The following is a 72,089-nucleotide window of genomic DNA, read 5'->3' as shown; positions in this document are numbered from 1 at the left end:
AATTTTTTGAGTTTTTTATTTCTTCCCCTGCAATGCAATGTCTTTTTTTACCTTTCCATTCCTGGTCGAAGAATCCAGTTGCCTCTGCATGCTGGAGTCTGCTCAAATGCTCACACGCACCTGGACATCTCCAACTGACAAATCAGTTATCAGTTTTAGCTTTAGAGTTATTGGTTAGTGTAGCTGTATCAAGTTCTATCTGTGGTTGTACCGTTCGTAGACAGATTTACCTTCGCTTATAAAAATGTCTCAAGTAACAAAATATGTTGTGACATCTTTGCGTGAGACCAATCATTGAGTATGGCCATTTGTAACAGCACCCACTGGCCTACTTGGTTCGAGGTCAGTACGAGATAATCAAACCAGGCTGATTATACCCAATTTGTTCCAGGACTCAAGCGGGAATGGCCCTGCAGTGGAAAAGCGCCATTAGAGAATGCTACGCTAAGTACATAGTCATCAAATTCAGACCCTTTAATCAGTACTTTGTTGAAGCACATTTGGCAGTGATTACAGCCTCGAGTCTTCTTGGGTATGATGCTACAAGCTTGGCACACCTGTATTTGGGGAGTTTCTCCCACTCTTCTCTGCAGATCCACTCAAGCTCTGTCAGGTTGGATGGGGAGCGTAGCTGCACAGCTACTTTCAGCTATTTTTCAATAGGGTTCAAGTCCGGCCTCTGGCTAGGGCATTCAAGGACATTCAGAGGCTTGTCCCGAAGCCACTCCTGGGTTGTCTTGGCTGTGTGCTTAGGATCGTTATCCTGTTGGAAGGTGAACCTTCGCCCCCAGTCTGAGGTCCTGAGTTCTTTGGAGCATGTTTTTATTAAGGATTTCTCTGTACTTTAATTCATTCATCTTTCCCTCAATCCTGACTAGTCTCCCAGTCCTGCAACTGAAAAACACCCCCACATCATGATGCTGCCACCACCATGCTTCACCATAGGGATGGTGCAAGGTTTCCTCCAGAAGTGATGCTTGGCATTCAGGCCAAAGAGTTCAATCTTGGTTTCATTAGACCAGAGAATCTTGTTTCTCATGGTCTGAGAGTCCTGAAGTGCCTTTTGGCAAACTCCAAGCGGGCTGTCATGTGCCGTTTACCGAGGAGTGGCTTCCATCTGGCCACTCTACCATAAAGGCCTGATTGGTGGAGTGCTGCAGAGATGGTTGTCCTTCTGGAAGTTTCTCCCATCTCCACAGAGGAAAACTGGAGCTCTGTCAGAGTGACCATCAGGTTCTTAGTCACCTCCCTCACTAAGGTCTTCTCCCCCGATTGCTAAGTTTGGCTGGGCGGCCAGCACCAGGAAGAGTCTGTCAACTCTACTGTCAACTGTGGGACCTTATATAGACAGATGTGTGCCTTACCAAATCATGTCCAATCAATTGAATTTACCACAGGTGGACTCCAATCAAGCTGTAGAAACATCTCAAGGATGATCAATGGAAACAGGATGCACCTGAGCTCAATTTCGAGCCTCATAGCAAAGGGTTTGAATACTTACTATGAAAATAAAGTAGCCGTTTTTTTATAGTTAGTACATTTTCTAACATTTCTAAAAACCTGTTTTCGCTATGTATTATGGGCTATAGTGTGTAGATTGATGAGGAAAAATTTTGAAATTAATCGATTTTAGAATAAGGCTATAAAGTAACAAAATGTGGGAAAAGGAAAAGGGTCTGAATGCTTTTCGAATGCACTGTATTATATATATTCCGGATAAAAACGAAATATAAATATTTTGATACTAAATAAAGACGAATTAAGTGGATCTGAAAACTAAATTTAACTAACCTACATTTCAAATAAAAATCAAAAAGCTTATTTTTCAAAAATGTCGTGCACAAATTGGTTTTCATCCTTGTTAGTGAGCATTTCTCCTTTGCCAAGATAATCCATCCACCTGACAGGTGTGGTATGTCAAGATTAAATGATTAAACAGCATGATCATTACACAAGTACACCTTGTGCTGGGGACAATCAAATGTGCAGTTTTGTCTGACAACACAATGCCACAGATGTCTCAAGTTGAGGGAGCGTGCAACTGACATTCTGACTGCAGGAATTTCCACCAGAGTTATTGCCAGAGAATTGAATGTTAATTTATCTTCAATAAGCTGCCTCCAACGTTGTTTTAGAGAATTTGTCACTACGTCCAACTGGCCTCACAACCATAAACCATGTGTATGGCATAGTGTGGGTGAACAGTTTGCTGATGTCAACATTGTGAACAGAGTGCCCCATGGTGGTGTTGGGATTATGGTATGGGCAGGCATAAACCATGGACAATGAACACAAGTGTATTTTATCAATGGCAATTTGAATGCACAGAGATATAGTGACGAGATCCTGAGGCCCATTGTCGTGGGACAACATTCTACAGGCAACAATCAACAGTCTGATCAACTCTATGCGAAGTGGATGTGTCGCACTGCATGATTCAAATGGTGGTCACACTACTGACTGGTTTTCTGATCCATCGCCTACCTTTTTTTAAAGGGATCTGTGACCAACAGATGCATATCTGTATTTCCCTTCATGTGATAGGGCCTAATGAATTGATTTCAATTGACTGATTTCCTTATATGAACTGTAACTGTAAAATCTTTGAAATTGTTGCATGTTGCATTTATATTTTTGTTCAGTATTTATTAACAACCTTGGTGCACACACAGGCACACACACACACATGCCAAGGTGCATGAGGCACTGTGGATGAGGTGTGCAATATCACGTGTGTTGTCCTCCACATCCTCTTTACCTCTTGGTATGACTTGTGAGTAGAATATATCTCCTGTCTTGCTGTGAAGTAATGGAGGAGCAGTTTAGCCTCTTCCTCCACAGCTCTCTCCAGGGAGCCAAACACATCCACCGTCCCCCGTAGTTACAGCCCTCCATCTCCGTGGAGACCCAGTGAGCCATCTGTTCACAGGAAGCTGCTGTCAGCACAGTTGGGCCAATCACAGAATACCATCACATCTCACAGTCATGGTTAGGAGTTTTCACTGACCACATGGTGTGACCAGGATTAAACTAGGCCAGGAGTTTTTCTCCTCAGGTGTGATAAGGGAAAACTCAGGGCCCTAGAGTTAAAGGAATATTGAGCCCCTTGTTTGTGTCGTTCCATTATTGCATCATCTGTACCACCTCTGAGGAAAACATGCCTCTGAAATGAACTCCATTTGATTTGAACTCCACAGTTTTGTCTAATCTTTCCTCACTTTCATCATCCAGAGAACAAAACACAGTGGAAGATCCCTGTCTATAAAGAGTCTCACTCTGTTCTTGGAGGCTTGGGGTTGAGCTGCTACACTACATTCTTAACAAAAACTAAAACTCTTCTACAAAGTTTCAGCAGAGCAGCTTCCTCCCCCAGCAGGTATACAGGCAGGAATTTGAAGGACATGCTGATTTGTTTTCTTCACTTAACCCAATCTCCCCAGAGCTCCTCTTGGTTCAAGCTCCACCTTGATGAATGAGCTCAGATCAAGACTTCTGCCGTGCCTCTGATTCATCATGCTGTTCCCTCTCTTATCTGATATGTGTCCTCTGTAGCATGGGTACAGAAACACCACTGTGTCCCGGTAGATTCATATCATCCATAATCATGTGCTGCATGTCTGTGTGTTTGTTCATGTTCATGGTTATATGGCGCCGATAGAAATTGCAGCTTTGCTTCTAGTCCTTAGGAAACTGTGCAGTATTTTTTTTTTTTTATGTATTATTTCTTACATTGTTAGCCCAGAAAACCTTAAGTGTTATTACATACAGCCGGGAAGAACTATTGGATATCAGAAAGACGTCAACTTACCAGCACATCAGCAATACGACCAAGAATACGACTTTCCCAAAGTGGATCCTTTGTATGCACCTCCCAGGGCATTTGAACTGATTCCAGAGCCCGACCCAAAACAACGCCGTCTGAGGAGAGGGTGCCGAAGCGTTCTTCTAGTGAGGCTTTGGATGCGCACACACCACCCACAGCTTCCGAGTATATTACTCAATAATGTCCAGTCCCTAGTTAACAAAGTTGACGAAATCAAGTCAAGAGTTGCCTTCCAAAGAGATATCCGGGATTGTAACATAGTCTGTTTCACGAAGACAAGGCTAGTTGGGGACATGCTGTCGGAGTCCGTACAGACAAAGGGATTTTCAGTGCATCACGCCGACAGGAACAAACTTCCGCAATGCATACAAGGCCCTCCCCCACCCTCCTTTTGGCAAATCTGACCATGAAGCCATCCTATTGCTCCCCTCCTACAGGCAGAAACTAAACAGGAAGTGCCCGTGCTTAGGTCTATCCAACGCTGGTCTGACCAATCGGATTCCATGCTTCACGATTGCTTCGATCACGTGGACTGGGATATGTTCCTGGTAGCCTCAGAGAATAACATTGACGTATACGCTGACTCGGTGAGCGAGTTTATAAGGAAGTGTATATGAGATGTGTGACTATTAAAACCAGAAACCGTGACTTCCCTAACCAGAAACCGTGGATTGATGGCAGCATTCGTGCAAAACTGAAAGCACGTACCACCGCATTTAATGATGACAAGGCGACTGGAAATATGGCTGAATACAAACAATGTAGTTATTCCCTCCGTAAGGCAATCAAACAAGCAAAGCGTCAGTATAGAGACAAAGTGGAGTCACAATTCAACGGCTCAAACATGAGACATATGTGACAGGGTCTACAGACAATGACTGCTTACAAAAAAAAACCAGCCCCGTCATCGACATCGACGTCTTGCTTCCAGACAAATTAAAAAACTTCTTTATGCGCTTTGAGGACAATACAGTGCCACCAACGCGGCCCGCTACCAAAGACGGTGGGCTCTCCTTCTCCATGGCCGACTTGAGAAAAACATTTAAACATGTTAACCCTCACAGGGCTGCCGGCCCAGACGGCATCCCAAACCGCGTCCTCAGAGCATGCTCAGACCAGCTGGCTGGTGTGTTTACGGACATATTCAATCAATCACTATACCAGTCTGCTGTCCCCACATGCTGCAAGATGGCCACCATTGTTCCTGTTCCCAAGAAAGCTAAGGTAACTGAACTAAATCACTATCGCCCCGTAGCACTCACATCTGTCATCATGAAGTGCTTTGAGAAGCTAGTTGCTACGTACCCCAGTTTCTGTGTTGTTGTGGATTTGTATGTATGTGTATGTATTTCAGGAAATGGCTTCCTGGATTCCCCTAAGCAGCTGATTGGTCGGCCCCGTTGATGATTGGAGCTCTGACCCCGCCCTCTCTTCAATTACCGACTCCTTCTGCAGCTTTAAAAGCCAGTGTTCCTTTGTTAGGAGGAGAGAGCATATTGGTATGTCCTGTGTTGGTTGTTGCTCAGAGAGAGCGTCTTTGATATCCTGTGTTGGTTGTTGCTCAGAGACAGGTTTTGTATTTTGTAGCCGCTGCTTCAGATGTATGCGTGTGCCAATAGGACGGAGTGTGGCGTTGAGAATTGATAAGTTGTGGGTAGGTAGGAGAGGGGGCTCTTTAACTTTAACTTTCTTTGCTTTGGTTCCGTCCAGCCCCTTTTCCGACAATTTAACGTGTGAAGGAATAAATTCCCTGTTAACAGTAAAATTATCTGGCTCAGTCATCCTTAACAGCACCTACAGTCACATACCTCTTTCACTCTACAGGGAATTGAGTGTAGTAGGGTGTTGCGTTCCCCCCGGGAACAGGTGAGGTGTGCGTAACACTAGTCAAGGATCATATCTCCTCCACCCTACCTGTCACCATAGACCCACTCCAAATTGTTTACCACTCCAATAGGTCCACAGACGACGCAATTGCCATCACACTGCACACTGCCATATCCGATCTGGACAAGAGGAATACCTATGTAAGAATGCTGTTAACCTTTCTGATCTCCCCATCCCGGATCCGGGTTCGTGAATACAGACTCAAGCTCATTACCATAACGCAACGTTAACTATTCATGAAAATCGCAAATGAAATGAAATAAATATGCTAGCTCTCAAGCTTAGCCTTTTGTTAACAACACTGTCATCTCAGATTTTCAAAATATGCTTCTCAACCATTGCAAAACAAGCATTTGTGTAACAGTATTGATGGCTAACGTAGCATTTAGCATTAGCATTCAGCTGGCAACATTTACACAAAAAAACAGAAAAGCATTCAAAAAAATAATTTACCTTTGAAGAACTTCAGATGTTTTCAATGAGGAGACTCTCAGATAGCAAATGTTCAGTTTTTCCTGAAAGATTATTTGTTTAGGACAAATCGCTCCGTTTTCTGCGTCACGTTTAGCTATGAAAAAACCCCTGTATCCAGGATTGTGTAAATCTATCAGCAAGCTCATTAGCATAACACAACGTTAACTATTTATGAAAATCGCAAATGAAATGAAATAAATATGCCATCTCTCAAGCTTAGCCTTTTGTAAACACTGTCATCTCAGATTTTCAAAATATGCTTCTCAACCATAGGAAAACAATCATTTGTGTAAAAGTAGCTAGCTAGAGTTAGCATTTCGCGTTAGCATTTAGCGTTAGCATTAGCGTTAGCATCCAGCACGCAACATTAACAAAAACATAAAAGCCTTCAAATAAAATCATTTACCTTTGAAGAACTTCTGATGTTTTCAATGAGGATACTCTCAGTTAGATAGCAGATGCTCAGTTTTTCCAAAAAGATTCCTTGTGTATTAGAAATAGCTCCGTTTTATACATCACATTTGGCTACCAAAAAAAATCCATAAATTCAGTCCTCAAAACGCAAACTTTTTTCCAAATTAACTCCATAATATCGACTGAAAACATGGCAAACGTTGTTTAGAATCAATCCTCAAGGTGTTTTTCACATATCTCTTCATTGATACATCGTTCTTGGAAACATGCTTTCTCTCCTGAATCCCAGGAGAAAATGCCTGCACCTGAAGATTACGCACAAATTTAGACAAAGGACACCGGGCGGACCTCTGGAAAATGTAGTCTCTTATGGCCAATCTTCCAATGATATGCCTACAAATACGTCACAATGCTGCTAAGACCTTGGGCGAACGACAGAAAGTGTAGGCTCATTCCTTGCGCAATCACAGCCATATAAGGAGAGAATGGAAAACAGAGCTTCAGAAATTCTGCTAATTCCTGGGTGATGCATCATCTTGGTTTCGCCTGTAGAATGAGTTCTGGGGCACTTACAGACAAAATCTTTGCAGATTCTGAAACTTCAGAGTGTTTTCTTTCCAAAACTGAATATGCATAGTCGAGCATCTTTTCGTGACAAAATATCGCGCTTAAAACGGGAACGTTTTTTATCCAAAAATGAAATAGCGCCCCTAGAGCTCTAAGAGGTTAATTGACTACCCAGCCCTGTGCAACTGGATCCTGGACTTCCTGCCTTCTGCCCCCAGGTGGTGAAGGTAGGAAACATCTCCACTCCACTGATCCTCAACACAAGGGTGTGTTCTCAGGCCCCTCCTGTACTCCCTGTTCACCCATGACTGTGTGGCCATGCACGCCTCCAACTCAATCATCAAGTTTGCAGACGACACAACAGTGGTAGGCTTGATTACCAACAACGGTGAGATCGCCTAAGGGAGGAGGTGAGGGCCCTCGGAGTGTGGTGTCAGGAAAATAACCTCTCACTCAATGTCAGCAAAACAGAGGAGATGATCTTGGACTTCAGGAAACAGCAAAGGGAGAACCACCCTATCCACATCGATGGGACAGCAGTGGAGAAGCTTCTATCTCAAGGCCATCAGATTGGTAAACATCCACCACTAGCACAGAGGTTGCTGCCTACATACAGACTTGATATCATTGGCCACTTTAATAAATGAAACACTAGTCACTTTATTAATGCCACTTTAAGAATGATTACATATCTTGCATTACTCATCTCATATGTATATACTGTATCCTTCACTATCTATTCTTTACTATCTATTGCATCTTAGCCGCTCTGTCACTGCTCATCCATATTTTATACTTATATATATTCTCATCCCATTCCTTTACTAGATTGTGTGTGTTAGGTTTTGTTGTGGAATTTGTTAGATATTAGGTTTTGTTGTGGAATTGTTAGATATTACCTGTGAGTTACTGCTGCACTGTCGGATCTAGAAGCATGAGCATTTCGCTACACTTGCAATAACATCTGCTAACCATTTGTATATAACCAATAAAATGTGATTTGATTGGTTTGTCTGTGCACATCTTTGTCTGTGCACGTAGACAAAGATCATGATACACTTGGATACTGTGAATGTCTTGATCGGCTGCAGACCACTGTATTAAAGGTTACGTTGATTCAGTAATCGTGTCTGATTAGTCTGATCTCTAATCCCTGACCCCATGACCTCATAGCAGGGTCATTAGTAACATTGTAGACACTGACATAACCTAATAACAGCTGTTTCTAACAGAAAAGTGTGTATATTTGTGAGGATGAGGGTTTAGCTAGCCTTTAGTGGTAATGACACTACTATTTCACCAAGCAGTCAACGCAGTGGTTATAGGATGTTCATGATTTACAGAGAAAATATTTCGGACACTTTTCACAGTGACTTAACAACAACAGATTGGAGGAGATATATTTTATCTGTGAAGGACAATGCGGTGTCTGCCTTGCTGGTGAAGACCATGGGAAGCTACACAAAGCAATCTTAATTCAATCTGAAATCTAGCATCAAGGATGCCTCTGATTCACTCAACAGGCCTCAGCTGAATAAATTCCAGGCTCAAGCTAAGCGGTACTCGCCATAATTATCCTGTAGTCATAGCAACCAAACATCAATATTTCCATAAATCCATGACTCTATTCCCTGCAAATAACGTTCCTCCTCTCTCGGTCAGCATCAATGTGAGATAGTCGGGCCCCTGCGGGACTCTGGGAAACATTATGGTCCTCCAGGAGAATTAAACCATGGTGTTTAACAAGGTTGTTTACAGTGTGAGGGTTTTGTATGGAGGGGAGAGTGGGAGAGTATGGAGGGGAGAGCGGGAGAGTATGGAGGGGAGCGCGCTGGATGTTGTTTTATGAGGTATGGATCCGGACTCCGTTGAGCAGGAGAACGTGTTCCGTGCCAGGAAGCGTCATGAGCTTCGGAAGTCTATTGGACCAGGAGAACAAACCACATAACCCCTTTAGCTCCACATCACCCTGGCATTCCTGTCTACTCCTATTGACAAATGTGTTTTGGGGCCTAAGGACTCTGAAGGTTTACTCTGTACCAGCAGTAAAGTAGTTCTTACAAACCCCTGACCAAAGCCCACTGAGGTGGAACAACATCTTTCAAAGCTCTGTGCTGTGTGTAACCGAAGGATGAATTGAGAGTACATTTGAAAGTATAATAGTTTGACAGAGTAGCATGAAAGAACACATTTCCGTAGCAGTGTCTCAGTCTGTATGTCTGTCAGATGTCATGGTGGTTCTCCCAGGACCCAGCCACCAGAGGTGGGACCAAGTCATTGTTTTTCAAGTCACAAGTAAGTCTCAAGTCTTAGCACTCAAGTCAAGACAGGCAAGTCTGAGTCAATTCTCTAGTCAAGACAGTCAAGTCTCAAGTCAAGTCTCAAGACCTAAACTTTGAGTTTCGATTCCTAAACAAGTCATAATGTGCTCTTCACAAAACTCATTGATTTAATGTTACATTTCATATTTTTAACAAGAGTAATAGTATAATTACATGTATGAAAATCATGAATGCTTTTAAAAATATATATATTTATTACTTTCCAAATAAACTTTATATTTCCATGTAAATACATGGGTAGCCATGAGAAAGACCCCCCCCCCCCCCCCCCCCCCACCCCACCCCACCACCACCCCCATAGCGATCGACTATCGAAGATCGCTATGTGGCGCATTCGGGCGTTGTAGGCTTGTACACAATCACCCAACCTTAACACACACACACTCTCTCTGTGTGTGGTTACAGTGAGCTAACGTATGCCAATGGTTTTAGGAACAGCAGTAACATCAGGCAGGATTTAGGTTACCAACTGCCTAGCCAGTTGTAGCTCAATCTTGGGTGCAATGATCACGTTCCTACACTGACTGACTGTGTGGAGGTTCATTGATTTAATGTTACGATAGCCTACATGCTACACTAGCAAAATTATAAATTACATAACTGTCGGCTATATTAGCCACGACTTACCATTCTTTGTGCAGCTTCAAATGTCGAACAAAGTCGGAAGTTGTTGCGCCTCTGTCTGTAATTTTCCTCCCGCATGTTTTGCAAGTTGCAATCCGTTTATTGTTGATACAACGTAGTCTATATCCAAAAATAATAATGTGGGGTATCATCTTTCCAAGGGCTCCATCTGAATTCACCTGCCAACGTTCCTCTGCACTACCATGCGCCACTTTTTCTCAGCTGGCACAATTTGATTGGCTGCTGTCTGATTCAAACTGTAATCTGTTAAATGAAGAGTTGATGCTCTGCACACTTTTTTTAACAGCATCATTTTTTATATTTGGGCTTGGGGAGGGTATCAAGTCAGTTCGAGTCAAATGTCTCAAGTCCAAGTTAAGTCAATAAGTTGAGTCGTTGGTGTTAAAGTCAAAGTCAAGTTGCAAGTCATCATATTTGTGATTCGAGTCTGACTCGACTCCAAGTCATGTGACTCGAGTCCACACGTCTGCCAGCTATAATTCCTCAGAGCAGAGTCATAGTCCCTCTCTCTGCCTGATGAGGCACATGAGTTTTCCCTGTCTCTCTCTACGCTAAGACTCAAGTATGTGCTCTCTCTTTCTGTGACAATGTGTGTGTCTGTGTGTGTCAGTGTGGTGTGTATGTGTATGTAAGAGGAGTGAAGCTGTGTCTGGAGACGCACCAAGACTTGTCTGTGCTGCTGCTGTGCCTTCTGGGAGATGTAATACCCCCACAGATGAGATGCCTGTGAACAACAGGCCGGGAAAATCTCATACTCTTTTAAAACTATCTTTCTCTGTCTGTCTCTATTTCTGTCTTTCTCTTTCTGAATGTCTCTCTATTTCTCTCTATTTTCTGTCTCTTTCTCAAATCATTTCTGGGTAACAATTAAGTACCTTATTGTAATAGTTTTCTATTAAAATGGACAAAAATAGCTTTTCAGCTAAATATTATTTCTCAAGCAAGAATTAGGCTTGGACTGTCTGGGTGTAATCTGAGGGTGGATGGGAAAACGTCTTACTAGATTTTATTGGCAGAGGTTTACTAAATCATTTCAGCGTTGTCAAAGTTTAGCCAATCCCCTTATGACTTATGTAACCAGTCTGCCCCGGAGAATATGTTCTCCTAATGTGGATGTTCCTTAACCTCCCCACTTTTACACTCAGCCCAATGAACCCAATGACTGGGTTACATGAGGTTTACCATAGAGGCCCTGGTGAGGACGCCTGTAAAGTGATGTAACACCACCAACCAGGGCTCTTTGTCTTCTACAGGAAACGGTTCTTATTTGACATGAGACACAATGACACTTTTGCTGCCAGGATTGGTGGTGTGTGCAGAGCTCCATAGCGCCCTCTGTCAGTCATAGTAAACCCTCTCCCCAGTGGAAGACTTGGTAGTACTCTGATCTCTCTGTGTTCAGCTCTTTCGATCACTCCCCATGTAGTCGTGGACCTGCAGCTGAGTCACACTGACAGTCTGTGCAGTGGGAGTGTTACAGAGCAGGCAGTACGGCCACCAGGGAGCACAGTAAATATTACTGGTAAGCAGACACAGACACACACAAGGAACAGGGAGTCTGAGTTTATCTCGGCCTCAGCTGTTTGCTGTGTGCATGGTGTAGGGCTGACTCATCAGGTCTGGCTGGGATCTCTGTTGTGATGTTTAATCTCTCCTCTGTGAGGCCACAAACATGTGTGGGGTCAGAGGGTTTAGAGGTCAACCTGATAGAGTGACCATACCTCCAGCTCATACTCATACTCTCTCACATACTCTCCCTTTTCATGAAGGTCAGTGAAATGGCTTGTAATGTTTGTTATCCCATAAACAGCCCATAAAACTGATGTCCCTGACTTGAAAAGACTCCTCAAAGTCCTAGTGATGAGATAGTTGACCAGGCCCTCTCTATGTTCGTTATATGCCCTACTGAAAACTAAATGTTTGTCCCAGCAGGCGGGAGGCTATCAATATCTCTGTCATTAACCAGCTCATGTTCAATGACAGAGGAATCGTAGGAGGAGGGAGGGAGGTAACAGAGTCGTGAGCCCCTCCAGCTTTTCCTCTTCTCCTCTCCTTCTCTTTCTCACAACTTAAAAACGGGACGCAGAATTAAATGACTTTTCAGAGCAACAGAGGAGGGAGGGGAAATAATGAAAAGAGAACAGGCTTCCAGTGCCCCAGGATATCTCAGCTTCCTCTCCCAAATTCTAGGATCTTTGGAGCTGCAAATTTGGAAAGAAATGAAAGGCAATAATATGACAGTTTATCTGCAGCGTGTGAGTGCGATTCTATAATCCACTTCTACTCCGCATCAGCAGTTGGAAAAGAATAGGATGTTTTATTCAAAATTATAGTTTTACGGGCAGAGATTGATATTCAGGCAACTACACATTTTTTGGGTGAAAATTTGAACAGAAAATGGAATCTGTAGGATTTAGTCAAATTTAGAAGAAGGACATGTGAAATGTAACCCTGTGCTTTACTGTAGAGCATCCTAAGCCTCCTAGCTACCGGCTTGTGCCGGTCCATGGAGGGGAGGTTGATTAACACAGACCTAACATCAGAGGCCTACTAAAGTAACAAGCACACAGGCAGTACTCGCTCCGGCCTAACCACAGATCTAGGATCAGATTACCTTATACATTGTACCTCCCTTCCAAATCATTAGGTGAAATAAATAAATATTAGTGAAGGGCAATATCTACCATCTGCTCCATCCTACTGTTCTGTTGGCAGCTATGAGTTAATAGTTTTCTGGCAGCCTTAGTTCTCCTGGGGGAGGAGGTGTTCTCCTTGGCCTCGCTTTGTGCATTTACGCTCATAAATGTTTGAACCTACGTGTCTGCCTGGATGTTCGTCCCCCTCCTCCAGCCACCCTGATGTCATTAAATATGGAGAGCACACCTTCACCTCACAGATAGGGGAGAGAGGAGAGACAGAGAGAAAAGATAGAGAGGGGAGAGATGGAGAGATAAGGAGGTTTACCCACACTCTTGTAAACAGAGATGTATCTCCTCCCCTTGATGCCTTTTAGTATAATATCTTCAGACATAACACAAACTTAATAATGAATGATGCATGAATAACGTTAATGGTGATAACTACTCTATGCCCGTCATAAATATCCTATGACAATCAATCCCTGATCTACCATCCAAACCTTGTCATTACTTACATGTGCCAATGGATAAGGACTTGCCTTCTCATCTCCCAGATTGTGTCATCCTGAGGGAACTCTATCAGTAAATGGCTTCCTACTTTCAAAACCAAATCAGCACCTCATCCATACTGAGAGTCCCTCTCTAAGGTAACTGAGGGCAGATGGAACCAACATCAGGATGGGTAGAATCCCAAGGGTATAGCAGTATAGATCCCATAGGGAAGTGGTGGTGGTGAGGTGGCTGCCACTTCAAAGACTAGACCAGCTAAACTCAGCCTCAGCCTCAGCCTCAGCCTCAGCCTCAGCTCTCTTTCTTTCTTTCTTTCTTTCTTTCTTTCTTTCTTTCTTTCTTTCTTTCTTTCTTTCTTTCTTTCTTTCTTTCTTTCTTTCTTTCTTTCTTTCTTTCTTTCTCTCTCTCTCTCTCTCTCTCTCTCTCTCTCTCTCTTTCTCTCTCTCTCTCTCTCTCTCACTCTTGCATAACTCTCCCCTGCGCCAACCTGCCACACAAATGTGCCTCATCAGCTGGCTCCACTGCATTATTCATCCTGCGAGCGGAAATGAGTGATTCTCAGAAAACACATCCAAGATTAATCTTTTGCTCTGTGATGGAGCACTGAGGTCCTTTTTAAAAGCCTCAAGTCTGAATTTTAAGAAGGCCCTCTGTGCCTGTGTGACAGAACCTAATATGATGTGCAATGTTGGCGTTGGCTGTGGTGACATGACGTCTTCCCTTGAAATCAAACATATGACTGGCCCATACAGTATCTTACTATGGTTTTCAGAATTCAGGTCATTTCAAAAGGTTACATTTCATTAGAAATACAGTAAAACAGTGTTTGCATAGATACAGAATATTCTGTACTGTGACTATATATCTTGGTGCTAGGTTTTTCTACACCAGTTGGAATGATGTTTAATTGATTGCTGGAAGAACAACTCTACAGCCTCTGGGTGGTATGATTCACTGCACAGCACTGCAGTACTATAGAATTACTTCAAATAAACAGATGGCATGTGTGATTGGTACCACTAGGGGGAGCACAAGCTCTTATGAAGGTAGTCCAGACCCATCTTATCTGATGGACAAAAAAGCAGCAGAGAACAGCCAAATAACCACAAGAGATAACAAATGATAAAATGCTAGCTGAAAGCTGAAAGCAAGACTGTAAACTTAAAGACATCTAATAATCTATGAAGATTCAGAAATGGTAACAAATCTTTCCCAAATCTTTCTTGTTTGCAATGCCCCCCCCCCCCCCCCCCCCTTTAAACCCTTGTGGTAAATATGAGCTTTCCCGTTCACTTCACCACATTCCACAGTGTGTATGACAGCATGTGATCAGGGAAGAACCCAGTGTGTGTATGACAGCATGTGATCAGGGGAGAACCCAGTGTGAAAGGGGATCATGAAAGGGGATCAATTGAGGATCATGTTGTCTTTATCTAACCAAATCCTGAGGTCTTGTGAATGTGACCTGATCCATTTCCCCTCTCACCCCCACATCACAAAGACAGGGGAAGTTCCCGCTCTTTAACACTCACTTTCCCAAAATATGTGATATATCATGGATCCCCACTCTGAAAGAGTTCCCTCTCCCACTGCCACATTCAGGGCACAACCACTGGACCTCACGGCGAAACTGGAAACTAGGGTCTCTCTCTATGTTTGGTTTGACCCTACAGCCTACCGATTCAGAAGGAATGTTGACCTAGAAATAATTACAGTGGGGTAAAAAAGTATTTAGTCAGCCACCAATTGTGCAAGTTCTCCCACTTAAAAAGATGAGAGAGGCCTGTAATTTTCCTCATAGGTACACTTCAACTATGACAGACAAAATGATGAAAAAAAATCCAGAAAATCACATTGTAGGATTTTTAAAGAATTTATTAGCAAATTATGGTGGAAAATAAGTATTTGGTAAATAACAAAAGTTTATCTCAATACTTTCTTATATACCCTTTGTTGGCAATGACAGAGGTCAAATGTTTTCTGTAAGTCTTCACAAGGTTTTCACACACTGTTGCTGGTATTTTGGCCCATTCCTTCATGCAGATCTCCTCTAGAGCAGTGATGTTTTGGGGCTGTTGCTGGGCAACACAGACTTTCAACTCCCTCCAAAGATTTTCTATGGGGTTGAGATCTGGAGACTGGCTAGGCCACTCCATGACCTTGAAATGCTTCTTACGAAGCCACTCCTTCATTGCCCGCGCGGTGTGTTTGGGATCATTGTCATGCTGAAAGACCCAGCCATGTTTCATCTTCAATGCCCTTGCTGATGGAAGGAAGTTTTCACTCAAAATCTCACGATACATGGCCCCATTCATTCTTTCCTTTACACTGATCAGTCGTCCTGGTCCCTTAGCAGAAAAACAGCCCCAAAGCATGATGTTTCCACCCCCATGCTTCACAGTAGGTATGGTGTTCTTTGGATGCAACTCAGCATTCTTTGTCCTCCAAACAAGACGAGTTGAGTTTTTATCAAAAAGTTATATTTTGGTTTCATCTGACATTCTCCCAATCTTCTTCTGGATCTTCCAAATGCTCTCTAGCAAACATCAGACGGGCCTGGACATGTACTGGCTTAAGCAGGGGGACACGTCTGGCACTGCAGGATTTGAGTCCCTGGCGGCGTAGTGTGTTACTGATGGTAGGCTTTGTTACTTTGGTCCCAGCTCTCTGCAGGTCATTCACTAGGTCCCCCCGTGTGGTTCTGGGATTTTTGCTCACCATTCTTGTGATAATTTTGACCCCACGGGTTGAGATCTTGCGTGGAGCCCCAGATTGAGGGAGATTATCAGTGGTCTTGTATGTCTTCCATTTCCTAATAATTGCTCCCACGGTTGATTTCTTCAAACCAAGCTGCTTACCTATTGCAGATTCAGTCTTCCCAGCCTGGTGCAGGTCTACAATTTTGTTTCTGGTGTCCTTTGACAGCTCTTTGGTCTTGGCCATAGTGGAGTTTGGAGTGTGACTGTTTGAGGTTGTGGACAGGTGTCTTTTATACTGATAACAAGTTCAAACAGGTGCCATTAATACAGGTAACGAGTGGAAGACAGAGGAGCCTCTTAGAGAAGAAGTTACAGGTCTGTGAGAGCCAGAAATCTTGCTTGTTTGTAGGTGACCAAATACTTTTTTTCCACCATAATTTGCAAATAAATTCATTGAAAATCCTACAATGTGATTTTCTGGATTTTTTGACTAAATACTCATTTTGACTAAATACTTTTTTGCCCCACTGTATATTAATTCCATGTAACTTTATGGATGGCTATATTTGTCTATAACAGTATTAGTCAGTCACATTGGAAAATATGCATGACCTTGCTAATAATACAACATTTGAAACATTTTGTTGTTAGGGGATACACAATGGAAAATATATATATATATATATATATATCCATTCATGCATCCCACTAGAAACAACATTCGCCCTTAACTATTCTCCAACCGAAACCCTCCTCTTAGGTAACTCTGAGAAGTACACTTTTTAGGTTAACAGGGCTTGGAGAGACAACTGCACAGCAACTTTTCTCTCATCCTCTAGTTAAAACTTTGCCATCTTCGGCCCTAAACCACATCCTTAGGGGTTAGGACGTCCCTGGCTGGGAGCGGAACACTGTTTAAGCCACTTTAGTCTTCATTTTATAACGATATGTGCAATGTTAAGGATGACAGTTGAATACACTGTAATGTGACCCCTCCTTAGAGATTATTATCCATGTTATTATTACGTTGTGCTTTGTTAGGCATCTGTTCGGTGGGGGGAGCTACAGGACGACGGGCTCATTCTAATGGCTGGAATGGAGTTCATGGAATGGAACCGTTTCCATATGTTTGATGCATTTGATATCGTAGCACTAACTCCATCCCAGTCATTACACTGAGCCCGTCTTCCTACAGCTTCTACCACCAGCTACATTTCATTTTTGATGGGTTAAAGTTAAAATGTTGATCATGATCATTCAAACTTTTTTCGTCAGTTGATGCTCCCATCAGCCATATTATTACATTCATAAAGATGTCATGACGTCTCCAAACCCTTTACCTCCTCTGTTTCCACTGGGATGATGATTTCCCATGGTGCCTGAGAGACTATAATAGACTTGCCGTTCAAAGTTATTGGGATTATATTTCAGGCTCTCCATTGACATGTCTATAAACTTGTCTGAAATAGATTTTGGGAGATGTTTGTTATTGTTGGCTGTAATGTGAATTTAGGAATGTCATAACTGTGGTGAATTCATTAAGATGCATGATATTCTGGTATGGTATCTAATGGTACGGTAATTCTTATCACAACATCTGTATATTTAGGTCTGTGTGTATTTAAACATGTTAATTTGTTGTCTAGAAACATCAAAACATATTTTTTGGGGGGTGGCAGGTAGCCTAGTGGTTAGAGTGTTGGGCCAGTAACCGAAAGTTTCCAAGATCGAATCCCCGAGCTGACAAGGTAAAAATCGTTTTGCCCCATTGAAAATAAGAATTTGTTCTTAACTGACTTGCCTAGTTAAATAACGATTAAAAAAAATAAAAAACTGTTACCACTATTCAAATCTGCTAGTGAATCCATCCCTTCTGCTCAGTTTAACATAACAACATTCAATTTAGGCTATGTATTATTATCAGTCTCCTCAGAGCCTTTCAGCAGCGCAGCAGAAGGCAATTCTTTAAGACATCGTAGAATTGGTGGGAGGAGACGTGGAGGGGGAATGGTGCAATCTTACAGGAGTTTCCTCTTTCTCGGATGCCCAATAAAACTGGGATAAAGACTGAAAGTGAATGGCTGGAATGGGGTCATTGATGGAGAGAATGTCAGAAGAGGAGAGAGGAAATCTAATATGCTTGCAGATGCAAATTTTATTGAGCACCAATTAAGGATATTTTTTTATTAGGTTTTTCTGCGAAACAAAACAACCCAGGCCTCGTAGAGAGGCCATGGCAGAGTAGCCCTGTGGCCTCTGTGCAGCAGTGAGAGGCCCCCTCCAGCCAGCCTGAACGGCATGGAGCCCAAGTCCTAATGGGCTGGCACCGCCTTTGTGCCTGCCTTCGCCCACATTGTGAAAATGAGGCCATGTCTGGAAGGTCTCATGTTCCGTCCATCACTGTCACACACCAGAGACACATAAGAGGACTAGAGGGGGGCTCACCCTGTCCAAGCTGTCCCTCTTTGGGTTTTTATGACCGGGGATCCCACGTGTTGACTACCCCAGCTCGGACCCATACATCTCCATCTGAGTCTTTCGGGACCGACGGCTTTTGTATTGGCTCACTCCGGCTGCCAGGACCTGTCTCTACACTGCTAACAGTGGCCTGGGCAGAGCTGCTAACTAAACAATAAGGCATGACCCCTCTCAGCCCTGGCCCTGCAATGGTTAACCAGCGTCCAGCCCACTCGCTCACCATTCCGTCCCCAGCTCGGCCCCATAGCTCCCTGGGCCTTTGTAGGGACACGGTTAATGTTTTAAGGGCCGGAATTTAGCCCGTCCCCCTTCAACCCACTGTCTCCCGAATATACTGTGGTGCAGTCAGTAGAGCTGTACTTTAATTAGGCTTTTTGTTTAAGTACTGTGTACTCTGCCTTAAAATCTACAGCGCATTAATGCCTTGTGGATCCCTAAAGTGTGTTGCACATTAATTTGGAATGGTTTTTACTCTGCTTAGGATGTTATTATTTGACATTATACTGAATAAAAGGATTACAAATCAATCAATCTTCCTCAATGCAAAGATCATATTAGTGAAAGTCGGCTTGAAGAGGATAATGAAATACAGATTGCAGAAAATAAATTGCAAATCAATTACAGGTCGACAATCAATTTATCAATCAGTGATAAAGGATTGATAATTGAATATCAGTATCACAGTCAGACAGACAAAAGTATTCTGCAATTCTATACATTTTGCCATGGGGCATAGAGGAAATATTTCATTTTTAAAGCAAGTTTGCTGCAATTCTACACATTTTGCCATGACTTATGCCATGTTGATCCGATATCTGAGTGAGATTGACAACAAAATCAATGGAGGACACCTGGAGGACAGGGCCCCTGGGCAAGTGCCCTGCGTAGCCAGTCAGTAATTTAAACATGATTACTACAAGTTTAGATACAGTAGCTGGCAAGACTAACTTACCAATCTTAGAAAATGTTTGTTGACATGGGCCAAACTGCTGATGCACAACCAAATTTCGAAATTGCAGTACGTTGAGACTTTTCTTTTCCTGTTGGAGACTGAGTTCCAATTTATAGATTTTTTATAGTAAATAAAGTAATTGGGTTTGGAGCCCCCTACCGGGGACTGCCCTGTCTACAACAGTCTCTTCTACACCATCCGCCCGACCTCCTGATACAAATGGCAGGTGAGGTCAATGCATCTCTCTTTTCATCGCTCCCTCGCTCTCTAAGCCCTGCATTTATGACCATCATACACGCGTATTGATATTTAATGCCACACTCAGCAGGGCAGGTTCTCAGGGCCCTGCGACTCTCCAACAGGAAAAGAAAAGTGCTACGCACACATCTATATGACTTCCACCTGTAGAATCATATGAGGAACAGGTGCCTGTTTGGCCTAATGAGAAAACATAACAGTCAGAAGATAGAGCTGCAAGCTAGCTCCATCCTATTAATCAGATCTACCAGCCTCAAAATTCCTCTGGTCTAGAGGGTCATTTTAGAGAAAGGAAAGAACAATCAGATAACTGGGAGTTTTGATCTTGATAGAAGTGAATGATGATCCTGATTTTTTATCTATTTTATTCATTTCACCTTTATTTAACCAGGTAGGCTAGTTGAGAACACCTTTATTTAACCAGGTAGGCTAGTTGAGAACACCTTTATTTAACCAGGTAGGCTAGTTGAGAACAAGTCCTCATTGACAACTGCGACCTGGCCAAGACAAAGCAAAGCAGTGCGACACAAACAACAACACATGGAATGAACAAGCGTACAGTCAATAACACAATAGAAAAAAAGAAACTCTATATACAGTGTGTGCAAATGGCGTGAGGAGGTAAGGCAATAACTAGGCCATAGTAGCGAAGTAATTCAAATTTAGCAAATTAACACTGGAGTGATAGATGTGCAGATGATGACGTGCAAGTAGAAATACTGGTGTGCAAAAGAGAAGAAAAGTAAATAAAAAACAATATGGGGATGAGGTAGGTAGATTGGATGGGCTATTTACAGATGGGCTATGTACAGCTGCAGCAATCGGTTAGCTGATACTTAAAGTTAGTGAGTTAGTGAGTTAGTGAGAGAAATATAAGTCTCCATCTTCAGCAATTTTTGCAATTCGTTCCAGTCATTGGCAGCAGAGAACTGGAAGGAGAGGCGGCCAAAGGGGGTGTTGGCTTTGGGGTTGAGATATACCTGCTGCAGCGTGTACTACGGGTGGGTGTTGTTATCGTGACCAGTGAGCTGAGATAAGATGGAGCTTTACCTAGCAAAGACTTATAGATGACCTGGAGCCAGTGGGTCTGGCCACGAATATGTAGCGAGGGGCAGCCAACAAAAGCATACAGGTCGCAGTGGTGGGTAGTATATGGGGCTTTGGTGACAAAATAGACGGCACTGTGATAGACTGCATCCAGTCTACTGAGTAGAGTGTTGGAGGCTATTTTGTAAATAGGGCAGCGAACGGTTGAAAAGCATGCATTTAGTTTTACTAGTGTTTAAGAGCAGTTGGAGGCCACGGAAGGAGTGTTGTATGGTATTGAAGCTCGTTTGGAGGTTTGTTAGCACAGTGTCCAAAGAAGGGCCAGATGTATACAGAATAGTGTCGTCTGCGTAGAGGTGGATCAGGGAATCACCCGCAGCAAGAGTGACATCGTTGATATATACAGAGAAAAGAACCCTGTGGTACCCCCATAGAGACTGCCAGAGGTCCGGACAACAGGCCCTCCGATTTGACACACTGAACTCTGTCTGAGAAGTAGTTGGTAAACCACGCGAGGCAGTCATTTGAGAAACCAAGGCTGTTGAGTCTGCCGATAAGAATACGGTGATTGACAGAGTCGAAAGCCTTGGCCAGGTCGATGAAGACGGCTGCACAGTACTGTCTTTTATTGATGGCGGTTATAATATCGTTTACTACCTTGAGCGTGTCTGAGGTGCACCCGTGACCAGCTCGGAAACCGTATTGCACAGCGGAGAAGGTACGGTGGGATTCGAAATGGTCAGTGATCTGTTTATTAACTTGGCTTTCAAAGACTTTAGAAAGGCAGGGAAGGATGGATATAGGTCTGTAACACTTTGGGTCTAGAGTGTCACCCCCTTTGAAGAGGGGGATGACCACGGAAGCTTTCCAATCGTTAGGGATCTCGGGCGATACGAAAGAGAGGTTGAACAGACTGATAATAGGGGTTGCAACAATGGGCGTGGATAATTTTAGAAAGAGAGGGTCCAGGGTTGGCCAGGGTTGGAGTAGCCAGGATGAAAGCATGGCCAGCCGTAGAGAAATGCTTATTGAAATTCTTGATTATCGTGGATTTATTGGTGGTGACTGTGTTACCTAGCCTAGGTGCTCTTGTTCTCCATGGACTTTACAGTGTCCCAAAACATTTTGGAGTTAGAGCTACAGGATACAAATTTCTGTTTGAAAATGTTAGCCTTTGCTTTCCTGACTGACTGCGTGTATTGGTTCCTGACTTCCCTGAAAAGCTGCATATCACAGGGACAATTCGATGCTAGTGCAGTCCGCCACAGGATGCTTATGTGCTGGTCGAGGGCAGTCAGGTCTGGAGTGAAACAAGGGCTATATCTGTTCTTAGTTCTACATTTTTTGAATGGGGCAATCTTTTTTATGATGGTGAGGAAATTACTTTTAAAGAACGACCAGGCATCCTCGACTGACGGGATGAGGTCAATATCCTTCCAGGATACCCGGGCCAGGTCGATTAGTGTTTTAGGGAGCGTTTGACAGTGATGAGGGGTAGTTGTTTGACAGACCCATAGAGGATGCAGGTAAAGAGGCAAAGATCGCTGAGATCCTGATTGAAAACAGCAGAGGTGTATTTGGAGGGCATAATATCTATGAGGGTGCCCATTTGCCCATGATAAGAATGATGAGCTGGCTAACATCTGATGCTGAATTCCTAATGATTAAAATTGACGATTAGACAATTCATGATGGTCATAATGACAATGTTGACATTATCACCAAGGGCCACGACATTGATGTTATTGGCATTTCCGTGGTAGTGATACAGTGACATACTGAATGAATTGTCTTTGATCCATCCAGAGCCTATAGAGAGGGCAGGTCTGAAACATCATCCCCCTCAGCCCTGTTCAATAACTCCTGTTCCGCTAGTTAAACAACAGGAGGCCGATGAGCCACAGGGTCGTGTCCTCTCTATTGTCCGGCTATCAGAGTGGAACAGGACCTATTTAGGTGGAGAGGGCAGTGAGAATTTGGGTTTCTGTAGGAGTGGGAGTACGTGGGTGCAGGTATGCCTGTGTTTGTGTGTTTGCTTGGAGATATCCTGACCATCTGTAAGTCCTTGACTGTTACATCTGTAGGATACTGTCACGTTCCGACCTTAGTTCTTTTGTTATGTCTTTGTTTTAAGTATGGTCAGGGTGTGAGTTGGGTGGGTTGTCTATGTTCTTTTTTCTATGATTTGGGATTTCTGTGTTTGGCCTGGTATGGTTCTCAATCAGAGGCAGCTGTCAATCGTTATCCCTGATTGAGAACCATACTTAGGTAGCCTGGTTTCACTTTTGAGTTGTGGGTGATTATTTTCTGTTCTGTGTTTTGTTTCACCGTTCAGGACTGTTCGTTTTGTCGTTTTATTGTTTTGTTCAGTGTTCAGTATTTTTTTATTAAAACAAGATGAACACTTACCACGCTGCACCTTGGTCCTCCTCTCTTTCTCCCAAAGACGAACGTTACAGATACTGTGGTTTTCACAAGGGTTGTGACATGCACAAGCAGAGCTGATCTCATGATTAGAATTCAGACCTGCCTGAATGTGAATGAGCATTTAATGGATATTCTTAATCTCTCACCTTAGCCCATCTGTGCTAGATTGTGTGTGTGTGTGTGTGTGTGTGTGAATGAAATTGTGTGTGAATGAAACAGCAACTACAACTACTACCCTAAATATGTCACAGCTTTAGTTTTTTTCACTACAAGAATAAGCACTTTGGGTGTCTTTGGCAAATCAGGCATAACGCATTACAGCTCTATAAACCGTGCATTCACAGTCCTTTAATGTCCTGACAAGGCATGTGCCCATTGAAATAAATTGCAGTTATTAATTTATATTCATCAAACCATCAGCCAATAAACCCAGTTGTGTGTCTCTAACCAGGCTGATGCCATCAAAGAGCTGATAGACAGGAGGAGCACAGTAGATTTGAAAGGGCCTGCGCACCTCTTGAGGAGGATGGCACACACAAACACACACACCCTCCACATCCTGTCAATCATTGGGGAATGAGGAGGCACAGTGACCACCAACACTTGTGTTTTGTGTGCTGTGACCTTGGGGTCAGCATTAAGTAGCTCTGTGTTGACCACAGACAATAGGAGCGCATCATGTACTTCACATACAGTGGCGTCACCGACAGCGCCCTCTCAATGGACACATGGCAGCCTCTCTCCGCAGATGGGACCGGGACGAGGGGGGTGAGGGGGAAGAGGGGTGCGTTGCCTTGGTGAGGGAGCACAAGCGGAGGTAACAGGCTGAAACAATGGTGCTGATGAAAGCCAGGAGTCGTGCCTGGGCGTTGGGGGGAGAGATTATTTGGTGGCAGGTCCCCTTGTTGTCAGGCAGGATGACACCGAGGGGCATGTGGAGGGGACAGAGGGACTGCACTGTGGCAGAAGTGTGCAGATTGGGGACACAAAGCGTTCTCCACGCACCAGTGAGCAGCCAACTGTTCAAAAGTGTGACCGGCACAATGGTACTCTGATACACTGGGCTCCGAAAAGAAGTGTGTGTGTTGTGTATGTGTGTTTTTTTTGTTTGTGATGAAAGAGATTGTGATAAATGTCTTATCCAATACAAAGCTGGAGAGATCATTTGATCAGCCAATTGAATTCACACTATTTGATGCAAGAAATGTCCTTGTTAGAATAGATCAATAGGTACCAGGACTTTATTGGTAGTTATGATTCTAGATTGATACTGCACTGGCTTAATCTGTTTCCTAATCTACTCACAGACTAGACTATCCAGGATCAAGTGTTGGTGAAGGTATTGTCACATCATTCACATGGCAAAGAAGATGACGTCACCGGATGCACTGTTGAGAAGATTGCACTGTGTCGCAGGGAGAACTACTGTATGTGTCTCTCTGCAAATAGCCTAGTAGCATTTGTAGGCAACCAACCACAGATAGTGTATGCCTAACAGAAAGTAAACCACTGAAGTAGGTAAAATTAGGTATGTAGTGTACCCTTAATTTTTTGTGGCATTTTGAGCCAGAGACCACCAGGCAATGTGTGTGAGCGACCCAGTGAGGGGGTAGTGATGGTGGTCTTTGACACCTGATGGAGAGCTGCTGGACTGGGCCTTCTCACCCTTACAAGGGTCTGCTCCTCTACTGGACCTGGGCTTGTCCCCTCAATGTCACTGACAACCCTCTCTCTTTTCTCTCCCTTTCTCCCTTTCTCTCTTTATTCCCCGCCGGGCTCCCCTGCGCTCTCTGTGGTAGTTGTGGTGTAATTTATGAAGCGCTAGCAGCATGGAGCAGAGCTGTATATGGGACAGCCTGCTGACTGAGCTCCATTCAGGTCCAGAAGACAGGGCCACGGCTCCTTTCATCCCACCATAATCAGCCTCTGTCCCTGGGCCCAGGGAGCGGCAGGGACCCTCTCCCTCAAGTCCCCACAGCAGGGTCCCAGCCACAGCCGCTTAAAGATTAAGGGACCTAAAGAACAGCGTGCAGGGAAAGTTATTGGACTCTTAAGTGACTCATAAACATCCCGGGGGAATTTCATAGCATCCTTGTCTTGTTTTTATGGTTGAGATAATGCAATTGTTTCAGACTGTGTAAATGAATAAATCACAGTGCTGTTTGTGCTAGTGCTCCGTGATGACAATGGGCTGCGATCCCTGTTCACAGAACACTTGTAAGGCTGTTCATCTAAACTCTGAAACAACTTGATAACTCTTTTGCAGACAGTTGAAGTGAGCAAATGAATCAAACCCTAAATATATTTTTCTGATAACATTGCCGGACGGCTTTTGGGGAATCTGTCCCACGGCAAACTTCAAAAACAAAGTGAGGGTTTGAGATGGAAAGATGATGAGAGTCTCTTGCCAGTCTATCTCTCTTTCTGTCGTTACTGTTGTTGTCTTTGGTTTTGATTCTGTTGTCTTCTGTGGTGTTGTCCTGTCACCCGTAGGTCCAGATTAAGGCCTGATGTGTACAGAGCATCTCTACTGATCCTGTTCAACAATGTCAGAGAGAGAGTAGCGGAGCCCCACGGTACACAGGCCAGTGTTTACTCCTCAGTTTAGTACTTTATTGAGCCATGATGGGTCTAATCTGGCCTGATCCTCTGTCGCTACAAGCATATGCCTGTGATAATGCCCTAATTTTCTGGTCACCTGAGCACTTTCATAGGACGTGAACCCCAAGAGGTGGCCGAAGGGGTCCCTAAACCTCAAAATGGAAACTCACGGAGGCCCTGAATAGAGAGAGAGGTCTTTAAAGGCACCGGTCAGAGAGGAAAGTCAAACACTTCAATTCAGGGTAAAAGAGAGCGGAGGTTGGCTGCTCTTTCATCCCTTCTCTCTCTGTGTGTGGCCCATCGCTTCTGTAAACACATGAATAACAATGAAGGAGAGAGGGTTTTACGAGGCTCTCACATTTACACATGCAGACAGAGCAGGACTGTTCACCTACTCTCTTGTTGTTAATGGGTTTTTCACATGTTGTTCATTAATCAAATCAAATCAAATTGTTTTGGTCGAATACAAATATTTAACCATTGTTATTGCGGGTTTAGCGAAATACTTGTGTTCCTAGCTCCAACAGTGCAGTAATATCTAACAAATCACAACATTACACACAAATCTAAAAGTAAAAGAATGCAGTTAAGAAATATATAAATATTAGGATGTTTGAATCTGGAGTATTATATTATATATACAGTATATATATATATATATATATATATGTACACTACCGTTCAACTGTTTGGGGTCACTTATAAATGTCCTTGTTTTTAAAAGAAAATCACATTATTTTCCATTAATATGACATCAAATTGATCAGAAATACAGTGTAGACATTGTTCATGTTGTAAATGACTAATGTAGCTGGAAACGGCAGGTTGTTTAGTATGGAATATCTGCATAGGCGTACAGAGGCCCATTATCAGCAACCATCACTCCTGTGTTCCAATGGCACGTTGTGTTAGCTAATCCAAGTTCATCATTTTAAAAGGCTAATTGATCATTAGAAAACCCTTTTGCAATTATGTTAGCACAGCTGAAAACTGTAGTTCTGATTAAAGAAGCAATAAAACTGGCCTTCTTTAGACTAGTTGAGTATCTGGAGCATCAGTATTTGTGCGTTCAATTACTGGCTCAGAATGGCCAGAAACAAAGACCTTTCTTCTGAAACTCATCAGTCTGTTCTTGTTCTGAGAAATCCAGGCTATTCCATGCGGGAAATTGCCAAGAAACGGAAGATCTCGTACAACGCTGTGTTCTACTCCCTTCACAGAACAGCGCAAACTGGCTCTAACCAGAATAGAAAGAGGAGTGGGAGGCCCCGTTGCACAACTGAGCAAGAAGACAAGTACATTAGAGAATCTAGTTTGAGAAACAGACACCTCACAAGTCCTCAATTGGCAGCTTTAATAAATAGTACCCGCAAAACACCAGTCTCAAATTCAACAGTGAAAGTTTCTTCAAGTGCAGTCACAAAAACCATCAAGCGCTATGAAGAAACTGGCTCTCATGACCGCCACAAGACCGCCACAGGAAACGAAGACCCAGAGTTAACTCTTCTGAAGAGGATAAGCCATCATCAAGGCAAAGGCTGGCTACTTTGAAGAATCTCAAATATAAATTATATTTTGATTTGTTTAACACTTTTTGGGTTACTTCATGATTCCATATGTGTTATTTCATAGTTGTTATGTCTTCACTATTATTCTACAGTGTAGAAAATAGTAAAAATAAAGAAAAACCCTTGAATGAGTAGGTGTGTCCAAACCTTTGACTGGTACTGTATACATATATACATACACATATATGTGTATGTGCTGGGATGTATAGACCTTATGGACAGTATGTGGATAGAATATTTAATATATCTGTAGAATACAACAGTATATGTATAGCAATAGTTGACTAGGATGGCATTGACTAGAATACAGTATATACAGTACATATGAAATTAGTTAAACAGTATGTAAACATTATTGAAGTTACAAGTGTTCCATTATTAAAGTGACCATTGATTCCATATCTATGTACATACGGCAACAGCCTCTAAGGTGCAGGGTTGAATAACCGGGGGGTATTCGGCTAGTGACAGTGACTGAGTTCATGTCCCGGTACTGGCTGGAGTATATGGCAGGGTTATTCAACTCTTACAAGGTCCAGAGCCTGCTGGTTTTCTGTTCTACCTGATAATTAATTGCAGACACCTGGTGTCCCAGATCTAAATCAGTCCCTGATTAGAGGGGAACAATTAAAAAAAGCAGTTGCACTGGCTTCGAGGTCCAGAGTTGAATTTGAGGGGTCTAATTGTATAAATACAAGCTATTGAAATGATTCAGAATTTCCCTAAATCTTGTTGTCACCAAAAGGGGTAATGTTGTCACCTTTATGCTCTTCCCTCAAGAAGAGAAATATGTAGACCATAGACCTGAAAGGAATAACAGTAGATGGAACAGTGATATCCCTGATGTGAAGTGTGGAACATCGTCCCTGTTTGAAAGTCAAATCAGCCATTATAAAGTGTGTGTGACTAATAAAGAGCGAAATAAGAGCCATTGTGTCCCACATACTTAATTAGGACCGAACCCAATTAGGAGTCTGAGTCCCCTGCAGCCATTTTGGCTAGCAGCCTAACGATGGTCAAATCCATATGTTCTGAACAAATGGCCCAAGTTGGCTCTCAAGGTTTATCCAATTATAAGATCCCTGAGACTTGGCCAAGCCTTGGAACCCTGCAGAGCCCCCCTATAGGAACAGAGGTAGGGGGTCCTGTAGACCCACTTGATTCTCTCTTGAATTATGTTTGCGCATGTGTGTTTGACGAGCACACAGACACACATGCATGCACTCACACAGAGTAAATGTATGTATTACAGCACGTGTCAAACTCATTCCACGGAGGCCCGAATGTCGGTGGGTTTTTGCTTCTCCCTTGTACTTGATTGATGAATTAAGGTCACTGACTAGTAAGAAACTCCCCTCACCTGGTTGTCTAGGTCTTAATTTAAAGGAAAAACCAAAACCAGCACATACAAGGCCCTCCATTGAATGACTTTGACACCCCTGTACTACAGAACAGACTACATTCAAACAGTCAATCATCACAGGCTATCAAAATACACACACTGTAAATGCGGTAGCCTACCTCTTCAGTGATTGCAACCAAAGCACAAAGAATCACAATGACAACAACAATATATTTTCATTATGGTCCGTTTTCACTAACACTATTTAAATGTGTCCACAAATACAACAGCTGTCTGCACCGATAAGACCGTCGACTTCTTAGAGTCAGGCTTAGAGTCAGGCTTAGAGTCAGGCTTAGAGTCAGGCTTAGTCAGAGAGACCGAAGTACCAGTGCACCAATCAGAGAAGCTAAGTAGCAGAGTCGTGGTTGGTATTGCATTAGACAAGCGGGAGGAATAGTTACAACAGTGAGTTACACTTCCCACTTCTGCCCATCGGGACATTGTTCATCAGGACTGAAACTACACAACATAACACACAGGCACTGGTGTATTCACCAACACTCCCACCCACAATACTTCCCCTAGGTTAGCGTTGGCATCATTTCACAGGAAATTCCAGAGCAAGAGACAAAAATGTGCTAGTGAAAATAAAATGAGTGATTCGGAGAAAAGATCGAGCTGGGCTTCATATCTCAGCCATGTGATTAGAGAAACAGCCAGACATCTGGACAGCATGCTGGAGCCATGCATGATAATATCCAACCAAATGAAAAGGATTCTCTCCCACTGGGCACAGATGTCAATTCAATGTCTATTCTACGCTGGTTCAACGTAATTTCATTGAAATTACTTGGAAACAATGTTGATTAAACCCAGCGTGTGCCCAGTAGGCTTTGAATATAGCAACTGTGTGGTATTTTCTCAAGCAATTCAGCATGTTGTGGGCATACATACTGTACATATATACCGTACATACATGTTGATAATATCCTCACTCTTTTCAGAAGTGTCCATGGCAAATAACATCTACATAAATTCTGTGTTGTGTCACTTCAGGAAAGTGTTATAAGCTGTGTTGTGTGAGTAATCAGAGTCCGTATGAACCAGCACACACACAGTAGTGTGTGTTATAGTGATGTTAATGAAGCCTCTATGGCCACTGCAGAGCCATGGAGGAATAGCCACGCTACACAGGATCTTAGAAAGTTAACCGGCCCAATCTGAAGGGCTTTGCGGCTGAATGAGGGCACGACAATGCATCGCCCACTCTTTAGTATCTTTTTAACTACCTCCTCCCCTCTCCAGGACCCCCTTCCAGTGATAGTGATGTGATTTCGCAGACTGTTTGGGGGCTAAGTCTTATTGAATCTGACCCTATTGTCTTTATCCACAGTTGAATTGTACTTAGCCTGCCATTAACACTGTTCTTGTCTAGGTTTAAGCACCACATGCAGGGTTTCATATAACTGTATTTTATATGACCATGTCAAGAATACTATATTAGCCTTTAAGTGAAGACAAGAGGCAGTACTAAATATTTCCGGTTCATTACTGACCTGATTTTCACATTCTTATTGAGATGGAGGTATTTTTTAAATATTTGGTTACATTTCCCTCCAAATGAAATGCAACAGATCAAACATTACATGTACTCAATGTACATCACGGTGATCAATGTCCAGCACTGGCAGCACATACATTTTAATGTTGACTACATTACGCATTGCTTGGGTGAATGTCAGAATTCAACACATATTTCAGTGTCCCACTGGCACTGACTCTAAAGGGGGAATAATCATTAGTCATTTAAACATAGTTTATCACACCATAACCATTACATTAACGCCTTCGCATACTTGCAAATGTAGACCCCTGGTGACAAACTGTGTCCTTTATATCTTCACACGAACACGTGAGGACCATTATGAGTCAGTCTAATGTGTGGGTTGTCTGATGGACTGTGAGATGTCTTGTGTTAAGTTAACACAGTGTTGTGTATGCCTTAACACGTACGTGTGAATACTTGCTTGCTCTGGTTAAAAACCTTTACTGCAATGGGCTAAATCAGGGTCACACAGAGTGTTTCTTGGTAGTCAAACAAATCTACTTTGGAACAATAGTATACACCTCACACTCATGGTTATTATAGACTTTCATTTTGAGGTTGCATTCCAATTTGACACTTTATATACATCACAGAAAACTGAAATATAACAAAACCGCTTGACATAGACACACCGGATTTTCTGCGTCTTTAAAAAAATAATGTTAATTCATTATGAAATTATGAAAAATATGAATAACATTCCACCCACGAGGCCACTAGGTCATTTGATTGCAGGGAAGGGCTACTGTGTATGAGATGATCAGAAGATAAGGAGATGAAGGGGAGTTAAACGTGGGTGTGGGCGTAGGGAGGTGGGGGCTGTAAAAGGGCGGGGTGGGGCTGCAAGGGGTGAAATTGTGTCCCTTCTGCAATTGGCTGCGAGTCTAAATGTCTCATTATGCGCCTCATTGTTCCTTTGTTGGGGTTGGGGGTATAAATTCACTCCTGTAGGACTGCAGGGGGACAGACCCCCGACGAGAACCAGACACAGCCTGCGCCTGCTGTATCTAGCTATCTACTGAACTCTGACAGAAGTGACAGTGAGAGAGCATCGGCCCTCAGGGAACTGTGAGCTTTCCTACTCAGACAACAGAGAGTGAAGAAAGATCCAGCTTTTTGTTTTTTGTTTTCAAGAACTTTTCACAAACATATTTGGCTCTAACCTCAGTTGCTTTGTGGTTTTAGTTGTTTTTTCCCACTTTCGTGTTTTACATTTATTTTCTAAACATCATTTGTTGAGATGGACTCTGACGCTGGCTCCAACTCCAGCCGCTCCTCATCTCCAGATCTGGTGGTGGATGACTCCATGGGCAGCTTCTTCTCCAACAAGATGTTCCAAGCCTACTGCCGGGAGGAGGGGGCAGCCAGGGCCGCTGGGCAGGGCAGGACTGACCGCTGTGCTGTGGGAGGCAAGAGCAAGACCCTCAAAGAGGGTGACGTGCAGGACCTGAGGCTGAAGGTGAACGGCAGGGAGAGGAAGAGGATGCACGACCTGAACCAGGCCATGGACGGCCTGAGGGAGGTCATGCCCTATGCTCAGGGGCCCTCCGTCCGCAAGCTCTCCAAGATCTCCACCCTGATGTTGGCCCGTAACTACATCCTCATGCTGTCCAGCTCCCTGGAGGAGATGAAGAAGCTGGTGGGGGACGTGTATGGAGGTGGTGGTTCCCAGAGTCGCACTAGCCACCGCCGGATCAACCCTCCGGCCCCCACAGCTCACCTCCCCCTACACCCCCTGGCCCAGTCCCTGCACTCCCTGGTGGGTAGCACGGCCTCGGCTCTCCACCACCCTTCGCCTCTCCCGGCTCCAGCCCCACACTCACCACCCTCTGCAAGCTACCTGGGCTTCCACCATGCACCCGTACAGAGCCTGCTGAAAGACCCTCTCCACCTAGCCAGCTCCTACAGGCACTTTCCTGGTATGCCCTGTCCCTGCTCGCTCTGCCAGCCTCTACCAACCACCGCATCCACCCTGCATAGTTTTTCCATGGGCAAGTGAGCAGGTGACACCCAGGACTGAGCTCTGTAGTTGAGGCCCAGTGCCCACCCCAGGACTAAGTAGTGGACTGAGGACTGAGATAAATTGTTGGTTGAACTGTAAAAAACATTGGTAGCCCCCAGGACCTGTACATATTTTGTATATATCTTCTATTGAGTATTCCGCTGCTATTTTTCTAAATGACATTCCTTGATTATATTGAAAACATTTAAATGCACACACAGAAACACTTAGATAATTTAAGTCAGATAATTTGGTTATGCTTTGTATTTCATACTATTGTTCTTGAAGCTCTTTTTTGAATGTAACAGCTATAATATCTGCTATTGCTATTCAATATCGGAAATTCAGTGTTACTGAAACAAATGACAAAGATGGAAAGTGCTGTGTCCTTCTGCAGGTGTCTTATTTTCCTAAATTAAACCTTTTAAAAAATACATGTTCTGCTGTTTTGCTTGAGACATAAATTGCTGTAAATCTATCTACATCTGTTTCCATATTATTTGCATGTGTTTTTCAGCATGTCTTTTGTCTTTCTCATTCTGAAACAGGCTACGTAGCACTACAACAGTAAAACACAAAGAACAATATCCCTATCAGTTTACCATCCCTGTGCACTGCACAGGGAGGTGCAGTAGTTAGTGGTGCTGAGCAGGGTAGGGGAGGGGTGGGAGAGGAGAAGTCTACCCTGAGCTAAAGAGAGAGAGAAGGGCCAGACAATGCAATGCTGCAGAGGGAGGCTGAATATGGCACTCTGAGCTCTGGGATCATCCATCTTCACCTCAACAGGGTGTGGGAGATGAAAGGGCAGCGCGGGCGCCAGGACGGCGCGTCACTTTTGTCTGGCACAGGCAGGGGACAGGGCTGTGGCCCTCTCATCTATGGGCCAGAGGATTTGTCACTGTCCCTGTATTCATACCTATGACACATCAGAACAATAAGAGTAAATATGTGCCGTTTTTACTTAGGATGTTTCAACGTAAGAATACACACCAAGTCTCATATGGCACCATTGCAATTTCAAGTGTTTGAAAACCAACAGATCAAAACAGAGGATATCAAAGTTTTTGTTTTTCAGTTTTTAAAAGATCAAAAAATATATATTTTCATGAAATCAATGATATTTTAAAACGTTATAGTCAATGATTGACTAACTATACCAAACACTTCAGCACAATGACATATGTGGGATGGATGACACAGACGTGTATTTACTCAAACCCACAACAATGGCTCACCCTCACTTAGCAACAAATCAAGCGTGTAAAATACATGCTTATCCTCCCATGGCTGACGGATGAGGTCGAGATCAGGGGAGAAATAAAGAGATGTAACTCCTCAGTCCCCCTTCAACCCCCTTCTCCATGAGAGCTCTGAATAGAGCTGGACAATAGCCATGCACGGGACACAAAGACCGGGGGAGGCCAAGCTCTCGTGCCTGGGACACAGGCCCCCTCCATTCAATCTACATTTCATCATGGTAACAAGCACTGTTGGGCCAAAAGGCCTGACACATCGCCCGCCACAAAGGCGGTTAGCTCTAATTTATGGGGCTATTGACACTGTAAAGAACCCCTGTCAGTACTCTGGGACTGTCAGCTGTGGGACGTCCCAGTGGGGGGAGGCAGCTGCCAGCCTAGCCCGGGGAGGGGCCTTCTGTGGTGGGGACAGGCGCTCTGGCATCACCTGGTCCCTGGTCCCCTGACACTTGGATCCTGGGTCCTCCCACTAGGCCCCCCTTTATTTGGGCACAGGTGGGAATGGGAAGTAGAACACATTGTGGGGATTAGTGGGGTCGGCCTCCCTTTGGTGTCCTCCCTCCTTTAGGTGGATAATTAGGGACATTGACTTGTGCAAAGCTGGTGTTTCCTGATCGTTAGCAGATGGTGTTAACCCACGGAGCAGCAGCAGCAGGATGGAGAGGGTGCGGGAGTGTGTGAGGGTGTGAGGGTGTGTGTCTGTGTGGTGTGCAATTGATATGCATCTTAAATCATACAATACTGACAGTGCCTTTCTAGGCCATTATGACCAGCCACTGTTGTCATCATAGTGCTTTTACCATATGCTGACCTGTTATGTGCTGTCTGAAGTATATTCAGTATGTTGGGAGCATATGCTGTGAATATGCTCCCACGTTTAGGGCAATCCACATCAAACACATATAACATAGGATGTGTGAATGTAAAAGGGCTTTAAATATAAAGGTTTTGTCATGTTTAATGACTGCAGGCCTATTTCTACATTACCACGAACAGCTTGACAATATTTGGCACTTATCCATAAAAAATTACACTCAAAAACAAAATATAAACATTAAGGGCAAAAACATTCTAAAATTCAACAGCTTTTTCAGTAGGAAGAAAAATATCTGAAAGCGACACAATACACTGCAGCATCAGAGAAAATAAAAGTCCCACGTTTTTTCAAATGAGTGGAGAGTAAAGACTGTGTGGTCCGAATATTCACTATTGTATGCAGTAGTCATGATCATGATAGCTGATGGCCCCCACCCCATAGACACAGATGGATGAGTTAACAGGAAGGAATGCTAATCAATAGAAGGGTGTGTGTTACCCTGGGCTCAGCAGTAGACAGGATCGACAGCGTTAATTAGGGAACTGAAGGAGCCAATTAGGGGGATTGAGGGTCTGGACAGGAGAGACATATTGGAGAACATACGCACACATTGTGCTGCGTCTGGATACAGGGGATCTTCAATTAGGGGAGAGCTCTCCTCCAGAAGCTCGCAGCCTGACCATTTTACTATCAGTTCAGTAAAGTCGGGATCCCTTCACCCTGCATACTGATGAGGGGGAAACGCAGCTGGGATAGGGTCAACAACCCACTGGTCTGGGAATTAATGTAGACCCATTAAAGATCGAGTCACATACGGGCGGATTTGATTACTAATCATGTGGCTAGGTGAGTTAAATCTTATAATGTGTTGCCTACATTACCTACATTTTCAGACCTCTCTCTAGGAGAGAGTGCTATTGACTGGCAGGCCAGATTTGACCTTATTTATAATACTGAACAAGCTCAAACTAATTAAAAAGGATAGGCTATAGACCATGAACATTTTCATAAACCATTTAAAAAGTAATTGCATAATGTGCATCCCATTAAAATTAGTGATACAAACTTTGAAAGGGCATACTTAGCCAAATATGCAAACCTATTACAACTGACTCAGCCAGGCTTATTCTGAAATATTTCGATAACTTTCACTTTAGCTGGACTTGATAATAAATACAAGTGGGTGCAAGGTTGGTGTTCAATTATGATACATTTTGTAAGGAGAATTTGAACGCAATGTTAGATTTAGTTTTCATAAAGTTATTGCACCAGCAACGCCAGCGCAGCAGCCTACCAACGCGAAGCTTGATCCTTTGCAGACACCGTAGTCCTAAAGAAATGCCCAAGAGCGTAGCTAGCTAATAGCTAACATAATTAATTTGGAAAATAATAATAATACATTTTACATCAGCTATCTATCCTAAAACTGTATTTACTAGAAGAAGATACAAATTGAAAAACTGCATTTTACAAGCTTCTTCCTCATTCAGTGGGGTCAGAGTTCAGTAAATATTGGTGATGTCATGGTCTGAAGATGGCTGAAGGGTGAGTGTGAAGTCGCAAAATAGTTTTTGTTTTATAAATTAACCATCGTAATATATCCCACTCTCAGCATGTTTTTCTTTCATGTAATATATTCATCCATTCATATTTAGCTATTGCCACATTCATCTATTTCAAAACGATGCAATCAGTTGCTTTGTCTGTTCTCGAGTCAATCGGGTTTTGTTTACCAAAAATATTGCACCAGCTGTTTAGCTCGATGGCTAGCTAGCAGTGGCTAGCAAACTGTTTGCTGCCTGTTCGCGGAGACTGACGTATTAATAGTGTGTTGTAAATATTAACAGTGATTGGAAAAATACAGTTCCATGGTTTCCACCGTAGCTTTGTTCGCTATCTAGCTAGCAAGCTAACAGCTAATGCAAATTCACTGGTGTTGGTTAGCAATTCAGCTAAGTTGGCTAGATTGTTATCAAATACTGCATAGTTTCCTAAGAACGCGAAGCGAGGCGACCATCTCTGTCGGCGCCATGCGCATTGTCATCCTGCCTGACCTGGTCGCTAATGGCCTAGCTAAATAGTTATATAGCTAAAATGTAAGCTATGCATTTCACCATTAGTACCTGTTGATCACGTTTTAATACTCTGTCATCACTATGTCTCTTTACTTCAGAGAAAGCTGTGACGGTTGGTGGGGAGGCTGGCTTCAACAAAGCTTCCAGGCCGTCAAAGATAAGGTAGCCTGCACGAATCCCCAGATTATCTCTCTAGTATCACAATGAGCCGCAAACTGTTGTGTTATGTTCTGTGCATCAAAAGGCTAATTTAATGTCTTCAATATGACTCATTATAAAACAAGGTGAAAATCAATATCCTTGTGACATCCGAGTACACTGATAATGCATACATATTACTGTACTCTGTTTGCACTTGTCCATGTAACTCCAACGTTTTATTGTTTTTGCAGTCATCAGAGGCATACGAATTTATAAAGCGTGACCTGACAGAGTTCTCCAACGTGGTGCAACATGACGCTGCGTGCTCCATCGTGGCCACAGCAAGCGCCGTTAGAAGCAAACTAGCGGTAGGCCATTTGGTTCTTTACTAGTTTCACGTTTTAATGTCACGTGCATAAGTAAAGTGAAATGTCTTTCTTGCTAGTTCTAAACCCAACAATGCAGTAATCAATAAAAATGTAACTCTAAAGATAACATAAGGTAGAGCAAAACCACACGAGAAATAGAAATAACTAGAACATGAGAAAGTAAGCAAACATACTATATACAGGGTCAGTTCCAGTACCATATTTATAATGTGCAGGGATACTGGAGTGATAGAGGTAGATACAGTGCCTTGCGAAAGTATTCGGCCCCCTTGAACTTTGCGACCTTTTGCCACATTTCAGGCTTCAAACATAAAGATATAAAACTGTATTTTTTTGTGAAGAATCAACAACAAGTGGGACACAATCATGAAGTGGAACGACATTTATTGGATATTTCAAACTTTTTTAACAACTCAAAAACTGAAGAATTTGGCGTGCAAAATTATTCAGCTCCTTTACTTTCAGTGCAGCAAACTCTCTCCAGAAGTTCAGTGAGGATCTCTGAATGATCCAATGTTGACCTAAATGACTAATGATGATAAATACAATCCACCTGTGTGTAATCAAGTCTCCGTATAAATGCACCTGCACTGTGATAGTCTCAGAGGTCCGTTAAAAGCGCAGAGAGCATCATGAAGAACAAGGAACACACCAGGCAGGTCCGAGATACTGTTGTGAAGAAGTTTAAAGCCGGATTTGGATACAAAAAGATTTCCCAAGCTTTAAACCTCCCAAGGAGCACTGTGCAAGCGATAATATTGAAATGGAAGGAGTATCAGACCACTGCAAATCTACCAAGACCTGGCCGTCCCTCTAAACTTTCAGCTTATACAAGGAGAAGACTGATCAGAGATGCAGGCAAGAGGCCCATGATCACTCTGGATGAACTGCAGAGATCTACAGCTGAGGTGGGAGACTCTGTCCGTAGGACAACAATCAGTCGTATATTGCACAAATCTGGCCTTTATGGAAGAGTGGCAAGAAGAAAGCCATTTCTTAAAGATATCCATAAAAAGTGTTGTTTAAAGTTTGCCACAAGCCACCTGGGAGACACACCAAACATGTGGAAGAAGGTGCTCTGGTCAGATGAAACCAAAATTGAACTTTTTGGCAACAATGCAAAACGTTATGTTTGGCGTAAAAGCAACACAGCTGAACACACCATCCCCACTGTCAAACATGGTGGTGGCAGCATCATGGTTTGGGCCTGCTTTTCTTCAACAGGGACAGGGAAGATGGTTAAAATTGATGGGAAGATGGATGGAGCCAAATACAGGACCATTCTGGAAGAAAACCTGATGGAGTCTGCAAAAGACCTGAGACTGGGACGGAGATTTGTCTTCCAATAAGACAATGATCCAAAACATAAAGCAAAATCTACAATGGAATGGTTCAAAAATAAACATATCCAGGTGTTAGAATGGCCAAGTCAAAGTCCAGACCTGAATCCAATCGAGAATCTGTGGAAAGAACTGAAAACTGCTGTTCACAAATGCTCTCCATCCAACCTCACTGAGCTCGAGTTGTTTTGCAAGGAGGAATGAGAAAAATGTTCAGTCTCTCGATGTGCAAAACTGATAGAGACATACCCCAAGCGACTTACAGCTGTAATCGCAGCAAAAGGCGGCGCTACAAAGTATTAACTTAAGGGGGCTGAATAATTTTGCACGCCCAATTTTTCAGTTTTTGATTTGTTAAAAAAGTTTGAAATATCCAATAAATGTCGTTCCACTTCATGATTGTGTCCCACTTGTTGTTGATTCTTCACAAAAAATACAGTTTTATATCTTTATGTTTGAAGCCTGAAATGTGGCAAAAGGTCGCAAAGTTCAAGGGGACCGAATACTTTCGCAAGGCACTGTATATATAGGGGTAAGGTGACCAGGCATCAGAATATATGGTTAACAGAGTAGCAGCAGTGTATATAATGATTGTATTTGAGTTGGTGTGTGTAGAGTCAGTATAAATGAGTGTGTGTGTGAGCAAATGTTGGAGTGAGTGTTGGCGTGTGTAGGGCCCTGTGAGTGCAACTACAATCCAACAAATAAATACAAGGGTCAACTCAGGCTGTGTAGCAATTTTGTTAGCTATGGGTCATAGTGACCCATATTAGATAAGTTCATATGACTGTGGTATGTCACCTGTCCCACTTTGTTTCAGGTGGAGGGCTCCTCTGATACCACAGAGAAGGTGAAGAAGAGCCTATCCAGTTTCTTAGGAGTGATAACAGACACCCTCGCTCCTCCCCAGGACATGACCATCGACTGTGATGTCATCACGCTAGTGGCAACTCCAGCAGGCACCACAGAGGTGTATGACAGCACCAAGGTGAGTATGTTAATACTGTGTTAAGCTTATCACTATGACAGTGTGATTTACCAAATTAAGGACTAGTTACCTTGCTGTTTTACATTTACTGCTAATATACCAGAATGTTTCTCAGAAATTATGTATTAACATCATGTGTTATAATTTTTCCCCAATCTGTTCAAACATGTAAGAGTGGTCAGGTTTAGAAGTATTACTGAGGTCCAGACTAGAGGATGGTTAATCCACAGGATTTAGCTTTAGCCCTAAAATACGCAAATCAAAGAAATCTTTTAAAAACATTTTTTAAATCAAAATATAAAATAAAATCAATACTCACAAAAGTTTGGACACACCTACTCAATGCAGGGTTTTTCTTTATTTTGACTATTTTCTACATTGTAGAATAATAGTGAAGACCAACAGTGCTTGTTACCATGATGAAATGTAGATTGAATGGAGGGGGCCTGTGTCCCAGGCACGAGAGCTTGGCCTCCCCCGGTCTTTGTGTCCCGTGCATGGCTATTGTCCAGCTCTATTCAGAGCTCTCATGGAGAAGGGGGTTGAAGGGGGACTGAGGAGTTGCATCTCTTTATTTCTCCCCTGATCTCGACCTACTATAAAATAACACATGGACTTTATATATACACTACCGTTCAAAGGTTTGGGGTTACTGAGTTAAAATGATAAACTTGGATTAGCTAACACACCGTGCCTTTGGAACACTGGAGTGATAGTTGCTGATAATGGGTCTCTGTACACCTATGTAGATATTCCATTAAAAATCAAACGTTTCCAGCTACAATAGTGATTTACAACATTAACAATGTCTACACTGTATTTCGGATCAACTTGCTGTTATTTTAATTTACATTTTTTTAAATTTTCTTTCAAAAACAAGGACATTTCTAAGTGACCCCAAACTTTTGAACGGTAGTGTATATATTGAGATGTAACTGTTAAAAGACAATAGTTTACAGCATATTAGGCTATTGAAAGCATTAGCATAACGTTATCAATATACTAAACAAACAAAATACGGTCTCTTTTTGTTGCAATACTAGATATCAGAACACATGTTATGTCACATGATCATTTGAGTTAGTGTGTGTTTTGTTCCCTAGGCTCGTCTCTACAGTCTGCAGGCTGACCCTGCTACATACTGCAATGAGCCTGATGGTGAGGCAGTACACGTTTCTTTTCTATCTGTCTTCACTATTCTCATTAAAGAAAAGGTCATGTGCCATGCAACGTCACTAACCCGGCTTCATTCCCTCAAAACATAAAAAAGCCGTCAGAATGGCAATGACAAGGGACTTACACCCATATAATTACTCAGTCTACTCTACCCTCAGCTGCACTCCACTACTTTATAAATCATGGTCAAAGTCAACTCCTATTACAATGAATGCAAATAACTTGGCAGGACAAGACATGGGTAGTTTGCTATGCCACTTATTTTCATGCTGTTCTTAAACGGTCATGAAAATATTGTTTTGTGTTTGTAATTGTGTTTCCTGTGTTCTGTCCCAGGTTCCCTAGAGCAGTTTGATGCGTGGCTCTCCAGCTTCAGCCTGGAGGAGAGGAAAGGAGAGATCTCTGACCTCCTGGTCAACACCCCCTCTATCAGGGCCCTTTACACCAGAATGGTACACTTTCTAATAGGGTTGGGCCAAATTACAATATGTTAATTTATCAATAATGATTGACAGCCGTTATCAATGGTGACAACATCGTGATGTGACAGACAATGGTTTATCCTATTTGAACCTGACTGGTGCCGCGCAGTAGGCCTAACGGAATCGGGCAGCGCATGAGTGACATTCCGAGTAATTCAATAAATAGCCTATGTTATATAGGCCTTCAGAACGCAATAAATTAATGTAGGCTAGACAGAGTGAGGAATTTCACCAAAGCTTTGCAAAATGTCCAGTCAGAAAGAATTGTTTCTCTCACTTTGTCAGATGCATGGGCCTTATAGCCAAAATCTATAAAACATTTATAACAGACACCTTAACTATATTGTGTTTAGCTGTTTTCAAAAACATAGGGTATATTCCCTTGTCTCGCCATTCATTATGAATTTGACTTTGGGCTAGTACGCTTTCATCGTTTTATGCATGCAAGCTTTCTCTTTCAAACAATGAATTCATCTGGTTAACGTCCTCAACATCTGCTCTGACGACGAGCTCATGTCTGAAGGAGACGACACCTGCGAGGGTAAAAAAAAAACACACCCTGTTAAGAACTCTTTTTATTTTTTATATATATATTGACTTTCATCTCAAAGTTGTTTGAATATTCTAAAAACCTAAGGTAGCCAGTGGACTAATAATGAGAGAGAACAAACAATATATCAATGGACTATAAAAAAATGGAATGAAAAGTTTAAGCTTATTAAGAAAGAAATGATCCGTGTGGGGCCCACAGAAGCAAACAGGGTCAACTCCCTTCACAAAGCACGTCGACAGGTCTCCCACAAGGTCAAAAACGGGGACCCAAACCAGCAACCTATCAGCCACCAGCCCAAGCTCCCAACCGCCAGGCCACCAGCCCTCCAGGATCCCTTTATGGCACTATTTACATGTGTGTCTGTGCATGTGTGTGCGTTTGAATGAGAGTGTGTATATGCATGTGCATACGAGTACGGACACCTGCACGGCATCAGCCTTAGGCAAACAAGCATTAGATGTAAAAACGTTGTCCGTCATTCTATCCCCCTCCCAGCAACTCCACTCCCACCTATCTCCAGTTCCACATCCCAACCCTCAGCTTCCTTCAGCCCATCCCACCGATCTCTGCTGGCCGCCCTCTTCGGATTTCTATGCACCATATATCTTTCAACTGTGCTGTGATGTTTAACATACAATTGAATAGAATCCACAAAATTGCGAGTTAAAGTTAAATACTTTAAATGAGAGTATTAGTAATTGACTGACCAGTTCTCCCAACAATTCTATTTCTTGGGTAAAGTTTTGATTCATGTTATGCATTTTCAGCCATTCCTGAACCTGAGACCAGAAACAGGGTACCTGAGGGCAATACCAAAACAAATGGTCTATTGATTCTGTATCCTCACCAAAAAATCTGTAGATCTGCAATGACTATATGCTCCAAATATTCAACATTTTGTTGGTGGCAAGAATTCTGTACAATAATTTTAGCTGAGAAGCTTGAAGTCAAATCAAATTGTATTTGTCACCTCCTCCAAATACTACAGGTGTAGACCTTACTGTGAAATGCTTACTTACAATCCCTTAACCAACAATGCAGTTCAATAAATATATTTAAGAAAATATTTACTAAATAAACTAAAGTAAACACAAAATAAGCAATAAAATAACAATAGCAAGGCTATATACAGGGGGTACCGGTGCCCAGTCAGTGTACAGGTTAGTTGAGGTAATTTGTATTTGTAGGTAGTCATAAAGTGACTATGCATAGATAATAAACAGCGAGTAGCAGCAGTGTTAAAAACAAAGGGGGGAGGTCGCCAATGTATGTAGTCTGGGTGGCCAATTGATTAATTAGTTATTTTCGATTTAATAATCTCAACCCACCCACTTCATATTCATTATAGAGATAGGCACGCTTTATCTTGTCTGGTTAATTAAGCAACCCAGATAAAGCAAAATATTTCTTGCTCATATAATTTGAAAAACGAATCATCAGTAGTAGGCAGCGCCATAAGTGAGTAAACTGAGATTTGAATAAGGAGTTAATCAGGGCAATTTTTCCATGAAATAGACAGGAATTTACTTCTCCATGGTTGCAGAATCTTGTCTATTTTTACAAGTTTTCTACTGAAATTCATTGTGGAGAGCTCATTTATATATTTTGTAATATGCATACCAACTATGTCTACTTCCCCATCAGCCCATTTTATTGGTAAACTGCAGGGTAATGTAAAAGTTGTATTTTTTAAGGATCCAATACGTAATATTGTACACTTATCATAATTAGGTTTTAGTCCAGAGAGTACAGAAAAGTTATCTAGATCTTCAATGAGACATTGCAGGGATCTAGTTTACGGACTGAATATAAAACTTGAGTCATCGGCATACATGGACACCTTTGTTTTTAAGCCTTGGATTTCTAATCCACCCAATGATTTATAACCTAACTCTTAATGCAGTAAGACAGCCCGTTCATCTTCAGTTGACTGTCACTTTGCTCCGTCATGTGTACGAGTCACACACACACACACACACACACACACACACACACACACCTGTTCCATGCTGAAACTCCACCAGAAAGAAATATTAGAAAAGATTTGCCTGCACTTAGCGTCTGCCCAGGCTTTCAGCGTTATCTTTAGTCATGTTTTATATTTGTTTATCTTTTTGTTGGCCAATACCAGCATACATCACAATGTTATCTTATGAGTACATAATCACGATAGGACAAAGGTTGACATCGCCCAACCCTACTTTATAACCCTCCTGTTCAGACCTTATCTCATAGAAGTTAGAAGTTAATAACTTTTTAAAATGCTCTGTGCGTTGTGTAAGAGTAAGTATTTTCATCCATAGGTGCCAGCAGCTGTAGCCCATTCTGAATTCTGGCAGCGGTATTTCTACAAAGTCTTTCAGTTGGACCAGGTAATTCACTCACTTTTTGTAACGTTTTGTTACTGGCATGTATAGCTCTCATGAACCATCATGCACCCTCTTCTATCAGAATCCCATGTTAGAATGTAAACTGCGCCCCTGCTGGCCAGTTGTAGATCATTTTGGAGAGAGGCTCCTACCACAGAGTAGAGAGCTCTGCTACCCAACCCGAGCCCCCGATATTATACGCAGGGTTAGGGCTGGATAGTGGCTGTTTTTTCCATCAATAACCAGGTTACGGGCAGAGCTTGAGTATCACTAAAGAGGATTTTGAGGCTTCCGAGTGGCGCAGCGGTTTAAATGGAAACGCAAAGGGGGTTACCTAGTCAGTTGTCCAACTGAAAGTATTCAACTGAAATGTGTCTTCTGCATTTAACCCAACCCATCTGCCCAACAGTGGGTTAACTGCCTTGCTCAGGGTGCATCTCAGTAATAGAGGCGTCACTACAGACCCTGGTTCGATTCCAGGCTGTATCACAACTGGCCGTGATTGGGAATCTCATAGAGCGGCGCAGAATTGGTCCAGCTTCGTCCGAGTTAGGGTTTGGTTGGGGTAGGCCGTCATTGTAAATACGAATTTGTTTTTAACCGTCTTGCCTAGTTAAATGAAGGTTAAATAAAATGCAAATAAAATAAACACTAACATTTTGAAGCTGAGCCATTTGCTAGTGCTATGCTGCGCAGTACAATGATATCTGACTAAGATCATAACATTGTCAGAAGTGCTTCAACCTCATCAAATATAAGACAGGAGAGATTATTTCACAGAAAATAATAATATTCCGTGAGTGTTGTTAGTTTAGAGTGACGAACAGCTAACTGCTCTCTGCCTCGTCAGTGAGCAGAGCAGCCCAAGCGGAGCTGTTGCCATGGATACTCAGAGCTCCATGAGTAGCTTATGGATTTACTAACAGAGGAAGTTATTTCTTATTTCGGGCCGAGAGGGCCTTATATTTGGCAGAGTCAATCGGGCCTGGGTAGGATAAGGGTTTGAACGTAGCGTGCATAGGTAGGGCTCTGGCTTACAATTCATGCCTGTGCAGGACTCTACCTCAGAGCTCTGGTCGCTTAGTAGACTCTTGGAAGACTAATCTTGGCACCCAGAACCAAATCCCCCGCTATTTGATTTGGATTCGGACACTTTCCTGTGTGTCCTAACAAAGCCCAGGCCCCCTCTTCCAAAGCTCATTCCAATCCTCTCCCTCCCTTTCTGGAAAGTGCATGTGTTTTTATGATATTTTGTGTGCTGCATGCTGACAAAATGGAGGTATCAGACAATGTATTCAGTGCAACTATTTCACAGGTAAGCTATGTTTATTAGAGAATTTCCCAGTTAAAATCCCTGTCCCCACTTCATATAATCACCTTATCCGATAAATAGACGCACTAAAAAGCTGGTAGTGTTCTGCTGATGGGTTACTAATGTGACTGACCACCAGGAGGAGGCCAGGCGAGTGGCCTTGAAGCAGAGAGCAGAGCAGACTTCCCACACAGAGGCTCTGGGCTGGGAGGAGGAGGATGAAGGTATGTTGGATAGGGAATTTCACAATGGTGAAATGTCTTCTGTGAGATGTGACCTGAAAGAAGTCAGTCAGACTAGTCAGGTCTGTCTCGTGACTCACTGTTTTCTCCCTTATTTCTACCCCAGATGACTTCCTTGGCGCCACGTCTTCATCTCGCCTGGACTTCACGCCCCCATTGGACAACCCTGCTACCCAGCTGTCCCCACTTACACCAGTCACAATGGCGACGACCCCACTCAGCCCCATCCCGTCTCCAAGCGGGGAGCGCTCCTCTCCCCTCTCCCTGAGCAGCGACAGCGGCAGCCTGCCCACCCAGGTGGAGGTGAGACCAGCCAGGCCACAGCCTGCAGTCGTGGAGCTGTCCCAGAAACTCAACAAGGCCAGCCTGGAGGAGAAAGAGCCAGAGGGGCAGCAGGAGGAGGAGAATAGGGTTCAGTTAGAGGCCCCAGCCCAGCCTGAGCCCACAGAGAAGGCTACAGCTGAGAGAATAACAGTCCAGGCCCCAGCTACCACAGTTCAGGCCCCAGCTACCACCATCAGACCAGAGACCGAGGGGCCCCAGGACCTGAGGGTGTTTGAGCTCAACTCTGACAGCGGGAAGTCTACACCTTCAAACAATGGCAAGAAAGGTAAAATGACATTATATTCAGTTATTGGTGTGACTGTGGTAACAGGGTTTGATTGAATAGGGCCTAAGCTGTTCATCAAATCAAAATCAAACACATTTTTATTTGGCACATGCGCCAAATACAACAGGTGTAGACTTTACCATGAAATGTTTACATATGAGCACTTTCCCAACAATGCAGAGTTAAAAGTAAGAAAACAGTTCTAATTAGTGAATAAGAAGGAAAAAATGGAAACGGTAACACAATAAAACAACAACAACCAGGGAATATATATAAGAAGTACTGATACCGAGTCAATGTGCAGGGGTACGAGGTAGTTGAGATAATATGTACATGTAGGTAGGAGTAAAAGTGACTAGGTGTGTGTGTGTGTGATCAATATGCATGCGTGTGTGTGTTGGAGTGTCAGTGTAGTATGTGTGGGTAAAGTTCAGTGAGTGTGTATAGAGCCAGTGCAAGAATAGTATTCTAGAAGAGTGTTAAGTGGTCCCATCTGATCCTGTGCTTCACCCTGACCCCTGCAGGGTCCAGCACAGATGTCAGTGAGGACTGGGAGAAGGACTTTGACCTGGACATGACAGAAGACGAGGTCCAGATGGTGCTCTCTAGAGTTGAGGCTACAGGAGAGGTGGGCAATAAATACAAAATGTTCCTGTTGCATTTCTTCTAACCCCAAACTGTAACAATAAAGAACATGCCTAGTTAGTTCAATTATGTTGAACTAAATGAAATGTTTTATTTTTCAGCTGGAGGAGGACTGGGAAAACTGGAACTGATGATTGCTGTGGCGTACTGTTTCTATCCCGCCATTAAAGCGAGTTCTCGGCAGACGAACCATGCTTAACGTGTTTTACCTCTGTCCACGCCGTCACCGTGTCACGTTTGTTCGTAGGGGAATGTCCCTTTGGTTTGGACCATGTTGCTGAAGGCGCTAGCATAGCAATGGCAATCCAAGACAATACGATTAGAGCCAAGGCACCATCAGCTGTCAGTTTGTGCACATAGGTTTCAAAGCTGATTTACTCAGTCTTTTTGGTTATTTCTTGAAAGCTGCTGCTCCCTCTATCTTCTGAAATGCCATTAAGTACATGTAAATTGTTGCTAGTGAACTTCTTCAAAGTTATGAGTGGCGGGAATTATGACTTCACTTTAGGCTGAAGAATAGCCATTAAATTGTAACGCTGCGTATCACCTTTCATGAGATGAAATTCGTCATGTGATTTATTGAATGGTGAATATATTGATTTAAACTTTAAAAAAAGAAACTAACTCGTCTATCTTATGCAAGTGAATATTCATAAGGGAACCTATTTTGGCCTTTATAGGGAGCATTCATTTTGGATTCACTCCCAACCTTAGATACATATGACCTTGACAGACGAGCGATAGTGTGGACAAGATATCCAAAATGTTTTGTCACACACTTGCCATTCTGTCTGTTTTCATCCCTGCCCTGCTAAGTAATTGACATGAACATATCAGCTCTTCTGTGACCTCCATGGGCCACGTTTCCGCTTTATTTCCTGTCTCTGCTACAATAATCTATTATTCGATCAGTCCACGTCTAATATTATTCTGGATGGGTAAAGGTCTCATTTATTGTCAAAAGAGAAGATGATAATGACGCAATAAAGAGGCTGCAAAATGTTTCAGGTGTCATGGTGCCAGAGTATTGGGCTTGGATGTCTGAGGAGGTATGGCCTGTTGTCATGTTATTTCTGATGTTAAATAATTAATGAGATCCCACAGCCTGCTTAGTATGGACATATATACTGCACAATAGCTCTGAGTATGGAGTTGCAGAGAGCCAAGAGGAAATGAGGGCTTTGTCTGCTTGATTTATTTAACAATACAGTATAGACTAGCTTCATTCTGCAGTATCGCTTCATACTATTCTGCTATTTTATTGTCATAATTGTCTTCATCAGTGTAAACTGTGGCCAAGACTCAAAGCATAAAGATTTAGTGTATAGATCTCTACAATTACTGCTTTTCATGTGAATGTTATTTTTCTGAGCATTGTTTTGCATGTCAGTGCAATCACTTATGCAAACTGTTGTACAGCAGGTGTACTGTTTTAAGTTGTAAGGTCGCTTACTAGCTTGTAGTTGCTAAAGGAATGACCTGTTTATAATGAATTGATTGATATGTTGCATGTCTCAAGTTATCTATGTATTTCACATTAATACATATATTTGCACTTTAAACAATACGTTTAAAGCTGTTCATTTTAGGCAATTACATTTTCCTCTATTTTTCAAATGATCATTGTCATTAAAAAGAGTCTCATGTAAATGAGTAGTCAATGTGAGTTGGATTTCCAAAAAAGATCATGTTCCTAATAGGTACACTTTTAGAAAAAAATGGCTAAAGTGGAGTTTGACTCCCAACTATCGCTGGGTTTCTAGAAAATGCTAGAAATGTGAACTCATCAAGAGCTGAACGTTCAGGGCATCATCTTTGCCATTATGTTGGCACACACCTTGCCAAGGTAACGTCGTCAGTTAGACAGGTGTCATCATTCTGGTTTTACGCACCACATGGAAGGTTGACAGTTTATTTTGGTTGACCGTTTAATTTCCTTTTGCGGGAAAATATAAAGTTTGATTACCGTGTAAAAAGGTAAGTACATCAGTAGACCCTAAGCAACTAGCATATTAATCATAGTTGTAGCCTAAACGTGTCAAATCCTACAAACCATATGATTTGTAGAGATTGAGAATATCCAACAGCAACATGAACAGGGACCACTACCAGACTAGAGTTTGCAGGAAGAGTTCGCTGCCCGGAAAGCCATATAGGTGTACTAAACTTCCTTTTTGCGGCAAAGCCATACCAATCAACATACATCAATGTCCCGCCATCTCGGTCATTCGGCTTCCATAGTCTACAGTCCTAGTAGGCCACAAATCAGACATTCAACAATTCAAATATGTCAGAGCAAGTTTCTTTCTTTTTTTCTTCTCACCTCTGCCTGGCCATTTGGCGTGATGAGGCATGTGTGGAGCCCAATGTGAGCGAGGCCTCGCAAAGCACCGAGAACTGAGTAGGGAGGCCGACCAGCTTGCCTATAAAGGGAACCTAGCAGTTCAATTGCAGGTGATACAAATGTGAGAGCTACTGTATAATTAGGGGACATTCGCTTTTAAATCGAACCAACTATTATCCTTTGTTAAACAGTTTTTTTCTTATGTAGTTGTATTGATTTCTGTCTGGTATGGCTAAGTACCATAGAGTGGCCCAGCATTGGCTGGGGTAGGCCGTCATTGTAAATAAGAACTTGTTTTTAACTGACTTGCCTAGTTAAATGAAGGTATTAAACAAATACACTGATGGCTGTCTCACCTCCTTTTTGGGGGAGCAATGGAGTGTCATGACGTTGGCCTGGGGGGTAGGTTTATGACAGTCATAAATACCTCTTCCCCCCTGTTTCCTCTCTCTACCCTACTGATGTGAAATTTTAAAACCCCTTGGTTAACATAGAGATTCTGGGAACATCAGAAGGTGTGGGGAAATAAACTATATTCTGGTAATCCGACCAATTTAACAGATGCGGTGGTACTTAATGAATATGATGTCAGTTCGGTTGTCATCTGAGACATTCTCATCAATGATAAGATGACATAAACTACAGTGGAAAGTCTGCATATTGTAGTTATCAGATTCACATGGAATTATTGTTCATTTTAAATGTTTGAATATAAAATTATTGGTGAAGCGATGAAATGTAATTTTTGCTTCCAAATGAGAGATTTGGGTTTTCATAAGGTTAGGGCCCTGCTCAATCAGTGGCCCGCCCCTGTGAAGAGACATGGGTTATAAAACTTTTCAGACACACCCTCCTCTCCCTTCCTATATAAAGACTTGACGACAATATAATCTTCTGTTCCGAGGATGTGAGGACGACGGTCCGATGTCAGAAGGGTTCAGATAATAACTACAGAATGAAGCCAACATCAGCGTGAGCTTTGGTTGTGAATGGTATGATCTTTGAACTCTTATTCACTAGAGAAGTGATACCTCCTAGCCGTTGAGTGAGCAACAGCAGCTGCAAACGAGGGTTAGGAAGGAACAGACAGAGTATCCCATCTATCACACAATGACGTTACTACAACGTATTTAATTGACCACCAGAGACATTCTTCAAAGGACAAAGGACTGCCACCAACCTACTGAAGCGCAGCTCAGAGTAAATATTTATTGCATTTTCCTTTTCCAAATGGGCGGTAATTTAGAATGCATAAAATACTGTATTTAAGATGGCACAGCTTCTTCCTTTGGTCCTCAGTCTTCCCGCTCTTTCACTCAAACCCAGCCCTTTTCTTTTGTGTAACCAGCTGTCATATCTGTTCTGCCCGCTAGGGACGTTTTCCTTTATGACTTAATTTGTAATCAAGGTATGATTCATTTTGTGTATATGTAATTCTGTGTGATTAGTTAGGTATTTAGTAAATAAATAATGAAACACAATTTTGTATTGCTGATTCAACTTGTTAGCCAGGGTTCGTGAAGATAACCAAGAATTTACAACTTTCAGATGAGACTGAATTAAGGTGACGATTAATATTGACTGCTATTGATCTAAAATATTACTAGGTCTTTAAGAGTTTATTCGGAAGATAACAGCTCTATAAATATTATTTTGTGGTGCCCTGACTCTCTAGTTAATTACATTTACATGATTAGCTCAATCAGGTAATATTAATTACGGAGAAATTATTTGATAGAATAGCATGTCATATCACTTAATCCGGCATAGCCAAAGACACGACAGGAGTAAGGGGGGCTAAAGAATGCTTAGGATGTTTATTTCAAAGTAAGCCACCGTGTGGCAGTGTTGTTCCATTTACCTAAAATTCAGATCATGACACTACTTTCTACTTCTTCCCAATGGTTGATGTAGCACCGTTGTTTATCCGTCAAAACCACTGGAGCTAATTCTGAATTGGTATTTATGATTCACAGTTTACCCTGTCACTATAGATCACAATTTTCTCTGTGTCCAAAGCTGTAATGGGTATTTGTGCCGATACCATCTTTCATTTTTTTACTAGTAGGATGGAGCGACAGCAGAAATCCTTCATTGGAAAAATGCTGCTTTAATTTTATAGGTTTCCCCAGAAAGGGATGAATATGAACCCATCATAGTACATTTGATATCTGAGGTATTTTGTCTCTAGTTCCCCCATTTTATATTGGTTGACATGAGAGTGTATGGGCTTGGCTTGTGTTTGATTATGATGGCAAACGTGGCGTGTGTGTGCATGAGACAGAGTGATTAATTTAGGTCACACAGAACACCTGCAGAGCCTGTTATTCTTACCCTCTTGTTTTCTAACATGGATGCTATCATAGCCCTTGTCAAGAAATGGCCGTTGTAGACATGAAGAATACACATACACATGTCTCTCTCTCTCTCACTCGCGCACACAATCATGCATACACCATCCCATAATCTCTGTGATATCACTTGCGGTCGCCCCTGACACAATAGGAATTGTTTGGTGGGTGTGGTTCTGGGGAAGGAGTGGAGGGGGAGTGACTGGGAAATACAGACAGACGGTCATTGATTTGTCTTGCTATCTCTGGGTAGTGCATGTCTCTCTCCCATTTTGCTTATATCTTAACAAAGAGACAAGTTCACTGGCAATGGATGGAGAGCTCTGCTCAGACCTTTTCTTTTTTTGATTCTCTTACTTCGATCTCTTGTAGAGAAAATGTGAGATGTATTACTTCAGCTATAAATATTGCTAAAAGGACTGGATATAACCTTTAAGAATGTAATGTATATGTTCAGCGGAATGTATTACAGTCCTTAGACATTATAGGAGATTTCAGGATGGTGTCTATGCAACACTATTCTGTGAAGGACTGCAGAGTAGAATATGCAATAATGTTCCATGCAGGTTACCCATAATAGTGGGTTAATTAAATCAAATCAAACATTCTCTTAAACTATTCACTCTTTGAGCCCTTTAGTCAGCAGAAGTGTTCTGTAGGAATTTCCTGTAGGGAATGACTGCTCCCTTGACTTGATTGTATGTGTGTTTTACATTACTATAGTCTCAACTCTCAAGGCATTGGTACCACAGTTGTTAATGGTAAGTACAGCAGACTGTTTTAGAAGTAGTTACTGACTGTATGGAATGTAGGCTACTGTAGATTAATGACAGATGAGGCTAAGCTCAGAAGACTCCTATTACAGTAATAAGTAACCCCATAAGAAAGATGGTAGAGATGGATTGTAATAAAACAAATGTAAGACTGTAATATAGCCTACTGTACCATCCAGTGAGAGATTATCCTATCCTATCTTCTCTGCTGCTCAACCTGCACTCCCTATCTGTTGTTGGCCACACCCAAAATGCGGAGTTGTTTTTAGCTTGGCTGCACCTTTAAAAGAAAATAACAATTTTTTGGATGGTTCATGGATTTGCTTGCAAGATTTTAAACATAAGTATATGTAACACAGTTGCCTCTATACCTACTGTAGGTAGTCAGCCCCCTAACACCCCTCCAAAGTGGCATAGTACGGTCTTTCCTCCAACTCTTCAAAAGTGCTCTGCCTCTCCATTTTCTCACCAACTCTGTCCCCCTTTCTCTCTGACACACACACACACACACACACACACACACACACACACACACACACACACACACAAAGAGAGAGTGGGGGATCACGATGAGGTCATTGTCTTGAGAGAGAGTATTATACTGGGCACAAGAAACCCTGTAACCTCAGTGCCTTTCAACAGGCACAAAAGACTCCCATTGGGGGAGGTGGTGGAGCACTATGGAATGTGTAACCAGGGCTTTGAGACTGAGTAGACCTCCAAATTCACACATCTGTGATTGTGAGAGTGTGTGTGTGCGTGCACAGTGATGTACATGTGGGAGTGTGCTCTCTGCTACACACACAGACACTTGACTATTAACAATTGTCTTGATGAAAAATGTGTGCAATCTGAGATATGTCAAGTTACCACTCACTAGACTACATGGCAGAGAGACAGTCTGTCCAATTGAATAAGGTCTCTGTTGGCTTTGAGCAGGACTCCTAAAGGGCTCTTGAGATGCTTCGGACCTTTAATGAACAAACTTTGAATTTCCCAAAGTTCAGCGAAGGAGCTGGCCAATTTGTTTCTGCTAAGTGGTGTTGGAGAGCAATGTGGGTTTGAGTTGGGAAGGGAGGGCAGGGGATGGTCGAAAGCAATGATAACTCCCCCTCCCTTCAGATGTATGGTTCCCGGCAGGTTTGTGTGTTCTTATTGTAAGCAAACATGTAGGCTAGACATCTTATTCTCATATGTTTTTTATGAGTATGTTTGTACATGTTTGAAAGAGTGTGTGAAAATATGCAGTTTGTATGACTGTGTGCTGTGTGCGTGTCTGTGTGTGTGTCTGTGTGTGTGTGTGTGTGTGTGTGTGTGTGTGTGTGTGTGTGTGTGTGTGTGTGTGTGTGTGTGTGTGTGTGTGTGTGTGTGTGTGTGTGTGTGTGTGTGTGTGCATATGCATGCGAGTTGAGTAGACAGCCCTCTCCCACCGACCTGTCCAGGGATCTTAGTCCTGTTCCAGTTCCTCTCTCTGTCCCTCCATTCTAAACATCCCATCCCTCCTGCTTGCTCCATTCTTCTTCATTCATTACCATCCCCAGACTCCTATCTCCTGCTCTGGGACACCAGCAGATCCATTTATGTCTCACACACTGTTTCATTCCCTGCTCTCATCAGAGGACCACACACGTCCCCATCTCAGCCAGACAGTGGGTATGAGAGTGTTGCTGTAGAACTGCAGTGTGGAGCGGAGGGCCAGTCTCTGTCTAGCCTTGTTTCACTGGTTCCATCCAGGCGGATTAAACTGTAAAAGCTTGACCATCGCAGCCGTTATTCAACGAATTAAGGCTGACAGGAGCTATTATATAAATTTACCACAGACTGTAAATGGCAGTATGTAATTGTGTTTTCACATATGGTCCTCTTTAAAAGATGTGATCTCAGTCCTCTTTAAAGTGAACTCTGAGGTAAAAAAAAAAAAGAAGAGCAAAAGTTCTCACTCCATTCATATTTCTATGTTTAGAAAGGGATCAAGATCTTTTCCCAAACTTCACTCAATTACACTGGGTAAAAGTACAGGACAAACCATTTCATCAGAATGTGTTATCGGACAGCTAGATATACCTACTTACATTTTGGAAGCTACTAGATTGTATTTAGTTAAAAGATTAGACATAATAATTGTAATCATAAGATAATATTAACATGCAAATATCATTGATAACAGATGAAATAGCAGAATAATTACTGCAGATAAAAAAATGCTGTAGGCCTAACTGAAAATTGTGCACCCATTGTAGGCTACTGCCCCTTTAAGAGCTAGCATAGATTTTGCACCTTGTGTTGTCATTCTTACCAAATATGTTGTTGTCTTCTCACACTATAGGGAGTAATAGTAATGGTGTCTTTTTGTAGGCACTAACTATGCCATGGTTCGTTGAACAAAGCCTATGGGAAAATGACATCTATAAGCATTTAAGTAATTTAAAAAAACACAACACACATGAAGGCTTCATAATTCATAAAAGGCCATGTTAACTGACTGTTATTATCCCATATAAAAAGTATAACATCTTATGTGTTAACCTGTGTTAACCTCAGATAATTTTTGGTGTTTATTCCCAAACCCTATTCTTTCCTCATTCGTTCTACTCATAAGAATGGCTCAGAGAACCAGAGGTAAATCATTAGTTTTTTAGGACTACAAGCTGGCAAGTTTTATTCAAAAAACAGCTTATGAATCTGTCTTAGCCTACAGATCAACATATTGCAAACAAATAATATGAGCTAAAAACTCCACACATATTTTGGAATATCTGTGTATCCTTGACAATCACTAATCAATATCCAAAAACAGCACACGCTTTTTTCATCTTCTCTCTTTTGTGGCACCAATGTGAGGGGTTAATGCAGGGGAAACAATGTTGCAGTAGTCTAGTGTGAGGGGTTAATGCAGTGGAAACAATGTTGCAGTAGTCTAGTGTGAGGGGTTAATGCAGGGGAAACAATGTTGCAGTAGTCTAGTGTGAGGGGTTAATGCAGGGGAAACAATGTTGCAGTAGTCTAGTGTGAGGGGTTAATGCAGGGGAAACAATGTTGCAGTAGTCTAGTGTGAGGGGTTAATGCAGGGGAAACAATGTTGCAGTAGTCTAGTGTGAGGGGTTAATGCAGGGGAAACAATGTTGCAGTAGTCTAGTGTGAGGGGTTAATGCAGGGGAAACAATGTTGCAGTAGTCTAGTGTGAGGGGTTAATGCAGGGGAAACAATGTTGCAGTAGTCTAGTGTGAGGGGTTATGGCAGGGGAAACAATGTTGCAGTAGTCTAGTGTGAGGGGTTATGGCAGGGAAAACAGCGTTGCAGTAGTCTAGTGTGAGGGGTTAATGCAGGGGAAACAGTGTTGCAGTAGTCTAGTGTGAGGGGTTATGGCAGGGAAAACAATGTTGCAGTAGTCTAGTGTGAGGGGTTATGGCAGGGGAAACAGTGTTGCAGTAGTCTAGTGTGAGGGGTTAATGCAGGGGAAACAATGTTGCAGTAGTCTAGTGTGAGGGGTTATGGCAGGGGAAACAATGTTGCAGTAGTCTAGTGTGAGGGGTTATTGCAGGGGAAACAATGTTGCAGTAGTCTAGTGTGAGGGGTTATGGCAGGGGAAACAATGTTGCAGTAGTCTAGTGTGAGGGGTTATTGCAGGGGAAACAATGTTGCAGTAGTCTAGTGTGAGGGGTTATGGCAGGGGAAACAATGTTGCAGTAGTCTAGTGTGAGGGGTTATGGCAGGGAAAACAGCGTTGCAGTAGTCTAGTGTGAGGGTTTATGGCAGGGGAAACAATGTTGCAGTAGTCTAGTGTGAGGGGTTATGGCAGGGGAAACAATGTTGCAGTAGTCTAGTGTGAGGGGTTATGGCAGGGGAAACAATGTTGCAGTAGTCTAGTGTGAGGGGTTATGGCAGGGGAAACAGCGTTGCAGTAGTCTAGTGTGAGGGTTTATGGCAGGGGAAACAATGTTGCAGTAGTCTAGTGTGAGGGGTTATGGCAGGGGAAACAATGTTGCAGTAGTCTAGTGTGAGGGGTTATGGCAGGGGAAACAGCGTTGCAGTAGTCTAGTGTGAGGGGTTATGGCAGGGGAAACAATGTTGCAGTAGTCTAGTGTGAGGGGTTATGGCAGGGAAAACAGCGTTGCAGTAGTCTAGTGTGAGGGTTTATGGCAGGGGAAACAGTGTTGCAGTAGTCTAGTGTGAGGGGTTATGGCAGGGGAAACAATGTTGCAGTAGTCTAGTGTGAGGGGTTAATGTAGGGGAAACAGTGTTGCAGTAGTCTAGTGTGAGGGGTTATGGCAGGGGAAACAATGTTGCAGTAGTCTAGTGTGAGGGGTTATGGCAGGGGAAACAATGTTGCAGTAGTCTAGTGTGAGGGGTTATGGCAGGGGAAACAGTGTTGCAGTAGTCTAGTGTGAGGGGTTATTGCAGGGGAAACAGTGTTGCAGTAGTCTAGTGTGAGGGGTTATGGCAGGGGAAACAATGTTGCAGTAGTCTAGTGTGAGGGGTTATGGCAGGGGAAACAATGTTGCAGTAGTCTAGTGTGAGGGGTTATGGCAGGGGAAACAGTGTTGCAGTAGTCTAGTGTGAGGGGTTATGGCAGGGGAAACAGTGTTGCAGTAGTCTAGTGTGAGGGGTTATGGCAGGGGAAACAGTGTTGCAGTAGTCTAGTGTGAGGGGTTAATGTAGGGGAAACAGTGTTGCAGTAGTCTAGTGTGAGGGGTTATGGCAGGGGAAACAATGTTGCAGTAGTCTAGTGTGAGGGGTTATGGCAGGGAAAACAGCGTTGCAGTAGTCTAGTGTGAGGGTTTATGGCAGGGGAAACAGTGTTGCAGTAGTCTAGTGTGAGGGGTTATGGCAGGGGAAACAATGTTGCAGTAGTCTAGTGTGAGGGGTTAATGTAGGGGAAACAGTGTTGCAGTAGTCTAGTGTGAGGGGTTATGGCAGGGGAAACAATGTTGCAGTAGTCTAGTGTGAGGGGTTATGGCAGGGGAAACAATGTTGCAGTAGTCTAGTGTGAGGGGTTATGGCAGGGGAAACAGTGTTGCAGTAGTCTAGTGTGAGGGGTTATTGCAGGGGAAACAGTGTTGCAGTAGTCTAGTGTGAGGGGTTATGGCAGGGGAAACAATGTTGCAGTAGTCTAGTGTGAGGGGTTATGGCAGGGGAAACAATGTTGCAGTAGTCTAGTGTGAGGGGTTATGGCAGGGGAAACAGTGTTGCAGTAGTCTAGTGTGAGGGGTTATGGCAGGGGAAACAGTGTTGCAGTAGTCTAGTGTGAGGGGTTATGGCAGGGGAAACAGTGTTGCAGTAGTCTAGTGTGAGGGGTTAATGTAGGGGAAACAGTGTTGCAGTAGTCTAGTGTGAGGGGTTATGGCAGGGGAAACGGTGTTGCAGTAGTCTAGTGTGAGGGGTTATTGCAGGGGAAACAGTGTTGCAGTAGTCTAGTGTGAGGGGTTATGGCAGGGGAAACAATGTTGCAGTAGTCTAGTGTGAGGGGTTATGGCAGGGGAAACAATGTTGCAGTAGTCTAGTGTGAGGGGTTATTGCAGGGGAAACAGTGTTGCAGTAGTCTAGTGTGAGGGGTTATGGCAGGGGAAACAATGTTGCAGTAGTCTAGTGTGAGGGGTTATGGCAGGGGAAACAATGTTGCAGTAGTCTAGTGTGAGGGGTTATGGCAGGGGAAACAGTGTTGCAGTAGTCTAGTGTGAGGGGTTATGGCAGGGAAAACAGCGTTGCAGTAGTCTAGTGTGAGGGGTTATGGCAGGGGAAACAGTGTTGCAGTAGTCTAGTGTGAGGGGTTATGGCAGGGGAAACAGTGTTGCAGTAGTCTAGTGTGAGGGGTTAATGTAGGGGAAACAGTGTTGCAGTAGTCTAGTGTGAGGGGTTATGGCAGGGGAAACAGTGTTGCAGTAGTCTAGTGTGAGGGGTTATGGCAGGGAAGACAGTGTTGCAGTAGTCTAGTGTGAGGGGTTATGGCAGGGAAAACAGCGTTGCAGTAGTCTAGTGTGAGGGGTTATGGCAGGGGAAACAATGTTGCAGTAGTCTAGTGTGAGGGGTTATGGCAGGGGAAACAATGTTGCAGTAGTCTAGTGTGAGGGGTTATGGCAGGGGAAACAGTGTTGCAGTAGTCTAGTGTGAGGGGTTATGGCAGGGAAAACAGCGTTGCAGTAGTCTAGTGTGAGGGGTTATGGCAGGGGAAACAGTGTTGCAGTAGTCTAGTGTGAGGGGTTATGGCAGGGGAAACAGTGTTGCAGTAGTCTAGTGTGAGGGGTTAATGTAGGGGAAACAGTGTTGCAGTAGTCTAGTGTGAGGGGTTATGGCAGGGGAAACAATGTTGCAGTAGTCTAGTGTGAGGGGTTATGGCAGGGGAAACAGTGTTGCAGTAGTCTAGTGTGAGGGGTTAATGTAGGGGAAACAGTGTTGCAGTAGTCTAGTGTGAGGGGTTATGGCAGGGGAAACAGTGTTGCAGTAGTCTAGTGTGAGGGGTTATGGCAGGGAAGACAGTGTTGCAGTAGTCTAGTGTGAGGGGTTATGGCAGGGAAAACAGCGTTGCAGTAGTCTAGTGTGAGGGGTTATGGCAGGGGAAACAATGTTGCAGTAGTCTAGTGTGAGGGGTTATGGCAGGGGAAACAATGTTGCAGTAGTCTAGTGTGAGGGGTTATGGCAGGGGAAACAGTGTTGCAGTAGTCTAGTGTGAGGGGTTATGGCAGGGAAAACAGCGTTGCAGTAGTCTAGTGTGAGGGGTTATGGCAGGGGAAACAGTGTTGCAGTAGTCTAGTGTGAGGGGTTATGGCAGGGGAAACAGTGTTGCAGTAGTCTAGTGTGAGGGGTTAATGTAGGGGAAACAGTGTTGCAGTAGTCTAGTGTGAGGGGTTATGGCAGGGGAAACAATGTTGCAGTAGTCTAGTGTGAGGGGTTATGGCAGGGGAAACAGTGTTGCAGTAGTCTAGTGTGAGGGGTTATGGCAGGGGAAACAGTGTTGCAGTAGTCTAGTGTGAGGGGTTAAGGCAGGGGAAACAGTGTTGCAGTAGTCTAGTGTGAGGGGTTATGGCAGGGGAAACAGTGTTGCAGTAGTCTAGTGTGAGGGGTTATGGCAGGGGAAACAGTGTTGCAGTAGTCTAGTGTGAGGGGTTATGGCAGGGGAAACAGTGTTGCAGTAGTCTAGTGTGAGGGGTTGTGGCAGGGGAAACAGTGTTGCAGTAGTCTAGTGTGAGGGGTTGTGGCAGGGGAAACAATGTTGCAGTAGTCTAGTGTGAGGGGTTATGGCAGGGGAAACAGTGTTGCAGTAGTCTAGTGTGAGGGGTTATGGCAGGGGAAACAGTTATGCAGTAGTCTAGTGTGAGGGGTTATGGGAGGGGAAACAGTGTTGCAGTAGTCTAGTGTGAGGGGTTATGGCAGGGGAAACAGTGTTGCAGTAGTCTAGTGTGAGGGGTTATTGCAGGGGAAACAGTGTTGCAGTAGTCTAGTGTGAGGGGTTATGGGAGGGGAAACAGTGTTGCAGTAGTCTAGTGTGAGGGGTTAATGCAGGGGAAACAGTGTTGCAATAGTCTAGTGTGAGGGGTTATGGCAGGGGAAACAGTATTGCAGTAGTCTAGTGTGAGGGGTTATGGCAGGTGAAACAGTGTTGCAGTAGTCTAGTGTGAGGGGTTATGGCAGGGGAAACAGTATTGCAGTAGTCTAGTGTGAGGGGTTATGGCAGGGGAAACAGTGTTGCAGTAGTCTAGTGTGAGGGGTTAATGCAGGGGAAACAGTGTTGCAGTAGTCTAGTGTGAGGGTTTATGACAGGAGAAACAGTGTTGCAGTAGTTGAATGTGAGGGGTTATGGCAGGGGAAACAGTGTTGCAGTAGTCTAGTGTGAGGGGTTGTGGCAGGGGAAACAGTGTTGCAATAGTCTAGTGTGAGGGGTTAATGCAGGGGAAACAGTGTTGCAGTAGTCTATTGTGAGGGGTTATGGCAGGGAAGACAGTGTTGCAGTAGTCTAGTGTGAGGGGCTATTGCAGGGGAAACAATGTTGCAGTAGTCTAGTGTGAGGGGTTATGGCAGGGGAAACAGTGTTGCAGTAGTCTAGTGTGAGGGGTTAATGCAGGGGAAACAGTGTTGCAGGAGTCTAGTGTGAGGGGTTATGGCAGGGGAAACAATGTTGCAGTAGTCTAGTGTGAGGGGTTATGGCAGGGGAAACAGTGTTGCAGTAGTCTAGTGTGAGGGGTTATGGCAGGGGAAACAGTGTTGCAGTAGTCTAGTGTGATGGGTTAATGCAGGGGAAACAGTGTTGCAGTAGTCTAGTGTGAGGGGTTATGGCAGGGGAAACAATGTTGCAGTAGTCTAGTGTGAGGGGTTATGGCAGGGGAAACAATGTTGCAGTAGTCTAGTGTGAGGGGTTATGGCAGGGGAAACAGTGTTGCAGTAGTCTAGTGTGAGGGGTTATGGCAGGGGAAACAGTGTTGCAGTAGTCTAGTGTGAGGGGTTATGGCAGGGGAAACAGTGTTGCAGTAGTCTAGTGTGAGGGGTTATGGCAGGGGAAACAGTGTTGCAGTAGTCTAGTGTGAGGGGTTATTGCAGGGGAAACAGTGTTGCAGTAGTCTAGTGTGAGGGGTTATGGCAGGGGAAACAGTGTTGCAGTAGTCTAGTGTGAGGGGTTATGGCAGGTGAAACAGTGTTGCAGTAGTCTAGTGTGAGGGGTTATGGCAGGGGAAACAGTATTGCAGTAGTCTAGTGTGAGGGGTTAATGCAGGGGAAACAGTGTTGCAGTAGTCTAGTGTGAGGGTTTATGACAGGAGAAACAGTGTTGCAGTAGTTGAATGTGAGGGGTTATGGCAGGGGAAACAGTAATGCAGTAGTCTAGTGTGAGGGGTTATGGCAGGGGAAACAGTGTTGCAATAGTCTAGTGTGAGGGGTTAATGCAGGGGAAACAGTGTTGCAGTAGTCTAGTGTGAGGGGTTATGGGAGGGGAAACAGTGTTGCAGTAGTCTAGTTTGTGGTGCTGTAATAATGACAAGTCAACCTTGGGAGTTTTGTGTTCACATTGCCCTAAAAAAGTTTTCCGGACCGTGGAATGCAATCGAATCGAACTCAAACCACCTCTCGAGATGGTCTCAGTTCAGTTCACTTTACGGGCTCTTTTGAGGGGTCTGAGTTCCTTTGGAGTGTTCCCACTGCACAAAGAATTCAGCGAACCGAAAATTGTCTGAAAAGAAAACACCCTAGGAGGATTGTTATCAGAATCTCTTGTTGCCTGTGAGGTTACTCCAAACAATGTGCCAGCAATTATATATGTATTGTGCCCCAGACTTTTTGTGTTAAGGAGAGACCACCTTAGACTCTACACATATAGATTCATGTTAGCGAATCAGGAACTCCCGTTGGTTTCTGTCTTGTCTCAGCAGCTGAATGAGTCTGTGCTCACAGCCAGGATCACCTCACCTGACTAAAGTAGAGTGAATGAGATGCTGAGAGAACATGTTCTGCAGGTCCACTTACTCTAACACCAAGAGCTCTTTAGTTGGCTCAGAGAGAGGTCAGTGCCCACCCACATCATACAGACATCTGCTGGATCGATTGGAATGCCAGTGACAACTTTCTTATTTCTTTAGGTATTTGTGTGTGTGTGGTGTGTGTGTGTGTGTGTGTGTGTGTGTGTGTGTGTGTGTGTGTGTGTGTGTGTGTGTGTGTGTGTGTGTGCACGTTTGCGCATGTGTGTGTAAAGAGGCTGGTATTAGGGTGTGATTCCATGTAACACCCAGAGGAAAATGAGCTTGGCATTAGCATGATCACTCATCTAATGAGGAATCGTTTTCCAAGCTCACCTTTACGGCTAATCAATTCATCATTTGAAAGTGAGAAAATAAACAAGGATTCATTTGGTTTCACTTTATATTTAGCCGATAACACTTGTGTTTTCCAGGTGGGTGTGTTTTGTGATTCATCTACAACCAATGCTTTTTAATCCCTAAACTCTGGTGATTCCTGGAGTCTGGGGAAACCTGTGTACCCGGAGACCTACAATGGATGAACACCTAAAGGTTAAAGAATAACAGGTTGTTTTCATGCTGATGAACATCCCAACCTGCTGATTCCAGACAACCCTGGAGAACTGTACTGCAACACTGCCTCATCCAGGAGATCTGATTGAGACAACCAGAATGCCATCTGCCCCTCTACAAGATTACACTGGACTGGGCCAAGAAATCCTCCAGCAGACCAGATTAAATATGAAATATAGGGCAGGAAAGGCTGCGTCCTAGTCTCTCGTTCGCTCTCTCTCTCTGTCTTTAGCTTTAGATTTCTGCCTCCCTGTTTCTCCATTTTCTCCAGTGGTGCATCAGACACTGTCTGGAATTATATTAGGCTGACTTTCCTTTCTGTTTTTCTAGTATTGTATACATTAGAGTCTGAGTGTGTATTTTGGTTTGTGTGTGTGTTTAGATATACTGTCTTGAATCTAGACAGCTCTTCTACCCTACTCTCTTTAAACTTCAATAAATGCAATCCTCCCTATGCTAATTTACCAAGCTTGTTGGTGGATGATTTTTCACCAGGTAACAAAAAACTAAGAGGACCGAAAAAAACATCAAACAGAAAGCAGTTGGAGAGACCAACTCTTTGTGAGAGAGTGGTTACCATGGAAACTGTGCCTTTCTTTTCCCTCCCTCGAGCTGTTTGGCATCCCTCGTTTTCCTGTAGCATCACTCATTTTCCTGTAACATCACTTATTTTCCTCTAACACCTCTCATTTTCCTTTAACGGTGTGCACAAATTAGCACCACCCACCCCTGTTCCTCTCCTCTGTTTCTCTCCCACCGTATGGACTTGAGAATGATCGCTTCAGAATGGTCCTGATTCTTGAATCCTGACACTGTTGCTGTGGAGCCACTGCTCAACAATGGAACTGACTGTCATATTCGATGACTGTTGTCAAAGAATTCTCTGGTCACTACTACTGATACTAAGAGTGTGTTCGTAAATTGCCTCCAGTGTGTCAGAGTGCGCTCTGGGTCTTCTGTAAATTCAGAACGTGCTGAAGTTTCCTGACTGGTTGCAGGTTTGTAAATTCATCAGTTTTTCTGCGCTCTGGTACATGAGAGTACTCTCAGACGAGAGTACTCTGAAATCGGAGTAGATAGCCAGAGCGAATGTACAAACACTCCCTGTACAACACCTTCAGACAGAGATGTCACACCTTCTAGCTCTCGCATGTACAGTATACAGAGCTATACACTAGTATAGTATGAGTTTTAAAATCAAGATGAATGCCGTAAGACAGTTTTTCCAGATACTATAGTTTGTGCCACAAGTTTCTCTATGAACACAGTGTACAGCATTGGCTGTTGCTACACTTCCCACTGCTGAGGATTTGGTGGATGAATGAAAGTCTTCTTTCTTTAATGTAGTGAAGTCCAGATATTCATCACTGTAAACCCCTCCGAGTTCTAGCGCACATTGTTCCAGTTTTCACTGCTTTGTTGAACTTGTACAGTGTCTGTCTCTGTGTGTGTCTCTGTTTTTCATCAGCTGATCACATTTATCGCATCCCTATTTGGATCCTGTGCCTCATCAGTCAGATCCTCCATTCAGATCGGTTGCATCATACACAATGTGTTCTAATAAAACTATTCTGTGCGGCCACTGTCATCATGCCTGTTTGGGCCCTTTGTGAAAGTGTTGGTAGACTGTTGTGGCTCCATTCCATGTCCTTTGTCACCTTATTCTCCCTTGATCTCTCTCTCTCTCTCTCGCTCTAGCTCTCTCGCGCGCTCTCGCTCTAGCTCTCGCTCTCCCTGCCCTTCCACTCACCCTGCCCTTCCACTCACTCTCTCCCTCCCTCCTCCAGCCCCCTCTGCCACCCTGGCCCCCTGGGACCCAGACCCTCATTAGGCCTGAGGTGCCAAGCCTCTGCTGAGATCCATTTGTGGATTACTCACCAAGAAATCATGTGGCACAATTGAATTACCAGTGGCAACAGAGGCCTCACTTACCGCCCAGGCATCTGGAGAATGCTCCTTTTAACCACCCAATAGCATCACACAAAGAGCTCCTTTTCCATTCCCCTATCGCCCCAAAGGCACTGTGGTGAACCGGCCCTTTTGTCCTCCTCATGTAATGTTCGTCCTAGAGCTATGAGACTACTTCTCTATTTGGCTTGCATAGCTTTCTACTGCCTTAACCCTGAAGTTGTCGCTCTTATAAAAGTTCAACCTCAATAGGCCTATGGTAATAGGCAGTGAATACACTGAGAGGGATGATGGATGGGAAATGCATCATCATGGAAGCCTTAATGGTCCTACACACTTCACGCAGACGCAGTGACAGTGTCATTTTCACACATAGTTCTACATACTTTTGTGTGGCTTACATTTTGGAACGGAAGTGTGTAGAGGCCTTTAGGATATAGGCTACTCACAACACCTGTTAGTGTATTCCATTGCAGGAATCCAGACTAACATTTTCCCCTCGTGGCGCTGGTGCCACTAACTTTTTCTGTTGTTGGCACCTGTGTATGTTTTGGTGCCCCCCCCCCCAAAAAAAAAAAACATTCTAGCATCATACACAAGAATATGTTTGTCATCTTATAAAGTCATTATCAAGTCATTCAAAATGCTTCATTAATAAGACGTGTAATAGACTACCGAGATGTTATTTAATAAATAAGTTGTTACATCTAACATGTCCAAGCAGGAATGCATGATTTAAAACATTTTCATATGCAACCTAATCCAGGGAATGTTATTAATTTTGAGTTGACAATTAGGCTATTTTTGTTATACTTTCCTTTCAAAATAGAACTCCAGAATTTTCAGATTTTTTTGTTCGATAGAGATGAATTTGACTTCTTCATGTGTACTAATATTATGTATAGCCCATATTCAGTTGGTGCTGATTCACCACCTGAGGAAGTGAAAACACAAAACACATAAGCTAACTCTAAATATAACTACTGCTAGTAGCCATGTATTAGTCTAACAGTAAATGTAATGTCTAGTGAACTTGCAATGGCCAATGTGCATTTTCACATGCGCCGTATTTCAGATTCCTTGATTGTAAAACTGAGCTTTGAGCTCTATAATGGTCATTGAGAAAATAAATACAAATGTTTGGACACACCTACTCATTCAAGTGTTTTTCTTTATTTGTACTATTTTATACATTGTAGAATAATAGGGAAGCCATCAAAACTATGAAATAACACATATGGAATCATGTAGTAACAAAAAAAGTGTTAAACAAAAATATATTTTATATTTTAAATTCTTCAAACTAGCCACACTTTGCTTTGATGACAGCTTTGCCCACTCTTGGCATTCTCTCAACCAGCATCATGAGGTAGTCACCTGGAATGCATTTCAATTATCAGGTGTGCCTTGTTAATTTGTGGAATTTCTTTCCTTCTTAATGCGTTTGAGCCAATCCGTTGTGTTGTGACAAGGTAGGGTTGGTATGCAGAAGATTTGGTAAAAGACCAAGTCCATATTATGGCAAGAACAGCTCAAATAAGCGAAAATAGAAACAACATTCCATCATTACTTTAAAACCTCTTGGAACGCCCTCTCCCGGATCCGGGAGAATTGTCATCAACTGACACTAATTAGCATAACGCAACGGACAAAAAATATTACTAGAAAATATTCTTATTCATGAAATCACAAGTGAAATATATTGAAACACAGCTTAGCCTTTTGTTAATCACCCTGTCATCTCAGATTTTGAAATTATGCTTTACAGCCAAAGCAAGACAAGCATTTGTGTAAGTTTATCGATAGCCTAGCATAGCATTATGCCTAGCTAGCAGCAGGCAGCTTGGTCACATAAATCAGAAAAGCAATCAAATTAAATCGTTTACCTTTGATGAGCTTCAGATGTTTTCACTCACGAGACTCCCAGTTAGACAGCAAATGTTCATTTTGTCCCATAAAGATTATTTTTATAGCCGAAATACTTCCGTTTGTACTTCACGTTTGGTTGAGAAATCCACCGGAAACTGTGGTCACGACAACGCCGAAAAATATTCCAAAGTAGATCCATAATATCGACAGAAACATGGCAAAAGTTTTTTATAATCAATCCTCAAGGTGTTTTTCAAATATCTATTCGATAATATATCAACCGGGACAGGTGGCTTCTTAGTAGGAAAGAGAGAAACAATGGCCGCATTTGTCTTTTACGCACAAAACACTCTGAGAGCCTCCAGCTGACCACTGACGCAATGTTGTCGTTCAGGCTCATTTTTCAAAATAAAAGCCTGAAACTATGTATTGTGACACTAGACACATGAGGGAAGCCATAGAAAAAGGAATCTGGTTGATATCTCATTCACTGCTCAATAGGGACGCATAGGAATGCAGAGCTTTCTAAATAAGAGTCCCTTCCTGATTGGATTGTTCTCGGGCTTTTGCCTGCAATATCAGTTCTGTTATACTCACAGACAATATTTTTACAGTTTTAGAAACTTTAGAGGGTTTTCTATCCTAAGCTGTCAATTATATGCATATTCTAGCATCTTGTCCTGACAAAATAGCCCGTTTACTTTGGGAATTTTATTTTTCCAAAAATGAAAATAGTGCCCCCTAGTTTCAAGAGGTTTTTAAGACATGAAGGTCAGTCAATCCAGAAAATTTCAAGAACCATCAAGAGCTATGATGAAACAGGCTCTCCTGAGGACCACCACAGTAAAGGAAGACCCAGAATGACCTCTGCTGCAGAAGATAAGTTCAGTAGAGTTAACTGCACCTCTTGTTTTTCAATACAGTATGTTACTGTGTGTGTGTGTGTGTGTGTGTGTATGTGTATGTGTGTGTGTGTGTGTGTGTGTGTGTCTTTAGGGGATGAGTTTATTCAACAGTTATTTTCCATTATTCATTCCAGCGGTCCAAAAGCAGAGATGGGGAGGGAAGGGAGGGAGAGAGAGGGGGGGGGGGGGGGACTTGTGAAAAGGTCCATAGACTTTTTATTACCTGACCATTTCCTTTTTCAAAATGACACATTTATATTCATAGTGGTGCCACTAAAATAAATACCAAGTCCTTCAAAGGTTAATGAAATAGCTGGGGTGCGCTCCCACAATGATCGGACATAGCAGAGACTGTCTGTGGCTGCCATAGCAACGCACCCACTGTAGATTTACATTGCTGATAATTAAACACAGCAAAAAAAGAAACGTCCTCTCATTGTCAACTGCGTTAATTTTCAGCAAACTCAACATGTGTAAATATTTGTATAAACACAACAAGATTCAACAACTGAGACATAAACTGAACAAGTTCCACAGACATGTGACTAACAGAAATGGAATAATTTGTCCCTGAACAATGGGGGGGGGGGGGTCAAAATCAAAAGTAACAGTCAGTCTCTGGTGTGGCCACCAGTTGCATTAAGTACTGCAGTAAATCGCCTCCTCGTGGACTGCACCAGATTTGCCAGATCTTGCTGTGAGATGTTACCCCACTCTTCCACCAAGGCACCTGCAAGTTCCCGGACATTTCTGGGGGGGAATGGCCCTAGCCCTCACCCTCCGATTCAACAGGTCCCAGACGTGCTCAATGGGATTGAGATCCGGGCTCTTCGATGGCCATGGCAGAACACAGACATTCCGGTCTTGCAGGATATCACGCACAGAACGAGCAGTATGGCTGGTGGCATTGTCATGCTGGAGGGTCATGTCAGGATGAGCCTGCAGAGAGGGTACCACATGACGCACAACATTGAGATTGCCTGCAATGACAGCACGCTCAGTCCATTGATGTGGGGCACACCGCCCCAGACCATGACGGACCCTCCACTTCCAAGTGTATAACACTCCAGAGTACAGGCCTCAGTGTAATTCTCATTCCTTTGACGATAAACGCGAATCCGACCATCCTCCCTGGTGAGACAAAACCGTGACTCCTCAGTGAAAAGCACTTTTTGCCAGTCCTGTCTGGTCCAGCGACGGTGGGTTTGTGCCAATAGGCGATGGTGATGTCTGGTGAGGACCTGCCTTACGACAGGCCTAAAAGCCCCCAGTCCAGCCTCTCTCAGCCTATTGTGGACAGTCTGAGCACTGATGAAGGGATTGTGCGTTCCTGGTGTAACTCAGGCAGTTGTTGTTGCCATCTTGTACCTGTCCCGCAGGTGTGATGTTCGGATGTACTGATCCTGTGCAGGTGTTACACGATCAACCGTCCGTCCTGTCTCCCTGTAGCACTGTCTTGGGCGTCTCACAGTACGGACATTGCAATTCATTGCCCTGGCCACATCTGCAGTCCTCATGCCTCTTTGTAGCATGCCTAAGGCACATTCACACGGATGAGCAGGGACCCTGGGCATCTTTCTTTTGGTGTTTTTCAGAGTCAGTAGAAAGGCCTCTTTAGTGTCCTAGGTTTTCATAACTGTGACCTTAATTGCCTACCATCTGTAAGCTGTTAGTGTCTTAACGACTGTTCCACAGGTGAAAGTTCATTAATTGTTTATGGTTCATTGAACAAGCATGGGGAACAGTGTTTAAACCCTTTACCATGAAGATATGTGAAGTTATTTGGATTTTTAGGGATTATCTTTGAAAGACAGCGTCCTGAAAAAGGGACGTTTCTTTTTTTGCTGAGTTTAGGAGTAGACATGACTGCGCCTGCAGGTGTGGACACACGCACATATCAGTGGAGGCTGGTAAACTTGAACAATTGAGGAGGATGGGAGACCCACGGTATAGGAGCGGAACGCACAGAGATGTTTCAAAAAATGTCAAAGAGTAATTATTTTAATAAAAACATTTATAGTACAGTATTATGGGAAATGAGAATGAGAGGGCTACTTACACCTTAGCTCAACTTACACCGTTTTTGGAAGGGATCACAGCAGTGAATGAATATGAGGGTATGAGGCATGAGTTGCCTCATACCTGTCCTGCACTTGACTTCAGTGCAGGACAGGATTTGACTGGGAAAAACAATGACACAACACACTAGACAGTTAGACAGAAGAGCTAAGAATTAGTTAGTCCAAGCAAGGAGTAAAATCGTTGATGTGTAATAATGTGATTTGTGTATGTGATTGACTCCACATCTGCACTGCTTGCTGTTTGGGGTTTTATCCTGCGTTTCTGTATAGCACTTTGTGACATTGGCTGATGTAATAAGGGCTTTATAAATACATTTGATTGATTGATTGACATACAGTAATGAGAGAAAATTGATAGGAGTACTCACAGTGCATGGAGAGGAAGCATTCTATGTGGCAGTGGATGAGCTGGCACATGAGATGTGACTTCATTTCATGTCAGGAGAGAGTTGACAACGGTAGTGGAGTGGAGAGGTCATCACATCTTAATCAGGGAACAGGAGGGGACTTGGCTGTAAATACAAATAGCAGATACATTTCATTACAGCTACACCATCGTAGATTTGAACAAGTTTCTCCATGAATTCAAACACAGACTGCGTATCTCGCCCACTTGACAAATCAAACGATATCATAACCGATATCATAACTGCCATCGATAAAAGACAGTACCGTGCAGCCGTCTTCATCGACCTGGCCAAGGCTTTTGACTCAATCACCGTATTCTTAACGGCAGACTCAACAGCCTTGGTTTCTCTAATGATTGCCTCGCCTGGTTCACTAATACTTGTCAGATAGAGTTCAGTGTTTCAAATCGGAGGGCCTTGTCTGGACCTCTGGCAATCTCTATGGGGGTGCCACAGGGTTCAATTCTTGTGCCGACTCTTTTCTTTGTATATATCATGCCGACTCTTTTCTTTGTATATATCAATGATGTCGCTCTTGCTGCCGGTGATTCTTTGATCCACCTCTCCGCAGACGACACCATTCTGTATACATCTGGCTTTTCTTTGGACACTGTGTTAACAAACCTCCAAACGAGCTTCAATGCCATACAACCCTCTAACACGAAACACATGCTCTTCAACCGATCGGTGGCTGCACCCACCCGCCAGACTAGCATAACTATTCTGGATGGTTCTGACCTAGAATATGTGGACAACTATAAATACCTAGTTGTCTGGTTAGAATGTAAACTCTCCTTCCAGACTCATATTAAGCATCTCCAATCCAAAATTACATCTAGAATCGGCTTCCTATTTCACAACAAAGCCTCCTTCAATCTTGCTGCCAAACATACCCTCGTAAAACTGACTATCCTACTGATCCTTGACATCGGCGATGTAATTTACAAAATAGCCTCCAACACTCTACTCAGCAAATTGGATGCAGTCTATCACAGTGCCATCCGTTTTGTCACCAAAGCCCCATATACTACCCACCACAGCGACCTGTATGCTCTCGTTGGCTGGTCCTCGCTACATATTTTTTGCCAAAACCACTGTTTCCAGGTCATCTATAAGTCTTTGCTAGGTAAAGCTCAGCCTGATCTCAGCTCACTGGTCACCATACCACCACCTTTTGCTGCGATTACAGCTGTAAGTCGCTTGGGGTATGTCTCTATCAGTTTTGCACATCGAGAGACTGAAATTTTTTCCCATTCCTCCTTGCAAAACAGCTCAAGCTCAGTGAGGTTGGATGGAGAGCATTTGTGAACAGCAGTTTTCAGTTCTTTCCACAGATTCTCGATTGGATTCAGGTCTGGACTTTGACTTGGCCATTCTAACACCTGGATATGTTTATTTTTGAACCATGCCATTGTAGATTTTGCTTTATGTTTTGGATCATTGTCTTGTTGGAAGACACATCTCTGTCCCAGTCTCAGGTCTTTTGCAGACTCCATCAGGTTTTCTTCCAGAATGGTCCTGTATTTGGCTCCATCCATCTTCCCATCAATTTTATCCATCTTCCCTGTCCCTGCTGAAGAAAAGCAGGCCCAAACCATGATGCTGCCACCACCATGTTTGACAGTGGGGATGGTGTGTTCAGAGTGATGAGCTGTGTTGCTTTTACGCCAAACATAATGTTTTGCATTGTTGCCAAAAAGTTCAATTTTGGTTTCATCTGACCAGAGCACCTTCTTCCACATGTTTGGTGTGTCTCCCAGGTGGCTTGTGGCAAACTTTAAACAACACTTTTTATGGATATCTTTAAGAAATGGCTTTCTTCTTGCCACTCTTCCATAAAGACCAGATTTGACCAGATTGTTGTCCTATGGACAGAGTCTCCCACCTCAGCTGTAGATCTCTGCAGTTCATCCAGAGTGATCATGGGCCTCTTGGCTGCATCTCTGATCAGTCTTCTTCTTGTATGAGCTGAAAGTTTAGAGGGACGGCCAGGTCTTGGTTGATTTGCAGTGGTCTGATACTCCTTCCATTTCAATATTATCGCTTGCACAGTGCTCCTTGGGATGTTTAAAGCTTGGGAAATCTTTTTGTATCCAAATCCGGCTTTAAACTTCTTCACAACAGTATCTCGGACCTGCCTGGTGTGTTCCTTGTTCTTCATGATGCTCTCTGCGCTTTTAACGGACCTCTGAGACTATCACAGCGCAGGTGCATTTATACGGAGACTTGATTACACACAGGTGGATTGTATTTATCATCATTAGTCATTTAGGTCAACATTGGATCATTCAGAGATCCTCACTGAACTTCTGGAGAGAGTTTGCTGCACTGAAAGTAAAGGGGCTGAATAATTTTGCACGCCCAATTTATCAGTTTTTGATTTGTTAAAAAAGTTTGAAATATCCAATAAATGTCGTTCCACTTCATGATTGTGTCCCACTTGTTGTTGATTCTTCACAAAAAAATACAGTTTTATATCTTTATGTTTGAAGCCTGAAATGTGGCAAAAGGTCGCAAAGTTCAAAGGGGCCGAATACTTTCGCAAGTCACTGTACATCTCCCTCACTAACTTTATGTACACAGCCCATTTCTAAATAGCCCATCCAACCAACTACCTAACTCATCCCACATTTGTTTTTGTTTTTTTCTGCTCTTTGCACACCAGTATTTCTACTTGCACATACTCATCTGCACATCTATCACTACAGTGTTAATTGATAAATTGTAATTACTTTGCCACTATGGCCTATTTATTGCCTTAA

General features: G+C 43.1%; 2 protein-coding genes across 2 annotated transcripts; both read left to right on the top strand.

Moving 5' to 3' along the window:
- Window positions 1-31,258: 31,258 nt before the first annotated feature.
- Window positions 31,259-32,736, top strand: LOC110498582 (oligodendrocyte transcription factor 3-like). Its single transcript, XM_021575235.2, has one exon. It carries the CDS (start codon window positions 31,523-31,525, stop codon window positions 32,279-32,281), a length of 759 nt encoding a protein of 252 aa, XP_021430910.2. The 5' UTR covers window positions 31,259-31,522; the 3' UTR covers window positions 32,282-32,736.
- Window positions 32,737-35,681: 2,945 nt separating this feature from the next.
- LOC110498003 (BSD domain-containing protein 1) lies at window positions 35,682-48,326 on the top strand. The gene is made up of 11 exons (XM_021574528.2): window positions 35,682-35,902; window positions 36,531-36,594; window positions 36,825-36,941; window positions 39,123-39,290; window positions 40,394-40,448; window positions 40,803-40,918; window positions 43,805-43,873; window positions 45,322-45,406; window positions 45,531-46,034; window positions 46,559-46,662; window positions 46,781-48,326. The coding sequence occupies exons 1-11, from the start codon at window positions 35,892-35,894 to the stop codon at window positions 46,808-46,810; spliced, it is 1,323 nt and encodes a 440-aa protein (XP_021430203.2). The 5' UTR covers window positions 35,682-35,891; the 3' UTR covers window positions 46,811-48,326.
- The last annotated feature ends 23,763 nt before the right edge of the window (window positions 48,327-72,089 follow it).

The sequence above is a fragment of the Oncorhynchus mykiss genome, chromosome 19, assembly GCF_013265735.2.
Source record: "Oncorhynchus mykiss isolate Arlee chromosome 19, USDA_OmykA_1.1, whole genome shotgun sequence".
Taxonomy (NCBI): Eukaryota; Metazoa; Chordata; class Actinopteri; order Salmoniformes; family Salmonidae; genus Oncorhynchus; species Oncorhynchus mykiss.
The sequence above is the reverse complement of the archived record's forward strand: the minus strand, read 5'-3'. Positions and strand labels throughout refer to the sequence as shown.

Excerpts from the sequence above, each read along its gene's own strand:
- LOC110498582 (XM_021575235.2), top strand. The coding sequence starts at position 31,523 with ATGGACTCTGACGCTGGCTCCAACTCCAGCCGCTCCTCATCTCCAGAT.
- LOC110498003 (XM_021574528.2), top strand. Across the intron at positions 36,942-39,122 it reads CCGTTAGAAGCAAACTAGCG|GTGGAGGGCTCCTCTGATAC; the intron begins GTAGGCCATTTG and ends ACTTTGTTTCAG. Across the intron at positions 39,291-40,393 it reads AGGTGTATGACAGCACCAAG|GCTCGTCTCTACAGTCTGCA; the intron begins GTGAGTATGTTA and ends TTTGTTCCCTAG.